Below are 72,089 nucleotides of genomic sequence, written 5' to 3'. Positions count from 1 at the left end.
CAGACAATCAAGAAACTACATATAAGGTATGAGGTACCACGCTACTATGAAAGACTATACAACAAAAACTAGCCGACAAGGCATACCCAACTATACATGAGTCGACACCTGTCTATGAGCCTCTAAAGGAACGTAAGTGCTGCAACATAGCCGGAACAGGGCCCCGACATACCCATAATGTCTATAACAAAAATGCATACCAAGACCAAGGCAAGTCCGGAGAAGGGATCTCGCCAATCACCGCTGAACTGGACAGCCTACTGTGGTGGGGGAGCTGCACCTGCCTGTCTATCAGGACCTGCAGCACGACATGCAGTGTCCACAAATAAAAGGACATCAGTACGAATAAAGTACTGAGTATGTAAGGCAGGGAACCATAAATACGATCAGTAATATAAGCAAGGATAGAGAATATACAACCTGTAACATCTTAGTACCTCTGAGGGATACTTACATGAAATGCATGATACATATGTATAAATACATAAACCTTTAAAACATTCTCCTCTGTGGGCATCATCATCATCATATCGTACCCGGCCATAATAGGCTCGGTAAAAAAATGTACCCGGCCATCATAAGGCTCGGTAGAATCGTACCCGGCCACGTGGAGCTCGGTAAAACCCAACTGATCAGTGGTTGCACAATAGGTGCCGTACCCGGCCAACTATAGCGTGGCTCGGTAGAGTAAAATAGATACATATATATAATGCATGCTCGACTCATGGAATCACATTCTAAACCTTTCGGAGTGACGTAAGGTCGGTATCCTCTGTACACGTTATTAGGACTAACTCTTCACTATGAACCTTATAAGAATCAGGAAGTACCAACAACATTGATAACATAAGAATAAGAGAAGCAACATTAACATCAATCGTTCCATAAGAGGGAAAACAATGTAAGTACTGCTAGCTTCTAAGAGTAGAGTATCTTTGGAAGCTCGTTCATTACATTATGTACAATCGGAGTCGTGCAAAAGAAGGAAAGGGATAGCCTCACATACCTTGTATATACTGCCCCAATCTCAAGCTATGCAATTGTCAAAACTCCTTAGTCTACAATAAGAGAAACAATACTATCGTTATCATTTAAGCGTCATAACTATTATGTATCGACCACAACCTATTTTACGATGAAACAGACAACACCTCCCCTATATATATGACCTCACACCATTCAAAACAGTCACCAAACAGCCCAAACAACATCAATAATAAACATATTGAGCCTCCCAAAATAGTCCACATACAGCCTAATCACTCCATACATACGACGACCACCGTAGTCATGTCAAACAACCTGGAAATGTTACGAATAAATATCAGCCCATAACCCTACATATATATGGTGTTTCTCCACACCCTTCCTCCACCAAACTCCACAAAACAGTAGTAAAATACGCAGCTCAACAACAACGCAAAACAATCCACAAAATAATAACATTACTACCAAGCCTTTCGATATATATTTCACAAGTTCTAGCTTCAATGGCTTAGCCGCAACTTGGATAATCTTAAATACATATAGAGTAAGAGGTTCCTTACCTTTATACAGAAAGAAAAACTCCAATTTGACCTTAAATTTCCATGAAATATCCCTCCAATGCTGCCACAACAACAAAAAAGCGAAACTAGCGATCAATTAGTGTTTTTCGGCACTAGAATCACTTTAGAAGGCTTGAAATCACCTAGGATTGATATTAAGAACATGAGGTAGTATTTACAGAACATAAACCCTTTAAAACAACCTCCCACACGAGCTGGAACGACACACAAATGAGCAACAACAAGAAGAACAAGAGACTTACTAGCGCCACGGAATTCCCGACACTTGATTTGTGTTGTTTGCCCTTTTTGGGTCTTGAATCTTGAGAGAACCTTGAGAGGATGTTCCTAGGGTTCTAAGGTCTGAAAATAGTGATAGAAATGACTTAAAACGGGTTGGAGGCATCCTATATAGGTCCAAACATCTTAAACCGCCTTAGTGGGCCCCATAGAGAGGTGCTTGGCGCAGTCTCGCGAAAACGCGAATATCTCTATACTCCGAGATTGTATCGATGAACAGTTTAATGCGTTGCAAACTAGACTCATAGATATTTAATTTTGTTGGCATATAACCCCGTAATTCCTTGTAAATTAGGAGAAAAGATTATAAACATTTGACCTAATGTTTAAGTAAAATTATGAACCTAAGTTGCGACAACCTTTGTCGACTTTTGTTTCATAACTCGTTTGACATCAAAAATTATGATACGGATATTATATGATTAAAATAACTTAATAAATGAACTCTTGAGTGTATTAAGCACCACTAGATTACCTGAAAATACGAGTTACAACAACCTTGATTCATTTAACTTCTAATACTTGTTAATCACCCTTATACACTCTTGTATCACTTAAGAACAATAGGATTGACTTCTTATCATCTCAAAGATAATTCCTTCTTGGATTTATGTTAACTAATATATGGCATGAACTAACACATGTGGATATGGGTTGTAACAAGTACTAGTTTCTAGGGTGGTACGACCAGCCATATTAAGAAAGGAACATTTCCAGTGAGATAGTTTGGAATGTAACTTGTCCAAGATGAATGGGAAGTCTTTAGTTTTAGGATATTTGTTAAGGATTGGAAAACCAAGGTATTTACACAACTCATTGGTAGATTTTATACCAAAACAAGATGTTAGAAAGTTTGATTGATCTTTTGAGCAAATTGTCGGAATGATAATTCTGGACTTAGATTTGTTTATGGCTAAACCAGATTCCATAGTAAAAAAGTCCATGCATCTTTTTATGCAAAGGCTTGTTTTCTTATTAGCTTTTCCCATAAGAGTTAAGTCATCTGTGAAAAGAATGTGGGACAAAGAAGGGCCCCTATGGCCAATTTGGATGGGATCCCAATTTCTAAGATCAACTTGGTGGTTGATTAGTCTAGAACGTAATTCAATACTTAATATGAAAATATAGAGGGGGAGAGGATCTCCTTGACGAATACACCTACTAGGTTGGAAAAAATTAGTTCTTGTCCCATTAACTAGAACAACTATTGAGCTAGTAGTTATATAATGCATAATGAGCCTAGTCATCTTAGGAGAAAATTTGAAGTATTGAAGGGTCTTGAGAACAAACGACCATTCCATCCTATCAAAAACTTTCTCTAGATCCAGTAAGCATATCAAAATTGATTTTTTTGAACGCCTAATTTCTTGAATTATGATAGCATTATCACTAGTTCTTCTATTTTTAATGAAGCTTGATTGCTTTGGACTAATAAGGAGGGGTAGGAAAGGCTTCATTCTATTAGCGATTATTTTATTGATAATTTTATAGGCAGTATTGCACAATCTAATAGGTCTAAAAAATTTAAGATTGTTTGCATTAGGGAATTTGGGGATGAGACATAAGTAAGTATCATTGATGCCACTAGGTAAGGACTGAGAGATGAAAACTTGGTGGCAGCATGAAGTGAAGGAGTTTTCTATTATATGCCAATTTTTTTGGCAGAAAAATGGATTGATGTCATCCGGACCCGGTGCTTTAAAAGGTTTGAATGAAAAAATAGCTTTAGTGATTTCTATATTGGTAAGAGGATAGTCTAGGAAGCTTAGATCAGGCTTATTGGCATTTGAGGGGTCCGAAATAGAATTTTTTATTGGGGAAACAATCTTGGCAGTTTGAAAGGTTTCTCTAAAGAAGGAGAGTGTGTGATCAAAATTTGCTTTGGATCAGAGATCCATTCTCCATTGTCATTGGTGAAATACATAATGGCATTACGACGTTTATGATTTGAAGCCATAATGTGAAAAAACTTGGTATTGGCATCACCTTCATTTAGCGAATTACTCCTAGACCTCAACATCCAAAAGTCATGCTCCATATGAAGAATATTGTTATATTCCAGTTGGAGGTTGAACTCGAGGTTTTGAAGGAAGTGACTTCTTTGGTAATGAGGGGAAGATCAGATACTATTTAGTTTAGCCAGGATTTGCCTCTTTTTTTAAAAATATACCCAAATGTAGTATTTTTCCAATTTATAACCTCATTAGTAAAAAAATTTTGGGCATCAACTAAGTCTTTGCCTAACCAACATTACTTGAAAATATTGATGAAGTCCAGATGCCTACACCAAATTGTTTCCAAACGAAAAGGTTTATTTCTACTATCCCCATTCCTAGGGATTAGATTAATGAGAAGATGATTATGATCAGAATGAGTTTTAGGAAGATGAATGACCACAGCCTTAGGATATAGAGAAATCCAATCTTTGTTGACAAAGATTCTATCTAGACGTTCCATAATCAACCCTTTAGATTTTTTCCTATGGTTAGACCATGTATATTTACAACCCTTATAGCCTAGGTCTATAAGAATACAATGATTAATACTATTCCAAATTGTGCTGCTACGTCTACGGATCATGGAGTTACCACCTAGTTTATCATTTGAAGTAAGAACATCATTGAAGTCACCCCCAGTAACCAAAGCCCCTTAAAATTATTTCTAGCCTTTTCTATGTTATTCCACATTTCAACACATTTATAAAGTTTAGTACTAGCATAAATGGAAGAAAAAAGTCAAGTAGTTTTTGAAGGGAATACCTTAATAGTGGCAGGCATCTCTTGATTATTCCTAACAAAGTCACGCACCTTGATAACACTAGCATCCCATAAGAGCACAATGCCACCGGACTGACCTTCACTAGGAATCTCGATCATTTGGAAAAAATCAAAATCACTTAGAAGGGACATGTGACTTTCCATTCTAGTTTCTAACAGAGTAACCATGCAAGGTCTATGAGTGTCCAACATTTCCCGAAAATTGATCCTAAATGTTTCGTTGTTACCTCCCCGGATGTTCCACATTATAATATTGGTAGGCCTATACATGTTTGCATGGTTGGTTGTTGTCCCATTTTCCCTTTGGGTTTGAAGGACTGGATTCCTCCTTAATGATAGAACTAAGATCATTGCATGGTTTCCCACCGTTGGGTCCTGAGGGGGCCTCACATACATTGAGAATTTGTACAGTGTTGTTGGACAGCTAAGTACATATCTCTTCTCTCATTGGTCTCTGAATAGATACACTTTTACCTCGTTGATTCTTGAAAACTCTAGGACTGGTCCTGATCCTAGTAGATTTACATCTTCCTCCTCTTCCATTTCTATGTTTTCTGGTTCTAGTGAATTGGGAGGGATCATTTGAGGGATCTGAGGTGGTGCATGTGGATCTTGTGGGGGTGGAGGTTCTGTATGGGTTGGTGGCTGCATTTGGAGATGTTTTTTGGAGCTACAATGTCGAATGGAGTTGTCCAATGGATGAAGATTGGGTTTTATCCCCTAGTAGGAAGAAGGGGAGATCGATTGGAACTTGTTGAGATTGGATTGGATTGAAGTGAGGGGGTAGACTCCAATGATTTCTCATGGCTTGATCTTGACTCAGGTTCAGGGACGGGGCTAGAGGATGAAGGATGTTGTTCATCCACACATGATTGAAATATTATTCATAGCCATGTTCATCCCCTCAGAAACTAATTGTGCTAGGAAGTGGGAGTTTTGGAGGACAATGATCATTTCCTGTCCATTTAGAACTATGTTGAATATTATTGCATGGCCCACTAGATCTTGTTCCACCCATGAAAGAGGTTGGTGATCTTGTGGTAGTGGTGGCTGGATGAGGAATGTTTGATTGCTCGTTATTGGATTTGGTGTAGAGGTGGATTGGACATTTTTAGGGCCCGTAGGTTCCTTAGTATTTGCACTAAACGATATCTTCTTCTCTGGGTTATTGGGATTCTTGCCATTGTCACGAGAAGAAATAGGGTTTATATGAATGCTAGGAGGGGAGCTAACTAGGTCTTTTTTGTGAGTAGCCGAGTTGGAGAGACTGTCTGTCACGACCCTAAACCCGGATTCGGTCATGATGGTGCCTTTCATGAAGACAAGGCCAGCCGACACTTACCCATTCCAGTTTTACGCAATTAAACAATAAGAATTAAGTCTAAAAATGTAATAACTAATCCCAAAGTAAGCAGTTAATAGTACAATTTGCGGAAAAATAAACCCAACACAGCCCGATACCGGGGTGTCACTAGTCATGAGCCTCTATCAATTCTAACACAAGTTTGATAAGTCTACAAAGCTATTACAAAGTCACTAATAAGGGAAAGGAATGAGATAAGGGGGAGAAACACGGGACTGCGGACACTAAGCAACTACCTCGTGAACTCTAAAGTCTGCTGGGAGCTCTCAACTCTCGCTAGAAGGATTAGCAATGCCTGAATCTGTACACGGGGTGTAGGGAGTAAAGGGAGTACTCTAACTCAGTGAGTAATAATCAAAAATAAAGACTGAGAAATATGAGCTCACGCAAGGCACATTACAGGCTATAATGAAGCAGTAAAAGCCATTAAAGACAGTTAATCAGTAAAGATATGTAGAATCATTTTAGTTCAGTTTAAACTTCAGGAAATGCCTTTTCAACAGTTAAGCAGGTAATGACAGGCAAATAATGATGATAAACACATAAAGGATCGCCCCTCGAGCACAGTGTCACAAATCCACCCCTCGGGAAATATCTCAAAAACAATACCAGCCCCTCGGGCTATATCTCACATCACAATGGGTACTCGCGCTCAATGGGGGTGTGCAGACTCCTGGAAGGGCCCCTTACGGCCCAAACACAATATCAAGCCATCTCGTGGAATCATTACTAGGCTCTCGGCCTCATATCAACAAGTCATCTCATGAGATACAAATCTCATGCCCTCGGCCTCATAATCATAATCAGATGTTCCTCACAACATAGGCCCTCGGCCTTACTCAGTCAGAATCTCAAAAGCCACTCGGGCAATAAAAAAATGATGCTCAGCCCAAATTATCATTTTAAGTGTTAAAGCAGAGTAAACATGTTTGAGTTACGAAAACAGTAAAATATAGCATGACTGAGTTCAAATATAAGGTCAAAACAGTGAGGAAATATAAATAAAATCCCCTAAGGGTTCAAATAATTGGCATGAGGCCCAAATATGGCATTCAACCCAAAATATGATGATAACAAATAGATTTCAATCAAATACGCGGTAAAATAGTTATTTGGGACGGACTAAGTAACAATCCCCAATTGTGCACGACCCCACGCTCGTCATCTAGCATGTGTGTCACCTCAATATTGCACAACGATGTGCAATCCGGGATTTCATACCCTCAGGACAACATTTACAATCATTACTCACCTAGATTCGGTCCAAACTCTAGCCCGCGATGCCTTTTCCCTCACGAATCGACCTCCGGATGCTCCAAATCTAGCCACAATCAGTACATAACCATTAAAATATGCTATGGGAACAAAGCCCACTCGAAAAAAATCTAATTTACATCTAAAATCTAGAAATTGCTCAAACCCGGCCCCCGGGCCCACGTCTCGGATTCCGATAAAATTTACATCAATAGGTCCTTATCTTCCCACGAGTTCATACATATCAAAAGTATCAAAATCCAACTACAAATGACCCCTCAAATCCAAAATCCTAGGTCCCCAATTACAAGCCCTAGTTCTTCAATACTAGGCTTAAATTCCATGATCAATTGAGTAGTATTTACACAAGAATCGAGTATTGAGTTCAAAAATCTTACCGCCAGGTGTTATCTCTTGAATCCCTTTTCAAATCCTCTCAAAAAGCTCCAAAATCGCCCAAAAATGGTGAAAGTTAGCCCCAAAATCGGGGACAATGGCTATTTAAACATTCTGCCCAGGCATCAAAAACTTTATTCGCAAACGCGGTCAAAGCCTCGCGTTCGCGAAGCACAAACTTAAGTTGACCAATTATTCCTTCATAGCGATCGCGACTATCACTACGCGAATGCGAAAGCCTAACTTTCTAACACACCTCGAATGCAACACCACGTCCGTGAACGCGAAGAACAAACACCCTGGACCCAGCTGCTCACCTTCCTTTTCTGCGAACGCGGCATGAACCTCGCGAACGCGATGCACGAGACTCCAACCCTTCTCGAACACGGAGCCTTCATCGCGAACGCGAAGAATAATTCCTCAGACTCACCAGCTAACCCTTCGCGAACGCGAAGGTCAATTTTCCTGAAATCCTACAACAGTTTTCTTCAACTTTTTAAAACATGAAATAGCCTGATTGACCACCCAAAACTCACCCGAGGCCCTCGGGACCTCAACCAAACATGCCAACATATCCCATAACATCATTCAAACTTGTTCCAACCTTCGGAACGCTCAAAACAACATTAAAATACCAAATGTGTATCGAATTCAAGACTAAGAATTCCAAAATCTTCCGAATTACACTTTTGATTAAAAACCCAACCAAACCACGTCCGAATGACCTAAAATTTTGCACACACATCACAAATGATACAATGGAGCTACTGCAACTTTCGGAATTCCATTCCGACCCCTATATCAAAATCTCACTTATCAATCGGAAAACGCCAAAAATCTCAATTTTGCCAATTCAAGCCTAAACCTTCCACGGACTTCCAAAATACATTTCGATCACGTTCCTATGTCCCAAATCACCTAACGGAGCTAACCAAATCATAAAAATTCAAATCCGAGATCATATACTAACAAGTCAAAACTTGGTCAAACCTTTCAAATTTTAAGCTTCAAACTGAGAACTATTCTTCCAAATCCATTCTGATTACCCTGAAAATCAAAACCGACGATTTACATAAGTTATAATACATCACACGAGGCTAGTCATGCCCTAGAACTAGTGAGCAAAGTGTAAAATATCAAAACGACCGGTCGGGTCGTTACATCCTCCCCCACTTAAACATATGTTCGTCCTCGAACGTGCCTAGAGTTGTCCCAAAAGCCAACCAATCGCTGACTAGCCTTACTATGCACATTCTCGGGGGTGATCCCACGTCACCCTATCTCATATAGGTCCGATAATACAATGTAACTGAAATTTCACAATCCAACCTAGCCCATAAATCTTAGAACGACATTTCCACTTCCGAAATCATCCACAGGATCAGAATTTCACTTCTATACTCTGAATAAGCCCAAACAAGGTGTAATAACCCATACATGCAACATCAGGTGTAATTACATGATATACCACATAAATCAACACTTGTAGCGATAACTTCTAATCACAGCAGCTGCACACAACAATCGAATACCGATAGAAAACCTCTTATCAACTAAAGTCTCACTCAAACACTTTCATACATTACCAATGATAAATGAAACACGCAGTAAACCATAACCATCTCTCAAATCAACCATTTATGAAGCCACTTCTCCTTTGGCAAAGACCATAGCAAATTCCTGAGCCGAACCTCAATATTATCCTTCCAACATGCTGAAATCGAATCTGTTCGTATTCATTAAAGATCCCAACGATCTCATCTAATCCAACACAACTACTCTGGTGACATGACACATCAATAGAGGCTAAATCCACAACTTGTGCAATCTGCACACCAATAAGCAACAATCCGAACTTACTCAAATCATGAAAATGACTCAAATGAAAGAGCTGCACCGCAAGCTCACCAGTACCACTATAGAACAACGCTGAGAACCCGCCACACATTATAGAAACCGAATACTCGAATCTAACCCGAAAGGTCATACTTCTACATAACTTCGCTGCAATGCGCGACCCTATCCAAACACTGGTCCACATGAAACACCTTCAGTCACTCTGCTCGAAATTGACAACCACATGCAATTGATGCCTAGAACCAAAGAAAATCATCATAACTACGGTGAAGCAAATACATAACATCACACAAACCCGAAGGACATAACCGATACGCCATCCGCCGAGCAATATCCAATACTTCTCCCGTTTGAGTTCCACTGAGAGACCCCAATAACCCCGCACTACATGTGCCCATAACCAACAAATCCCAATGCCTCGCAACATGGAAAGGTAACTCATAGATCTCTTCAAAACACTAATAGGCTCAATAACAATCAAATCACACATCCCTCAGCAATACAACTCGGAGCCAACCAGGACGACTCAAGTTAGAACACACATCCACACTGTCCTGCCAACGAATCCCTTATCAAGGAACCCCAAAGCTGCTTATTCAACTCCTTTAACTCTGCCGGTGCCATACAATACGGTGTCCGGTATCAAATCAATAACGAAATCGACAACCTTGCCCGACGACATGCCCGACCACAAGAAACACATCCGAAAAGTCCCTCACCACCGAACTTGAATCAATGGTAGGAGTCTCTACACTAACATCCATCACAAAAGCCTAGATAAGAAAGACAATCCTTCTCAGCCATTCGTTGGGTCTTTGAAATATAAAACCACCCTATTAGACATAATCCGTTGAACCTTTCCACTCAATCCGTGGCTTTCTCGGCATAGCCAATAGCGCCGCCTTAGCGCAATAGTACAGAATAACATGACATGGAGACAACCAGTTTGTACCCAATATTACATCATAATCTAACATACCAAGTAACAAAAGATCCACTCGGGTGTCCAAACCTCCAATAGTTACCATACAAGACTGATATACACGGCCCACAACCACAACATAACATGTTTATGAGAGCTTTCCGTCTTCAAATTCATATAGCACACAAATCACCATATTCGATCCCAATTCCGCCGTCTGAATACGTACCACCCCTCTAATACCCAATCATTCCACGAGATATACTCTAAAATTCTTCTGTGCCACCAAGCAAACTCGAATATCAGTGGTCGATCCAACAAGAGAGTGTCACAATACTAATGAAGTATCATCAACTCAATCACATTGCCCCTTTTTCTGAAATGTATGCTCTCATCGAGCCGGACAAATTAGTGAGATCATTTACCTAGTCATATGAAACTGCCCGTGTTGCCTAATTACTTCATGACCTTCCTTTTAGAATTGGATCGAAACCTTACACACGCAAGTCTCAATCCTACACAACATACTACATAAACCATACTATCCTAGGATAACCATGAGAACCTCATATCCCTTCCGAGCCACGAGCAACTATGTACTCAACTAACCAAGAACATTCCACTGGTTCCATCTAGAAGAAAATCACTATACATCCCAAGCTCCTCACACTCATAGAAAACATACATCTCTAACCGTGGTAGAAACCATCAAGAACTCTCCGAATTTCCTTTGCACAAACCAAACCTATCAGGATTGAATCCTTCTAACTTAACCAAGCTACGCAGGCCACTAAAACTCAAGGGCATCGCCATGAAACACTTGTATAAACTCATTACCTCATACGCATCCAAAGAACTAATCATATCCTTACCATACCGATTCGCCCTACCACCAAGTTAATCCATCTATCCGAGTTTCCTTCTGATTTACCTTCAACTTGATACTCCTTCTTTCTATAACACCACAATTCCTCAACCCAGACTCACCACACGAGACCCAAGCATAAGACCACACTGACTAAGGCTTATAAGCCGCCAAACTCTCTCTTAAATATTCCCAAACGTACTACATACAAAATACCTACCCTGCAGATCCAAAGCCATTACCTTCACCTTCTGATACTGATACATAGAATCCTATAATGATATAGAAATACCACGAGTCTTGACACCCTCCAATGCAAACTTTAGTTTTTAGACAAAAATACAACTCGAAAATTTTCACTTATTACATGAAAAATCTTGAACCCATTAGAACCATTTCTGAGAGTCATTTAATCTACTCAAACTGCAATTATCCTGACCAATCAAACCGAACAACATGTGCCTCATTAGAACTCCAACACTGCAGAGTGTAACCTCATCCTAAACCAACCGAGCAATTTCCTGCTCTATGCATCGAGCATCCTTTACCAACAACTCACGACATTCCATGATTTTCACACACCTATGAAGCATACTATAACCTTTTCAAGAATTTTCCTTTACTCGAGCCATCTTCGGTCTCAATCTCCGTAGGCCATAACTGATTCTCACGTGCGCCTCAACTGGAACCAATATAGAACATACCCATGCAGTCACTCTGATCAATCGCAGACTCCCTTACTTGGATCGAAGCCATAGATCAAAACACACACAGTAACTCATCATGCATATACTCTATTACTACCATAATACCATAGTGAGATTAAACGCAATCCTTCATAAGCTCGTACAACACAGACTGTTTATTACCTCAAATCTTCTGCAAATCTCGCCTTAGCTCTCATAACAGTCAAGCCTACTCTCTTAAGTGACCCAAATTTAAATTGCAACACATATATTTCGCTTGTAAATGAGATCATCTAATAGACAACATAAGGATCACACAACCTCAGAACACTCCGCATGAGATAACCCACCAGCTTTGCCTCAAACTAGCATTTCTGTATACCTTACACCGTCATAAATATTACGCAGTCACTTAATCTTCCTGATTCTAAACTCATACTGCAACATGAAACTTACTTCACTCCCAACTAGAAAACATGAAAAGATTCTTCACACACCTATAACTCGGGGCTATACCTCGAATCAAGATGAAAATCAAGCACATAATAGTTCTTCTATCCTCCAACAGACCTTTCTTGCTGCTTCCAAATCATATGAATACATCTCGCAAACATAACATACTCATCGCATAGCCATCCAGCCATCACTTCTACTAATATGGACACTACCGAACATATAAGTTCAAAACACATTCTCACACCATCAGCACCTCGGTGCTCAAGCTATAGGCAAAAATCCGGCCTCAAGTCCTCCAGACTGGCCCAATATCAACATACATAGATCACATTTTGCCCCTTGATCAGGGAATCACAAGCCATCGATGCACATCTGATACCAAGCGCTCATGCGCGCATACGAACGCGTGGAAGGAATTCAAAGAGTTACATTTAGAGCTGCATCAAGGATGCACGATAAGAATTCAAGAATGTGAAGTTTTTCCTAAGGGTTGTACAACCTCCCAAGGATAAGTATAGACGTCTCCGTACTGATCCGCGAGACTCTACTAAACCTGCTTATGACTCATGAGACCTTGGTAACCTAGGCTCTGATACTAATCTGTCACGACCATAAACCCGGACCCGGTCGTGATGGCGCCTCTCATGAAGACAAGGTCAGCCGACACTTACCCATTCCAGTTTTAAGCAATTAAACAATAAGAATTATGTCTAAAACGTAATAAATAATCCCAAAGTAAGTAATTAATAGTACAGTTTGCGGAAAAAAAAACCCCAACACAGCCTGATACCGAGGTTTCACTAGTCATGAGCCTCTATCAATTCTAACACAAGTCTGATAAGTCTACAAAGCTATTACAAAGTCACTAATAAGGGAAAGCATTGAGATAAGGGGAGAAACACGGGATTGTGGACGCCAAATAGCTACCTCGTGAACTCTGAAGTCTGCTGGGAGCTCTCAACTATCGCTAGTAAGATCAGCAATGCCTGAATCTGCACACGGGGTGAAGGGAGTAAAGTGTGTACTCCAACTCAGTGAGTAACAATCATAAATAAAGACGGAGAAATATAAACTCACACAAGGCACATTACAGGCTATAATGAAGTTGTAAAAGCCAGTAAAGACAGTGAATCAGTAAAGATATGTAGAATCATTTTAGTTCAGTTTAAACTTCAAAAAATGCCTTTTCAATAGTTAAGCAGGTAATATCAGGCAAATAAGTAAGATAAACACACATAAAGGATCGCCCCTTGGGCACAATGTCACAAATCCGCCCATCGGGCAATATCTTAGAAACAATACCAGCCCCTCGGTCTATATCTCACATCACAATGGGTACCCGCACTCACTGGGGGTATGCAGACTCTTGGAGGGGCCCCTTACGGCCCATGCGCAATATTAATCTATCTCGTGGCATCATCACTAGGCTCTCGACCTCATATCAACAAGTCACCTCGTGGCGTATAAATCTCAAGTCCTCGGCCTCATAATCATAATCAGATGTTCCTCACAACATAGGCCCTCGGCCTTACTCCGTCAGAATCTCAAAAGCCACTCGGGCAACAGAAAAACATGATGCTCAGCCCAAAATATCATTTAAAATATCATTTTAAGTGTTAAAGTAGAGTAAACATGGCTGAGTTATGAAAATAGTAAAATATAGCATGGCTGAGTTCAAATATAAAGTCAAAACAGTGAGGAAATATCAATAAAATCCCCTACATGTTCAAATAATTGGCACGAGGCCCAAATATGGCATTTAGCCCAAAACATGATGATAACAAATAGATTTCAGACAAATACTTGCTAAAATTGTCATTCGGGATGGACTAAGTGACAATACCCAACATTGCACAACCCCACACTCGTCATCTAGCGTGTGTGTCACCTCAATATAGCACAACGATGTGCAATCCGGGGTTTCATACCCTCAGGACAACATTTACAATCATTACTCACCTCAATCCGGTCCAAACTCTAGCCCGCGATGTCTTTGCCTCACGAATCGACCTCCGAATGCTCCAAATCTAGCCACAATCAGTAAATAACCATTAAAATATGCTAAGGGAACAAAGCCCACTCGAAAATATCCAATTTACATCAAAAATTCCGAAATTGCTCAAACCCGGCCCCCGGGCCCACGTCTCGGATTCCTATAAAATTTATCTCAATAGGTTCCTTATCTCCCCACGAGTTCATACATATCAAAAGTACCAAAATCCAACCAAAAACAACCTCTCAAATCCCAAATCCTAGGTCTCCAATTACAAGCCCTAGTTCTTCAATACTATGCTTAAATTTCATGATTAATTGGGAAGAATTCACACAAGAATCGAGTATTGAGTTAAAAAATCTTATCTCCATGTGTTATCTCTTGAATCCCTCTTCAAATCATCTCAAAAGGCTCCAAAATCTCCTAGAAATGGTGAAAGTTAGCCCCAAAATCGCGGACAATGGCTATTAAAACATTCTGCCTAGGCATCAAAAACCTTCTTCGCGAACGCGGTCAAAGCCTCATGTTCGCGAAGCACAAACTCAAGTTGACCAATTCTTCCTTCATCGCGATCGCGACTAGAACTACGCGAACGCAAAAGCTTAACTTTCTAACATACCGCAAACGTGATACCACGTCCGCGAACGCAAAGAACAAGCACCCTGGACCCAGCTGCTCACCTTCCTTATATGCGAACGCAGCATGAACCTTGCGAACGGGATGCACGAGACTCCAGCCCTTCGAGAACGCGGAGCCTTCATCACGAACGCGAAGGCTAATTCCTCAGCCTCACCAGCTAACCCTTTGTGAATGCGAGGACCTACTCGCGAACGCGAAGGTCAATTTTCCTGAAATTCTTCAGCTGTTTTCTGAAACTTTTCAAAATATGAAATGGCCCGATTGACCACCCAAAACTCACCCGAGGCCCTCGGGAGCTCAACCAAACATGCCAACATATCCCATAACATCATTCAAACTTGTTCCAACCTTCAGAATGCTCAAAACAACATTAAAAAACCAAATTTGCATTGAATTCAAGCCTAAGAATTCCAAAATCTTCCGAATTACGGTTTTGATCAAAAACCCAATCAAACCACGCCTGAATGACCTGAAAGTTTGCACACACATCACAAATGACACAATGGATCTACTCCAATTTTTGGAATTCCATTCCGACTCCTATATCAAAATTTCACCCATCAACCGGAAAATGCCAAAAATCTCAATTTCGCCAATTCAAGCCTAAACCTTCCATGGACTTCTACAATACATTCTGATCACGCTCCTAAGTCCCAAATCACCTGCTGGAGCTAACCAAATCATAAAAATTCCAATCCGAGATCATATACTAACAATTCAAAACTTGGTCAAACCTTTCAAATATTAAGCTTCAAACTGAGAACTATTCTTCCAAATCCATTCTGATTACCCTGAAAACCAAAACCGACGATTTACATAAGTTATAATACATCACACGGGGCTAGCCATGCCCGAGAACTGGTGAGCAAAGTGCAAAATCTCAAAACGACCGATTGGGTTGTTACATTGTCAATGATGATATATGTAGAGATAACGTTTAGATTAGTTGGAGCAGTGGTATTAAAACAGTTTGGCTTGGATTTTGTTTGGTAAACATGGTTGGTTTTATTGGCATTTGGGGATGGATATATAATTCTTTGTCCACGTGATTAGAAAGTAGATGTGGAGAATTACTCTCCATGCAGGAAGGTAAGTCCTTATTAGTGCGGGATTAGATAGTATTAGAGGGTTTAGTGTTATTTGAGTGTGAAATATGATTGGTTGTAGGGTGTGTTAGGGCATCATTAGTAAGAGAGGAATTATTAGGATGCGTGTAGTTTAATTGGTTTATTTTAGGGGCCGCCAAATGGAAGTCCATTGGCTCATTGACTGCCACATCAATAGCCATGCAAGAAGTGTCGATACTTCCTAGGATATTTGGGCTTGTATTAGTGATGTTAGACGGAGTTCCCAAGGCATCAAAGGTATTGTTTGTGACAATGTTATTTTTGTTTTGGTTAGACTTTTCAGCTTATAGAAAAGGAGTAATAACTTTGCCATAAGATTAACATTTTGTGCGGGGGGGGGGGGTAGGCTTACGTGGGGTGGGAAATAATGGAACCATTGTCTTACCAGAGTTGTACTACTGCGTTTTTGGCTTGTACATAGACCTTATTTTGTTTAGGGAATGTAACAGTGTGTCAGGCATCCTCTTTGGGCAGTAGAGATTCTATTTGCATGCTAGAATTGGAATTGTCTAATGCCTTGGATTGGCTAGTGACACTGTCCCCTTCTGGATTTGAAGATTTGCTTCGTTCGTTTGTATAGTTGCATGAGGCCATTGAATGCCCTAATCTGCCACAATTTTTGCATAAGAAATTCAACACTTCATAGTGAATTTCCTGTTTATGTTGGCCAATGAAAATGAATGGTGTAACAGGGACCTCCAATGGAACTTCTATACATAGCCTAGCATAACGACCCCTTAGAGTGGAAGAAGTGCATGCATCAATCTTTAGTAGCTTGCCAATCTTGTTGCCAACTTTTTTGAGTATTTGACCATCATAAAATTCTTTTGGCAATTGTGGTAAGCGTATCCATATAGCAGCTTGTGAAATTTTAGCCTTTAAGGCAATAAAATTGGGCACCCATTTTTGAACAGATAGGAAATGACCAAAAATGAACCAGGGGTCATTGTGGAGGACTTTGAGCATGCTATCTTCATTGCTATATTTTGTAATATAATAATATAACCCTAGATCGATCAGTGGGAAGTTTTCCTTTAGTTTCCACAAGTCTTGATTTTTTCGTTTGAGTAATTGATGTTGAATTCTCATTCCTCGTAGTTTTATAATTGTTGAGTACTTCCAGGGAGAGTAAATTCGTTGGAGATCTTCTGGAGATAGGTGAATTAGATGATCATCATTTGAGTGAGGGATTGTGTTTTCTATGCCATTAGAAGGAAATGAATGAGATTGGTCTTGTGAATCAATGAACATGTTGATCTGACCATCTTGTACCCCATCGATTAGTTTGTCTTTGAAACTAGGGTTGGAAGGGATAGTAGTTACTGTGAAATGCATTGGATCAATATTAGAAGGTTTAGGAAGGATTAGATTAGAAGTTTTTGAGTTTTGCATAAATATGTATTTTAGTGAGAAGGAGGAGATTCTCTCACTAGGTTCTTCTAACCCTATAAAAGACGTCAAAGACAAGGAGCTTATTCAATTTATCTTCCCCTATTAAATTTATAAGGTTATAAATACGTTTCTAAATGTATCTATTTGCTTTATGTTATATTGTTAATTTGTTGTAATTCACAAACTTTTTAGTATTTATTTTTTTCTCCCAATGCTTTAATTGGGACATGCCTCTCTACTCTACTATCCCTCGGTTGATTTTATTTTTCCTAAATGGAATAGTTTGAACTAATTTTAAATAATACCTCTTATTTGTTTCAAATTTACTGAAAAATTAATTAGAGAGGATGAAAAGTAAGTCAGCTAGGAAATTTTCTTTTTATAATGGAGTGAATTCCATGTATTTGATATGCCTAAGACATTTTATAGAATAAAGTTAAAATAGCACAGGCTAGCCAGTTTTTGGACTAATAATTAAAAAATAGTTAATATTTGTAAAGTCATTGAAAAATAATCACTATTTTGCTTAAATACGAAAAGTTCTAGCATAATATACTGGATTAAGAAGCTTCTGCATATAAACATCCAGCATATTATGTTGAAACTCCACCACACGGAAAGTTCCAGCATAATATGCTGGATTATGGAGATCCTGCATATAAACATCCAGCATATTATATTGGAACTCCAGCACATTATAAAATTCCAGCACATTATGTTGGAATCTCATATGTAGAAAGTTTGATCTCCAGCATATTATGTTGGAATATTTTCGGATTTTTAAGGGTATTTTTGTTCAAATTTTATCTATACATAAAAAAATAATTACGATTACTTTTAAAACTGTGAATATAGGCAAGCTACGTTAGGAAAAATCTGGTCATTTTTAAAGTCCTCGCGTTTAGGCCAGCAAACATCAAGGTGCAACCTAGAAACAAATTAGAGGAAAAAAATAAAACAAAAAAAAAATAAAAAGGAAAAAAGGGCCTATGTAGCAACTAGCAATTAAGGGTGGTAATTTGAGCCCAAGCTCATTTGATCCGCCCAAAAGGTTGAGCTGGTCTGTCACGACCCAGATTTCTCACTCTCGAGAGTTGTGATGGTGCCTACTGGTGAAAGCTAGGCAAGCCAAATTATTCTAATTACTTAACCTTTTCCAGTTTTAAACCATTATCAGTGATGAGTTGATATCATGCAAATAGTGAAAATAATTAAGCGGAAGACAAAATCTGGTAAATTATCTTAATACAAATTGCGGAAGTCTAATACAACTCTACCCAGAATTTGGTATCACAGATTCACAGTCGGTCTAAGAATACTACATACAAAGTCTAAAAGATAAAAGATACGTTGTTTCTAAAATAAGTAATGGAAACAGGATAAAAGAAAGATAAGAGGTGACGCCAAGGCCCGCGGACGCTTGCAGGACTAGCTCGGGTTGCCTGCTGGATTGAAGGTAGCAACTTCACTGCGGTTCGAAGTCTACAACACTGGAATATGCATAAAAGAGTGCAGAGTGTAGTATCAGCACAACCGACCCCATGTGCTGGTAAGTGTCTAGCCTAGCCTCAGCAAAGTAGTGACGATGCTAGGACCAAACTACCAAATAAACTTGTGCAGTTATATCATAAACAATAGAAATAGAGGCAGATAATTACAATTAAAATTGGGCAGGGGAAACATGCTTTGGGGAATAACAGATAACAACAGAATATCAAGAGAATATAAAGAAACCAAAATCTAATTACTAACAAGGATAAGGAAAACAAATGCAGAAATCTTTTTTATTTCACATCTTGTTGCAGGCGTGCAACCCATTCCCATTTCCTATATCACGTTGCAGGCGTGCAACCCGCTCCCACTTTATATATCATGTTGCAGGCGTGCAACCTGCTCCCATTTCATATATCTTGTTGCAGGAGTGCAACCCGCTCCTATTTCACATATTTTATTGCAGGCGTGCAACCCGCTCCCATTTCACATATCTTGTTGCAGGCGTGCAATCCGCTCCCATTTCTTTTATCAACACCATTCATAAAAAGGTCCTGGCAAGGGAACAATAATATCAAACAAACATCCCGGCTAGGGGAACAACAATATGACAAAAACATCTTGGTAAGGGAACAACAATGATAATAATATTCCGGCAAGGGAATAGTAATGATAATAACATCCCGGCAAGGGAACAGTAATGATAATAACATCCCGACAAGGGAACAATAATGATAATACCATGTGAAGCGCAATAAACCATAATGGAGTCATAACAATTACAATAGAAGACCCACGGGCATGCTTGACACTGACGTATAGATACTCGTCACCATGCCTATACGCTGTACTCCACAATTAACACGTAGCAAATAAGACACAACTCCTAATCCCTCAAGCTAAGGTTAGACCAAACACTTACCTCGATGCCACGAACACAATTCACGTCCCAACTATCGTTTACCCCTTGGTTCCACCACCAATTCGCTCGTATCTAGCCATAAGTTACTTAATTACATCAATAAACGCTAAATGAATCAATCCCTCGCATTTGCGAGGTAAGCTGGCCTGGGCTATTGTTCGTATTTACGACAAAGCCTTTGCATTTACGAACTCGCATTTGTGAGCTAGGCTTCACAAATGCAAAGCCTTCAGGCGTGCAATATAACAGCTGAAGTCTGAAATTCCTCAAGTCCAAAATCCACCCCGTGGCCTATCCAAAACTCACCCAAGCCCTGGGGCTCCAAAGCAAACATGCGCACCAACCTAAAAACATCATATGAACTCGCTCGTGCATTCATATCATTAAAATAACATCAACAACTATGAATTTAGCATCAAAATCATGAAATTTCTTAAGAACTTCAAATTTTTCAATTCTCTCAAATACGATCTGATTCACGTCATCTCAAGTCCGTTTATTGCCAAATTTCACATACTTATCTTAAATCACATATAAGACCTGTATTGGGCGCCGGAACAAAAATACGGGACCGATACCATCAAGGTATAAACACATTTCGCTTCCAAAAACTCAATAATATTCTAGAAAATAATTTTCTTAAAAATTCATTTCTCGGGATTGGGACCTCGGAATTCGATTCTGGGCATACGCCTAAGTCTCATATTTTACTACGGACCCTCTAGGACCATCAAATCACGCTTCCGGGTCCGTTTAGCCAAAATGTTGACCGAAGTCAAATTAATTCATTTTAAAGTCAAAATTCATCATTTTTCATAGATTTTCACATATTGGCTTTCCGGCTATGTGCCGGACTACGCACACAAATTGAGGTGATACTGAAAGAGGTTTTTAAGGCATCAGAATGCATCATTCATTTCTAAAACAAGTGATGACCTTTTGGATCATCACATTCTCCACCTCTAAAACAATCGTTCGTCCTCGAATGAACATAAGAAGGAAGTACCTGAGTCGGGGAAAAGATGGGGATAACGGCTCTGCATATCGGACTCGGACTCCCAGGTCGATGCCTCAGCAGGCTGACCTCTCCACTGAACACGAACAAAAGGAAAACTCTTCAATCTCAACTGACGAACTTGCCTGTCTAGAATAGCTACTGACTCATCCTCGTAAGACAAGTCCATGTCCAACTGGATGTGCTAAAATCTAACACGTGGGATGGATTACCATGATATTTCCGAAGCATGAAAACATGAAACACTGGATGCATGGCTGCTAAACTCGGCGGCAATGCAAGTCTATAAGCCATCTCTCCCACTCGATCAAGAATCTCAAACGGGCCAATGAACCCAGGGCTAAATTTGCCCTTCTTCCCAAATCTCATCACGCCCTTCATAGGCAACACTCGAAGAAATACCCGCTCACCAACCATGAAAGCCAAATCACGAACCTTGCGGTCGGCGTAACTCGTTTGCCTGGATTGAGCTGTACGAAGCCTATCCTAAATAATCATGACCTTGTCCAAGGCTTCCTGAACTAGATCCGTACCCAACAACCAAGCCTCCCCTAGCTCGAACCATCCAACCGGCGACCGACACCACCTACCATAGAAAGCCTCATAAGGAGCCATCTGGATACTCTACTGGTAGTTGTAGTGTTAGGCAAACTCCGCTAAAAGCAAAAACTGATCCCACAAGCCTCCAAAGTCAATGACACAAGCTCAAAGCATATCCTCCAAAATTTGAATAGTCCGTTCAGACTGCCCGTCCGTCTGAGGATGAAATGATGTGCTCAACTCAACCCGTGTGCCCCACTCTCGTTGAACTTCTCTCCAGAAATGGGAGGTAAATTGCGTACCTCAATCTGAAATAATAGACTCGAGCACACCATGAAGACGAACAATCTCCCAGATATAGATCTCAGCTAACCTCTTGGAAGAGTAGGAGACTGCCACAGGAATGAAATGTGGTGACTTGGTCAGCCTATCAACAATAACCCACACTACGTCGAACTTCCTCTGAGTCCGTGGGAGTGCAATAATGAAGTCCATAGTGATCCGGTCCCACTTCCACTCGGGAAGCTCAATCCTATGAAACAATCCACCAGATATCTGATGCTCGTACTTAACCTGTTGATAGTTCAAACACCGAGCCATATATGCAACAATGTCCTTCTTCATTCTCCGCCACCAATAATGCTACCGCAAATCCTCATACATCTTAGTAGCGCCCAGATGAATAGAGTATCGGGAACTATGGGCCTCCTCTAAAATCAACTCTCGGAGTCCATCCACATTAGGCACACAAACTCGACCCTGCAATTTCAGAACTCCATCATCACCTAAGGTAACCTGCTTGTCACCTTTGTGCTGCACCTTGTCTCTAAGGACACACAAATGAGGATCATCATACTGCCGATCTCGGATACGCTCCAATAGATAAGAACGAGCGACTGTGCAAGCTAACACATGGCTGGGCTCAGAAACATCCAATCTAACGAACTGATTGGCCAAAGCCTGGACATCTAAGGCTTACCGATCGGAATATAAGTAAGACTGCCCATACTGGTTGACTTCCTACTCAAAGCATCGGCCACCACATTGGCCTTTCCCGGATGATATAAGATGGTGATATCATAGTCCTTTAACAGCTCCAACCACCTCATCTGCCTCAAATTCAACTTCATCTGCTTGAACAAGTACTGTAAACTCTTGTGATCTGTGAATACCTCACATGCCACGCCATATAGATAATGCCTCTAAATCTTCAACGCATGAACAATAGCTGCTAACTCCAAATCATGAACCGAATAGTTCTTCTCATGAATTTTCAACTGCCGTGAAGCATAAACAATGACCTTGCCATCCTGCATTAACACCGTACCAAGTCCAATACGAGATGGGAAAAACCTGTGGGAAAAACCAACACCGGTGTCGTGGTCAAACCTGTCTTGAGCTTCTGAAAGCTCGCCGCACACTCGTCTGACCACCTGAATTGGGCACCCTTCTGGGTCAACCTGGTCATCTGGGCTGCAATAGATGAAAACCCCTCCACAAACCGACGATAATAGCCTGTCAATCCCAATAAACTCTGGATCTCTATAGTTGATGCCGGTCTAGGCCAGTTCTTAAATGCCTCAATCTTCTTTGGATCAACCTGAATACCCTTTACTGATACAACATGACCAGGAATGCAACTGTACTAAACCAGAACTCACACTTTGAAAACTTGGCATACAACTGACTATCCCTCACAGTCTAAAGAACCACTCTAAGATGCTGTTCGTGCTTTTCTCGGTTGCGGGAATAGATCAAAATATCATCAATGAAGACTATCACGAACGAATCCAAGTAAGGCCTAAACACTCGGTTCATCAAATTCATAAAAGCTGGTGGGGCATTTGTCAACCCGAATGACATCACCAAGAACTCGTAATGCCCATACCGAGTGCGAAAAACTATCTTAGGGACATCGGATGCCCTAATCCTCAACTGATGGTAGCCAGATCTCAAGTCAATCTTCGAAAATATCTTATCACCCTAAAGTTGATCAAATAAATCATCAATTCTCGGCAATGGATACTTAATCTTGATTGTAACCTTGTTCAACTGCTGGTAATCAATACACATTCTCATCGATCTGTCCTTCTTCTTAACAAACAACACCGGCGCAGCCCAAGGCAAAACACTAGGTATAATGAAACCTTTTCAAGCAAGTCTTGCAACTGCTCTTTCAACTCTTTCAACTCAGGCGGGGCCATAAGATACGGCGGGATAGAAATGGGCTGAGTGCCCGGAGCCAAATCAATGCACAAGTCAATATCTCTATTGGGTGGCATACCCGGAAGGTCTAAAGGAAATACCTCAGGAAACTCACGAACAACAGGCACGAAATCAATAGAAGGAACCTCAGCACTAGAATCACGAGCATAGGCCAAATAGGCAAAACACTCCTTCTCGACCATACGCTGAGCCTTCATATAAGAGATAACACTACGGGTAGAATGATCAGGAGTCCCTCTCTACTCTAAACGAGGTAAACTCGGCAAGGATAAGGTCACAGTCTTGGCATAACAGTCCAAGATAGCTTGGTAAGATGATAACCAGTCCATCCCCACTATAACATTAAAATCAACCATTTCTAGTAGAAGCAAATCTACACGAGTCTCAAGACCCCCAATCACAACTATGCATGAACGATGGACTCCATCTACCGTAATAGAATCACCCACCGGTGTAGAAACATAAATAGGAACACTCAAAGAATCACTAGGCATGACCAGATATGGTGCAAATTAAGATGACATATAGGAGTATGTAGATCCTGGATCAAATAAAACTGAAGCATCTCTGCAACAAACCAGAACAGTACATGTGATAACTGCATCGGAAGCCTCAGCCTCGGGCCTGACTGGAAGAGCATAACATCAGGGCTGGGTCCCACCACCCTAAACTACATCTCTAGGACGACATGTTGTTGGCTAGCCTCCACCTCTAGTGGCTTGAGCTCCACCTCTATTACCTCTACCTCCACCTCTAGCACCTCTACCCCCACCTCTAGCTAGTTGGGCGGGCTGTGGAACACTCGGTGCCTGAAACATGGCATGGGAACCCTGATGCTGAGGGCTACTCGGTGCTCGAGGGCAATACCTAGCAATGTGCCTCGTGTCGCCATAAGTAAACAAGCCCTCGGCTACTAGGGTTGACGACCCTAGAAACTATAAAGCGGTGGTGCACTGATAGGAGCTGGTGGTGCACTGCAGGTCTGCTGATTGGAATACTACATATGAGAACCACAGCCACCTAAAGCACCATGAAAACCTGAAGTGCTGACTGCAAAGGCCTAGGAGGATGGCCTCTACCATATGAATCCCTACCTCCAGACGAGGCCTCTTGTCAGACCCCTGACCACCTCCCTGCGATAGAACCATCTCAACTCTCCTGGCCACATTGGCCGCCTCCTGAAAAGAAATCTCACTCCCCATCTCCTTAGCCATCTGAAGTCGAATAGGCTGGATAAGTCCCTCAATGAACCTCCTCACCCTCTCTCTCTCTCTCTCGGTGGGAAGTATGATAAGAGCATGATGGGCCAAGTCGATGAATCTGGTCTCATACTAAGTAACAGCCATAGAACCCTACTGGAGACACGCTCAAACTGCCTATGATAGATCTCTCTCTAAGTGATTGGGAGAAACTTCCCCAGAAATAGCTGGGTAAATGTAACGACCCGACTGGTCGTTTTGAGCAATTTCATCATGTTCGGCAGTTTGAGGTCACAAGTAGCTTCATATTATGTGTATCGACTTGCGTGCACAGTGCGGGAATGAAACCTGAAAGTTTTTATGTGAAAATATGAAGAAAAAAATAGTAATTTTTAGAGTTAAAATTTAGTTTTTAGTTGACTTTGTTCAACATTTTTGGTAAACGGACCCGGATCTCTGTTCTGATGATCCCAAAAGGTCCGCAGTAAAATATGGGACTTGGGCGTATTCCCGGAATTGAATTCGGAGGTCCCTAGCCTTAGAAAACAATTTCTGAAGAAAATTGTTGTGCTGGTTTTTAAAGGAAATAAAGAAATGAATTAATGTTTGAACTCGTTGGTATCGGGCCCGCATTTTGGTTCTGGAGCCCAGTACAAGTTTTTTATGATATTTATGTCCTATCTATAAGATTTGGTGAAAATCGGAATCGATTTGACGTGATTTGGACGTCCGGTTGAAAAGTTAGAAAATCATAGGTTTTGAGGCTAAATTCATAATTTTTGATGTTATTTAGATGATTTGATTAGACGAGCAAGTCCGCATGATATTTTTAGATTGCATGCATGTTTGTTTTGGAGCCCCGAGGACTTGGGTGAGTTTCGGATAGGTTTAGGCTATGTTGCGCTTGTTTTTGGATGCTTCATCGTCGTTTCTTCAAGAAAAAATAATACAACATTGATCAAATAAGATCTAAATTCAGTTTTGTTTGAACCATTAGATCCGTATAAAAATTATGGAGCTATAGGAAAAAGAATCATGGAATTTGGACATTGTATGAGAAAGTTATGCTCATTTTCGTGTCGGAAAAATTTGCTGGTTCTGGTGTGGTCGCAAAAGCGAACTTTTTATCGCATTTGCGATGCCCAGTTCGCAAATGCGAGATTTTTGTTGCAAATGCGACTTCTGCCAGTCCTGTGTTGTTCCTAATTGTGAGGGGTTTGCAAATGCGAACTCTGGGTTGCAAATGCAACATCTGAGGCCTGTTAAGTGAGGTTTTTGACAAGATTTTCACCTATTTTTCAATTTTCTCAAACCCTAAATCTCTATGGACGATTTTCCAAGGACCCAAACTTCTCCAAATCATTGGGTAAGTGTCTCTAATCAATTTCCAAGTATATTTTGAGATTATATCTTAGATTTAACATCAAATTGACGAGAATCTAAAGGAAAAATTGTGAAAAATTGTGAAATCTTTCAAAAATATAAAATAATGATTTGAATGATCAAATGGTATCGGAATTAGATAATTTTTATATGGGTGAACTCGTAGCGCAATGGGTGTTCGATTTTTGTAAATTTTGTCGGGTTCCGAGGTGCGGGCCTAGGGGAGTTGACTTTTGTTGACTTTTTGCAAATTGTATAAGAATCATAGTTTTGTCAATTAAAATTGTTTTCTCTTGCATTGTTTGATGTATTCAAGACGGTTTTGGCTAGATTGAGCTGATCGTTGATGAATTGGTAAAGAAAAAGCTAAATTGAGTATTGAATTGGCCGGATTGAGGTAAGTATCTTGCCTAACCTTGTGTAGGGGACTTCCCCTTAGGAATTGAGTCTTCTAAGCTAATTATAGTCCATGCATTAGAGGTGACAAGTGTGTTCTCGGACTTATTTTTGGGAAATTTTCCTCTAGGGTTCTTAAGTCCTTATGTGGAAAGTATCCTGTTATGATTGGGTTTTCTAGTTGCTTAAATTGCCTCTATATGTTCCATATGACGTTGTTAGATTTCCTCTAATTCTTACGTGTTACATTGACCCTTAATTGCCTTAATTGGAGTGATTGCCTTCCTTATTGTTTTGATACTTCTTGATTGTGAGTTCCTTTGTGACTTCGTGCAAATAGGTTACATGTCCAATTGTGGTGATTACCAGTGTAGTTATCTCGTGCTTATTATGTCTTGTTATTTAGTTGAGGTTTCATTGTGAAGTTAATTGTTGGTACAAGTTTGGTAATAGCTGATTCCCTTGCCGGGACATATTTAATACTGTTGGTTCCCTTGCCGGGACGTGTTTATTCTCGTTGTTGACTCCCTTGCCGGGATATTGTAGTTCCCTTATTATTCCCTTGCCGGGATTCTTTTGTGATTGGTGTTGATTTGTATATTGGGATCGGATTGCACGCCACAACAATATTATATGGATCGGGTTGCACACCGCAACACTATTATATGGATCAGGTTGCACGCCGTAACAATATTATATAGATCGGGTTGCACGCCGCAACAATATTATATGATTTGGATCTAGTTGCACGCCGCAACATCATTATATGATTAGGATCGGGTTACACGTCGCAACAATACTACATGATTCGGATCGGGTTGCACGCTACAACAAGAAAGAATAAAAGTGAATATTGACTTTTATGGTGAGAAATAGAGTAAAAGCACGAAGGGTGGTGTCGTGCACTTTTTGCTGCCGTGTTTATTTGTTGTTATCAATTCAAGTGTTTAAACTGTTCAAATTCCTTTATTGCTGTGATCATTTGTGTTAGAACCTACAATGTTTTCAACACCTAACCGTATTGATGTATATATATACACTCCAATACATCCAACTTCAATAATTGTTATATCCATAATTCAATTAGTTTCTCAATTATACCCCTGAAATCGTCTGAGGTTGTATTTTACTTAAAAATGAATTTCTACTATGTTTTAAGTTATTAAATCTCATATTAAAGGCAATAATCCATTCGATGTTGTATTTTAAATTAAAAGGGGTACCTTCTTTACTCAAAGGATTTCCAAATAAACAACTTCATCTTTTCTCGCTGGCTTTCCTAATTAGTTTAGAAATTGTAATTTTACTTATATTAGGTAAATGGGACTTCTTGGACATATTTGAGTGCATTGTATGGACGTTATGTATTGTATAGCATGTGGATTTTGTTGTTAAAAGTGAAATGGAAAATGAAATATGGGGGCATAAGGTGCTATGTGTGTTGAAGGTTCGAAGTTGAGATTATGATATGAGAAATCCAGCGTTGAGATGGTCGGGATTGTGTACTAGGTGTGATGTGATTGATTTAGTTGGCATTGCCTTCTTTATTTGGATACCTTCTTACTTGTCTCTGTTCATGTTATGTCAGTGTTGATTTACTTGGTTATTTGATTTACTTGGTTATCGGATTTACTTGGTTATCGTTCGCTACTACCCGTGTTCTCCCTTTATTGCTCCTACTGTTTGTATTTTGATTTCTCTCCTCTGTTGGTATTACCATGTCATCTTTATATCGATATTTTATTATCATATCCTATTCATTTCATTTGACTACTAGGTGTCTTGACTGTTCCTCATCACTACCCTACCGAGTTTAGCTTGATACTTACTGGCACTGTCGTGGTGTGCTCATACTACACTTCTATAAATTTTTGTGTATAGATCCAGGTATTTGATCGATAGTAGCTGTGTGGGTCATCGCGTTGGAGACTCAAGGTAAACATGCTACAACATTCGCAGGCCTCAGAGTCACCTTCATTTGTACTTAATTTCATTTGTTCCTTTTGTTTTGGAGTAGTGATATATTTATTTTGTATAACTACTCTTAGAAAGGCGTGTGACTTGTACCACTGGTTTTGGGAATAGTGATTTATTGAGAGTTATTTAATTTTAAGTTAGTAAATATTAATGTTATTTCTGTAAATGTTAGGCTTACCTAGTTTAGAGACTAGGTGCCATCACGATTCCATCAGAGGGATTTTGAGTCGTGACAAGTTGGTATCAGAGCTCTAGGTTCATGGGTGCTACGAGTCACAAACAGGTTTAGTAGAGTCTTGCGGATCGGTATGGAGACGTCTGTACTTATCTCTGAGAGGCTACAAAACTATTAGCAAATTCCCCTTCTTTCATTCCTTATCGTGCGATATTGATTCAGCTCGAAGTATATAACTTATATTCCTTTACATCCACTCGTGTATAATATTACGCTCTCAGCGCTCGCTATGCACTAGTGGTTCGTGATGCTACAGACAGGCTACGAAGGAGTCAGGGATGCCCAGGAATTGCCTCGACGTGTTGTCTAGGCTAAAGATACAGAGGCATTGAGAGACTATTTAGTTGTTCATATGGAGGCATAGCAGTTTTCGGCATCTGATTGATGAGTGCGAGTTTGGGAAGGCTTAATTGGTTGACTAGTCACCGCAAATATGGCAAGGCCACGAAGTGGGTGTTGATTGGGAATAGTTGGTGGTATTGGAGTACCTTGTGATTTGTTTTGTACGAGCTTTGAAGGTTAGTTTTGTGGATCATCAGACGTTGTTTTCTATGTCTTTGCGCCAAATGGAGGAGTCCAATAGCGGCATTCAGATTGCAGAGTTAGATTTATATCATATTTGGCCTGAGGTATATGTATATGTGGTATTGGTAGGTTCCCAGAATTTGTAATGACAAAGGTTTAAGATCTTGCATGGGACAATGTTGGGACTTTGACTGGGATTACTGCATATCGACTATCCGAAGAAACGGGTCAGCTCTATGCCATTGGGTCAGCATAGCAATGAAGTAATTTGTCCTTTAAATAGGAAATCTCTACTGGCATTTGTGGCAGCACTCTTGTATTGGACAGTTTGTGTGACTTGGTCGAGTTGGGGAGGTGTAGTCCTGATGACTTAGTTGCTTGTGGGCGGATCTCTGAAGGGTCTCGCTTCGACAAAGGCTTGAGTTGGATGTCCACTATGAGCGTAAGGAATATGTGGTACATTGTGACTTTCTACTGAATAGGTATCAGAAATTAATAGAGTGTTGACCTTGTTGGATATCATATATGAAGGGTGTGCATTTTTGGAAGGGACCTTGAGTTTTGGTTTGCGGGTGTGTGGCTAGTAGCATGGTGATTACTGGGTTTTGAGGCTTTCGGGGTTTATGTTTTGTTACACGACCAGAAATCCTATAAGGGCGCTTCGGTAGAATAATAGGGTGTGATTGATATATCAGCCATTTGATTTGCGTAGTTGAGTTGGGTATGGAAATTTCGGTATTCCTGAGGTATGGGGCTAGATGCCCTCATGAATGGACTATTTCCTATTTCCGGATCTTGAAGAAATGGTGAGAATGCAAAAATTAATAGCATGTATTATCGATAAGTTGTTGTGGATCTTTCTGAAGCATACTTACCTATTTGGAAATAATCAGGATTTGGGTTGGGGGCTATTTGAAAGCTCAATGAGAATATGTATCTTGTATCATATCAAGTTTGAGCGCTCCTGTGAGATTGTCATTATGGTTATGTTACCGGGCAGAATGGATATTATTTGCGCCCTTAGCCTATTTATGTGCTACTCTTTTATGTTGTGTTAGGCGGTGAGGTTGTATGATTATTCCCCACGCATGTTGTAATTCTATTCAGGCCTTATGGCGGTACGGGCAAGATAGCCCTCGTGATGTTGATTTGTTCATTGCACCTTAGTTGTGTGTTGCTACCAAAACACTCACGCAAGTGTACGCGATCGTCAAGTAATATAGTAATAAGTAAAGTATCGTTCCCACGAGAAACTATGATCAACTTATTGACTGATGCAAACTCAAACAATTATCAATTCAAGCTAATTCACCACAAAATACATAAATAACCAATTTACAATTTAACTAGTAATCACACAATAATACAACGCAAAGTTTACTACGCCACTTACGCAATTTTCTTTTAACAATTAATAAAAGAGATATTCCAGGGTCATTGACTTGTTAGAGATCATGGTACACTTTTGACTTAATAATGATTTATTGAATTATCTGGGTTATTGATTATAGGGTTAATAATACCCATAAGAATCTGTCAAATTCTTATGCGCCTATTCAAGTTAAATTAACACCTATATTTCTATGGCATTAATAAAAACTCAAATGCAATCACAATTCCTATTTTCAACCAAACAAGGCAATCAAGTATATTTCTATCTTAATCGCTAATCTTTCACTCGATGCCCAGGATCAAGATCTTGTTCTATTTGATTCTATATGCAATCAAGAATTTCTTTTTTCAAGTTTAACTCAAGATTGATAAATAGTATTTCACTGTTAGCTACGTAGTAAAATAATTAACAGCAGAATCAAATAAATAACCCATAACAATAAATTCAAGATCATCAATTTAAGCTTCAAACAACATAATCATCTAACATCCATGATCCCAGAATATTTGGATTTTTAGCCACTCATATTCATACAAACATGAACAATATAAGTCTTAAACATCAAATAAATAGATACTAGAAGAAAGTTTAGAAAAACTCTTTTAGTTCTTGCTCCAAAGTGTTGTTCCTCTTGATTTTTGATGCTTGAAGATGAACTTCCTCTTCTTTTTCTCTCTAAAATCAGGTCTCCTTCGTCAATAATGGTTGTTTTACCCTTTTTAATCGTGTAAGAATGGATTTTGACAACCATGCCCTTTTAAGACCAAAATAGAATAGTTCTATGATTTTTACACATCCGCGACGCCCCGCGCGATGCCCCGTGCACTGCGTACATGGATTGGTCAGATGCAGAATATATTTTAACGGACCAAAACAACATTTTTCTGGAAATGCACTGTCGCAGTGCGGCAGTGCAATTTTCTGCGTTGCTTCATTTTTTCTTTTGTTTTTCTATCTGGGCTTGCTATGCGACCCCCGAACACGATCCTGAGTTGATTTATTTAGCTTTTACTCAGACTTCAAAGCCCCAAATTAATCAAATTCATCCCAAATTTAATTCTTAAGTAGGAATCTCTTCTTGCAAGGCATAAAGCATGAATTTAGTACAGTTCTTTATTATTTAAGCTCAAACCTTTGTAAAATGCAATAATTAAAGTATTGTTACAACGACTAAAACACGAGTTTTTAGCCTATGATCAACATCCCACACTTAAACCATTGCTCGTCCTCGAGCAATTAACATACACTTCACATAAGGACGACCTTCTTATCAAACAATTTCTTTGCAAACACAGGCCGACACTTAAATACCAATTCATAATATTTCAACCTTAAGACATAACTCACAAGTGCCACGCATTTTCATAACTTCCTTACTTACTCTAACACAAAGGTCAAAGCGTTTCCTTGTTTTTACAAATCATGTGCCCTCCCACAATTAATATAGACTAGTTCCTCTTAAAATAATATTCAAGAATATTTAGGAACTCAAAATAGGAAGAATTAGCTCACTCCTAGAATTGAAATTCATGTGCAACAGATGACATACCATATGCTTGACCCTAGTATAATACTCTACTAATTGAGCTTATTCAATCAAGGATCAAATAGGACTTTAATTGGTTGTAATGCAGTCTAAGGAAGGGTGTGATAAATATAGACTGTAGTAGCTACACCTCTTTGAGCACTTCCATACATACACCATTTCATTTCACAATTTTAGCATCACTCTTATGGTCGAACCATCTCCAACCTTTTTGAGGTTTTACATACTAACAACAAATCCCATTCTCTTTAACAAACCAACCAATCTCTTCTCAACTTTAACAACATTAAAACAACACTAAGTGCTCATGAGAGATAGAGGTTCAAATAACTGATAAATTTACATAAATTGGTAAGGTTTGTAATGTGGATGCCAAAGAAATATGATTAACGGCTCAAAAAGTTTGACTAAGATATATACAACTAGGTGGGAACAATTATAAAACTGGTTCAACAAAGAAATGCCTATATCATCTCCTAAATTAAATAATGTTACTATTTCTCTTTGCAAAACACTTGAGGGCAAGTTCTAGATATCAACTGTTAAGCACAAAATATCTCAGCAATCTCACTCACACATTGGCACACAACTCACTCAACCTTGGATCTCTCTCGACTCTCTAGTCAAAGCAGTTAAGCATAGTCATAAATACATAATTTAAGGCACTTACTTTAGAATCAAGAACTAAGGTTGAACATCACAAATAAGGTACATACCACTTCTAAAGCATGTGCATTTGAGGAGATTAACTGTGTAAGTTAGGAACTTTTTATTCAATTGAACTAAAAAAATTACACTATACCCGTTTCAAATACACCATTTGAAAAGAATTGCGGCATAAAGAAAAACCAAGGGGAAAATTTTAAATTAAGCCAAAACTAGCATACACTAAACTGAAATAAAAGGTAAATATTTTTTTTTTGAATTTCGACTTCATTTCCCTCAAGAAAATCCATCGTCGGGAAAAAAATCAAAATTAGCACCACTTACTACCTAAAACGCTATAATCTACCAAACCAAAAAAATTTAACAGTCTAAACAAAATCAAACAACCAAAAATATGAAAAATACAAAAGTAAGTACATTACAATAGGGGCAAGTCATCCCACACTTAAAAACTTGCATTGTCCCTAATGCAAAAGATCAAAATAGATTAGAAAAGAGACTCCCTGAGGCCATTGGCCTAAGCATCTTCATCTTCAAAGGTGCGCAAATATTCCTCGTCATCTGAGGGAATAGAGTTCACATCTTCATCCGGTGGAAATTGTCTATGCTGAGCCATTCCTAACCGCTGTTGAGTGAAAGGAGATAGAGGGTGATTTTGTGTAACTCTTCCAAGTTCACTTCTTCTATGGAGGCGCGAAGGCGCAGGTCAACAAATAATATCTGCAAAGTCTCTTCCACCCAAATAAACCTTTGATCGGCATTAAGTGCAGCTGCAGGCAGATCTATCATAGTCGTGACATTAAGCGCCCTGATAGGATATGTTACTTCTATCTTCCGATCATAGTGATACTTTTCTTCAATGTAGTACGTCCGCAATAACTGAGTGATCATACTTGGATAGTGTAGGTGGCGTCCCTCAAACGGTTTCACCATTGACATGTGTTACGGCATAATTTTCCCAAGATCAACCTGCATTCCTATTAAAGATGCGTAAATCAAACAAACCTTTAGTTTTGATACGTCCGTATCACTTTGTGTCAGCATGATTTTGGAATTAATTAGCTTCAAAATAACTTGTGCAAGATGATGGAATGTTCCTTTTTTCATCTCATTGTGAAACTCATTTGAATCTCTAGTCCACAAGGCAAAGGAATCTACACCACATAGCTGCCTGCGAATATTTAGGTAGTCTGGTCTACGGAGGAACCTCTAAAGCAGCTTATGTGAATGCTCAGTGAAACCCATTATTTGATTTATGACCTTTGAAGAAAATGGAATCACTCGGTTTCTGACCCTTACTTGGTAACTTGCATCTAAATCGCCTCCTGGTTGCCAATTGGCGTAAAATTCTTTTACCAAGTTGATATTCACACTATCACCTTGGCGAAATAACCCTTCAACACCCAAAGCTCGAATGTTATTATATATTGCATTATACTTGCGAGTGAGCTTTGTTTCATCGATGGCTACTTTAGGAGTTGGTGGCACAGCAGGAACAAATGATTGGAACCATTGTATTGTATGGGATGAAATAGCTCTGATGCCATATTTGCACTCTGGTACCTCATCTGCATCAGGATCGAAGTGTTCCTCTTCCTCCTCAACTGGTGCCGGAGGGGGTGCCCTTCTACCTCCCCTTCGGCTAGTAGATGCAACCTCAGATAGGCTAGTGTTTGATCTTTTACTTAGGCTCCGAGACATTATACCTACACAACAAGATATACTAGGTAAAAGCACAAAAATCATTTTAAAAGTAAGTGGAGTAAATATCCCACACTTATGTTATTATCATGTTGACACTTAACATGTATAACAGGGATTCAGACTACCCTGTTCTTTAATTAGAATGATATAATGCTTATCGGCCTACCCAATCATTAGAGAGAATTGCAACAATTGAAAATAAAATAAAAAATGAAAAACTAGGCTAAAAATATTAAAAATAAACATAAAAAGAAATTAGTCAATTTTACAAAATCCAAAATTTTTATACAAAATATACTACATAGGCATATTAGCATGAATCCTACATATCATTTTACATAAAGCAAGCAAAAAATCATGGTTTAGCCTAATGTTATAGTTGTTTTCAATAATAACATCTCACAATGCAATTTGTTTCTCAATTTGCAACATTACTCAATTTCATGTCACTTAGACACTTTAACAAACACATTGTAAGACTGTCTTCCATTCTTTAAATTTCAACTTGAAATGAGGTAAATTCACCATATCAACAACACAAATATACCTCACTTCACAACTATAACATCACCATATCTTCACAATAATATTCAATGCAAAGTTTTCACTTTCTTACATGTATTTTCGAAATAGTGTACCCCTCAACAATCTCCAACAAAAACTCAACCCATATCACCTCAACACACCCTAAAATCCTCCATAATCACAAAGATAATATACATTCTAAGTTTCTAATACTATTTTCAACAATATTAACAAATGAAACTAAAAGAAAATTAAAAACACAATTCTTGCTAGGGTTTATACAATTATAATTGAAAATAAGAAGAAAAAATACAACATAAAATACTACTAGATTGAAAGAAAAGAGAGAAGAGAATACTTACCTTGCAAGAAGAAGAAGGATTTGGGGATGGATTTGTTGAGTGAAATTGTTTGGGGCTTTTTAGGTTGAGACTTTGAGAGGCAGAGAGTTTGGGAGAGGAAATAATGAAATAAGGGGGAGGGGGTTCGGGTAATAAGGGTTTTTTGTTTAATTAAAATGCACTGTCGCGTCGCCCCCCGCGGCGCGGTAGTGCAAAAAATCCAGCTTCTCCAAAATTTTGTATTCTGCTTCGTCTGTGCAATTTTACTTGGTGCGGTGTGTCGCACGACTCCCCACGCAACGCGGTAGGCCAATTTTTCACAGACTTAGCCTATTTTCGATTTTTAGCTCACAATTTACACCCCTACATCTTTGTACACTGATTTTATGCCAAATTCATGCTTGAACCTGATTAAAAACATTATAAAATATAAAATATAATATTTCTAAACTACAATTAAAAGTTAGTGATGTTAGTCATTGGGTTGCCTCCCAACAAGCGTCTAATTTAACGTCACGGAACAACTCAATACTTTATCACACATCAACCAAATCTACCGAGGTTTTGTGACATTTAATATCACCACCCCAATAGTGTTTTACTCGCTGCCCATTCACCAAAAATGTACCACTTGAATTTATGTCCCGCAATTCAACTGTTCCATGAGGAGTCACACTTACCACAACGAAAGGGCCTGCCCAACGGGACTTAAGCTTTCCAGGAAAAATCTTTAGCCTTGAATTAAACAAGAGAACTTCTTGACCTGGCTCAAACTCACGATGTTGGATGTGCTTGTCATGCCACCTCTTAGTCTTTTCTTGATACAACATGGCATTTTCATAAGCATGCAACTGAAACTCATCAAGTTCATTGAGTTGTAGAAGTCTTTTTTCACTGGCTAAGTTCATATCCATATTTAGCTTTTTGATTGCCCAATAAGCTTTGTATCCAACCTCATCGAGCAAATGACATGCCTTCCCATAAACCAACATGTACGGAGAAGTACCTATTGGAGTCTTGTATGCAGTTCGGTAAGCCCACAATGCATCTTATAACTTATCGGACCAATCTTTCCTATTTGCACTCACTGTTTTCTCCAAAATCTGTTTTACCTCTCTGCTTGACACTTCAACTTGACCATTAGTTTGAGGTTGATACGCAGTAGCAACCTTGTGTATTACCCCCTATTTTCTAGAACATTTTCAATAATTTGTTATAAAAGTGTGTTCCTCCATCACTTATCAACATCCTTGGAGTTCCAAAATGTGTGAAAATGTGCTTATTTACGAAACTTACCACTACCTTTGCGTCATTAGTAGGAAGAGCAATGGCCTCAACCCACTTAGACACATAATCGACTGCAACCAAAATGTATCTGTGCCCATTAGAGTATGGAAATGGTCCCATGAAATCAATTCTCTAGACATTAAAGAGTTTTACTGCCAAAATATTTTGCAAAGGCATCTCGTTCCTCTTTGTGATTGTACCTGTTCTTTGACACCTGTCACAATTTTTAACAAAAGCATGTGTATCTTTAAACAATTTTATCCAGTAAAAACCTGATTGCAAAATCTTTTGTGCAGTTCTGTCTCCACCATGGTGACCTCCATAAAGAGAAGCATGACAGTCATGCAATATTGCATTCATCTCCTCCTCAGGGCCACACCTTCTTACCAATTGATCTGCGCATTGCTTGTATAGAAAAGGCTCGTCCCACATGTAAAATCTCATGTCATGTAAAAATTTTCTTCTATGATCAGCTGTGAATTCTGGGGGAGTCACCCCACTTGCAATGAAATTCACATAATCAGCATACCACGGGGTTTCATCCGAAGTGATGGCTAGTAACTATTCATCAGGAAATGTTTCTTTGATTGATTCTCTTTTAGTTACATGGCCTCGATTTTCCAACCTAGACAAGTGATCTGCAACCTGATTCTTTGTCCGTTTTCGATCTCGAATCTCTAAATCTAATTCCTGCAAAAGAAGAACCCATCGGATTAACCTTGGCTTGGCATCTTTCTTTGCAAATAAATACTTGATAGCCGAGTATCTGTGTAAACTATGACTTTGGTTCCCACTAGATAGGACCTGAACTTATCAAATGTCCATACTACTACAAGCAACTCTTTTTCAGTAACAATGTAATTCATCTGTGCTAGATTAAGAGTTTTTCTCGCATAATGAATGGAGTAAAAGATTTTCTCCTTACGCTGCCCCAAAATAGCTCCAATGGCTATGTCACTTGCATCACACATCAACTCAAATGGAAGTTTCCAATCTGGAGCAATGATTATTGGTGTAGTAACTAATCTTCTTTTCATCTCATCAAATGCTTTCAGACAAGAATCATCAAACTTGAAGGATGTATCTTTCTGAAGAAGCATGCACAAAAGAGATGAAATTTTTGAAAAATCTTTAATGAAACGACAATAAAAACCTGCATGGCCCAAGAAACTGCGAATGCCTCTAACTGATGTCGGTGGAGGTAGTTTTTTAATTGCTTCCACCTTTACTTTATCTACCTGCAATCCATTATTGGACACTTTGTGCCCTAGGACGATACCTTCTCTTACCATGAAATGACATTTTTCCCAATTCAGTACCAAATTTGTTTCTTCACACCTAGCAAGTACCTTGTCAAGATTCATTAAACATTCATCAAAAGAACATCCAAATACAGAAAAATCATCCATAAATACTTCCACAAATCTTTCAACCATATCAGTAAAAATAGCTATCATACAACTTTGAAAAGTCGCAGGTGCATTACAGAGACCAAATGGCATTCTTTTAAATGCATATGTCCCATAGGGACATGTAAATGTGGTCTTCTATTGATCCTTTAGGGCTATAACAACCTGATTATATCCCGAGAGCTCATCCAAAAAATAGTAGTATTCCTGTCCAGCTAATCTATCAAGCATTTGGTCAATAAAGGGGAGAGAAAAATGGTCTTTTCGGGTGGCATTATTCAATTTTCTATAATCTATGCAAATCCTCCACCAAGTAGCAGTTCTAATGGGAATCAGATCATTATTTTTATTTGTCACTACAATCATTCCCCCTTTCTTTGGAACACATTGGACTGGACTTACCCATTTGCTATCACAGATTAGAAATACAATACCTGCATTAAGCCATTTAATCACTTCTTTTCTTACCACCTCTTTCATGTTGGGATTTAGGCGGCGTTGTTGTTCTATGCTCGTCTTGTTTCCTTCCTCCATGGGAATTTTATGCATGCAAAAACCTAGACTAATACCTCTTATGTCAGACATTATCCACCCTATTGCTCTTTTATTCTCACGTAGAACTCTCAGCAATTTTTCCTCCTGCAATTTAGACAAGTTAGAAGAAATAATAACAGGTAATGTATTAGAACTAACCGAATAAGCATAATGAAGGTGAGAAGGTAAAGGATTTAGTTCCAATTTTGGATCTTCTTCAATTGATGGCTTTGGAGGAGGACCATTTGGCCTGTTCAAAGGTTCAAAGGGATTTAAACCTTTCATATATTCACATGATGCATTCAAAATATGCTTCATCTCTTCAACCTCATCATTAATCTCCAAACTCTCAAACAACATGATTGCTTTCTCTAAAGAATCCTTCAAATATACACTTGGGGCAATAAGTTGCTCATCCATCTCCATGACAGATATCATAGACAATTCTTCATAATGGTGAGGAAGTTGAATTGCTTTGTATACATTAAAAATAGCTTCCTCATTGTCAACTCTCATGATCATTTTTTCTTCTCTTACTTTAATTATAGCATCACTTGTAGACAAGAGAGGTCTTCCCAATATAATAGGAACATTTTCATCGGTTTCAAAATCCAAGATAATGAAATTAGCCGGGAAAATAAATTTCCCAATTTTCAGCAACACATCTTCAATCACCCCTTCCGGCTAAGCTATGGATCTGTCTGCTAGTTGCAACATCACTGTAGTGAGTTTTGGAGCTCCCAAACCCAATTGTTTATACAAATACAATAGCATCAAATTTATGCTCGCCCCCAAATCACAAAGTTCATGGCCTACATCAACATTAAGTATTCTCACATGGATAGTAAAGCTGTCAGGATCTTTAAGCTTTTGAGGAAGCTTATTTTAGACCCTTGAAGTGCACTCCTCAATAAGTGCAACTATTTCAAATTTAGTCAATCTCCTATTGTTAGCCACAATATCTTTTATGTACTTGACATACTTTGGAAATTCATGAATTGCATCTACCAACGGAATATTCAATTGAATCTGACTCAACATAGAGAGAAATTGGTTGAACATGTGATCATCATTCTTTTTCTACAATCTTTGTGGAAAAGGTGGTGATGGACTTGGAACATTCACGGGCGCTGAAATGGTATCATCTTTCTTTGCTTCCTGTGTTGCTTTGGGAATCAATTCACCCTCACGTATCGGCTTGTATTTTCTCTTCTTTGGAACTTCTTCTAATTCCCTTCCAGTTCTAAGTGTAATTGCACTAACTTGCGGATTTCTCTCTATATCACTTGGAAGAGAACCTGCAGGCCTAGTGTTTTGATTTGCAGCTAGCTGTCCCACTTGCCTTTCAAGATTTCTGAAGTCAGTTCTGAGTTGTTGATTGCCATGCAACAATTTCTTCAATAAATCATTTGTACTTTCTTCTACCTGTTGAGGTGGCCTTTAAGGTTGATTAAAATTTCCTTGGGGTTTATATTGATCCTAATTTGATTGATTTCCACCCCAGGAGAAATTAGGATGATTCCTCCAATTTGGATTGTAAGTGTTCCCATATTGTGCCTGTTGGTTCATCGGACCTCTGCTTTGTTGCCCCACATAATAAATAGATTCAGGATTCGTTGGGCACATGTCACTCGTGTTATTGTCACCACACATTTCACAACAAATCGACATTTGTTGAAAATGTTGCATTTGTTGTGTTTGGTTCATTGTCATTCTATTCATTTGATTTGCCAATTTTGCTATATCTGCTTTCATGGTGGAAAAGTCATCAAGTTCATGTACCCCTGCTGCTTTCTGTTTCATTACTCTCCTTGGTTCTCCCTCACCTTGCCAATTATGATCATTAGAAGTAAAGTTGTTTAGCAGAAGTTGTATTTCACTATATGGTATCGCTATGCAACTACCTCCACAAGCTGAATCAAGATTTATCTTTGAAGTCTCATATAATTTATCAACAAAAGTATGATCCAATACCTCATCAGTCTGACAATGATGTGGACAGTCTCAGAGTAGTTTCTTTTATCTTTCCCAAGCTTGACGAAGAGTCTCACCATCCCGTTGTTGAAACCAAAGAATCTGGCTCACACAAAGACTTTGTCTTTTTAGTGGGAAAAAACTTCATTAAGAATTTTTTTTGCTAAATCATCCCAAGTATGGATTGAATTAGCAGGCTCCTTCTGCAACCATTCTTTAGTTTACCCCAACAATGAAAAAGGAAACAAGGTCAGCCTGACATAGTCCTTGGAAACATTTAGATAGTTGTAAGTATCTGTGATTTCCAAAAATTCTAAATGTGCCTCTGTGGGTCTTCATGAGATAGGCCTACATATTGCCCAGTGGACTGAATCAGTTGTACCATGTACTGTTTAAGCTTAAAGTGACCAGTGATATCATGTTTCACAATAGCTTGAGTCATATTAGCAAGATTTGGCCTTGCAGCTTCTACCACCGGATGCCCTCCATTACCTGCCATCACTATTGGATGTGTTTGAACTAAAATGTCCAACTCTCTTTCTGTTTGTATTTAACTTCTAACTCATTCCTCGCTCTATGAAGTGTTCTTTCAATTTCAGGATCAAGAGGGAAGAGATTGCTTGTGCTTCTACTCCTCCGCATTCAAGAGAAGAGCCTGCGTGACACAAACAAAGTGAACTGAAAATTAATGCTTAAACAAATAGCTAATAAAAGCTTAACTCAGTCAAGTAGCTAATTTCTAATTCCCCGACAACGACGCCAAAAACTTGTTGCGACCAAAACACTCATGCAAATATACGCGATCATCAAGTAATATAGTAATAAGTAAAGTATCGTTCCCTTGAGAAATTATGATCAACTTATAGACTGATGCAAACTCAAACAATTATCAATTCAATCTAATTCATCACAAAATACATAAATAACCAATTTACAATTTAACTAGTAATCAAACAATAATACAACGCAAAGTTTACTACACCACTTATGCAATTTTCTTTTAACAATTAATAAAACAGATATTCCAGGGTCATGGGCTTGCTAGAGATCATGCTACACTTTTGACTGAAGAATGATTTATTGAATTATCTGGGTTATTGATTATAGGGTTAATAATACCCATAAGAATCTGTCGAATTCTTATGCGCCTATTCAAGTTAAATTAATACCAATATTTCTATGGCATTAATAATAACTCAAACGCATTCACAATTCCTATTTTTCAACCAAACAAGGCAATTAAGTATATTTCTATCTTAATCGCTAATCTTTCACCCGATACCCAGGATCAAGATCTTGTTCTATATGATTCTATATGCAATCAAGAATTTTCTTTTTCAAGTTTAACTGAAGATTCATAAATAGTATTTCACTGTTAGCTGCACAGTAAAATAATTTACAACAGAATCAAATAAACAATACTTAAAAATAAATTCAAGATCATCAATTTAAGATTCAAACAACATAATCATCTAACACCCATGACCCAAAATATTTGGGTTTTTAGCCACTCATATTCATACAAACATCAACAATATAAGTCTTAAACATCAAATAAATAGATATTAGAAGAAAGTTTAGAAAAACTTTTTTAATCCTTGCTCCAAAGTGTTGTTCTTCTTGATTTTTGATGCTTTAAGATGAATCTCCTCTTCTTTTTCTCTCTAAAATCAGGTCTTCTTCGCCAATAATGGTTGCTTTAGCCTTTTTAATCGTGTAAGAATGGGTTTTGACAATCATGCACTTTTTAGACCAAAATAGAATATTTGTGCGATTTTTACACGTCCGTGGCGCCTCGTGCGCCGCGTACATAGATTGGTCAGAGGCAGAATATATTTTAACGGAGCAAAACAACATTTTTATGGAAAGGCACTGTCGCGGCGCGGCAGTGCAAATTTCTGCGTTGCTTCATTTTTTCTTTTGTTTTTCTATCCGGGCTTGCTATGCGACCCCCGAACACGATCCCGACTTGATTTATTTAGCTTTTACTAAGACTTCAAAGCCCCAAATTAATCAAATCCATCCCAAATTTAATTCTTAAGTTGGAATCTCCTCGTGCAAGGCATAAAGTATGAATTTAGTACAATTCATTATTATTTAAGCTCAAACCTTTGTAAAATGCAATAATTAAAGTGTTGTTACAACGACTAAAATACGAGTTTTTAGCCTATGATCACTGTGCTTGTATCTTTTATCTTCCAGCACTTCTATTCATTGTTCCCACAGTTTTACTTGTGCACTCTGTTGTGCCTGATATCAATATTTATGTGATTAGTGGACACGAGCATTTTGGCTTGATGAGTATTTGGGATTTGGCTGCCTGTCGTAGCGGATGTTATGTGGGGTACCCTTTCATTTTGTTTATTTGGTGTTGTGTTTTCCCTCTATGGGATGATTTGATGAAAGACTATACTTTTGTTGTCACATATGTTGTACTTGTTAGATAATTCTTATACTTGGCTTTCCCTTATTTCTGCTACATAATTTAGTTATTGTTGGTTTGGTGTACGAACTGTGTAGTGTGAGAATCCGTGTGGTTTCGTGGTGAGTTATTAGTTGGGCTGTTTGTACTGGCTGAGATAAGGTTCTTAGACCTAAGATTTGTACTATGGTATTAGGGGTGAGGAGTGCTTTGATGTATGTGGTTATTTCTGCTATGAGTTGGGTAATGGCCCTTGGCAGGCAAAAGAGTTTCTTGACTTTTTGACTTCATGAGCAGCTATAAATGTCTGCATGTTTCTTTATCATGGGCAGTATTGTGGAGGTCTGGAACAAGGTTATATTCAATGTGGGGTGTATTGCCGGCATTCAGGATGTTATTTGAACAGCTGTGATGGTCAGAGGTTATTGCTTTGGGCATTTGAATTGTGTAGAATAGCATGTGATCGTATACTGGATTGGAATTTTTGCTCGATTCAACTTGTTCAGGTTCATGCAGTGTGATGATGTGGGATTCAGGTCCTATGATAAATTTCAGATGTTGAGGTTTGGGTTCTGTCCTAAGGTTATGGAGTAAGGATGAGGTGTGACCATCAGTTAAGTTGCATTGTCAGTCCTACATAGGTTTGGGTGATGGAGAACTGGGTGTATGTATGAGGAGCTTATGCAGTGGTTAGATGGCTTTGGAATGACTCCGGGCACGTTCGAGGACGAACGTATGTTTAAGTGGAGGAGGATGTAACGACCTAACTGGTCGTTTTGAGCAATTCCATCCGGTTCGGCAGTTTGAGGTCACGAGTAGCTTCATATTATGTGTATCTACTTGGTGCGCAGTCCGGGCATGAAACCGGAAAGTTTTTATGTGAAAATATGAAGAAACAAAATAGTAATTTTTAGAGTTAAAATTTGGTTTTTAGTTGATTTTGGTCAATAATTTTGGTAAATGTACTCGGATATATGTTCCGACGATCCCGAGAGGTCCGTGGTAAAATATGGGACTTGAGCGTATTCCCGGAATTGAATTCCGAGGTCCCTAGCCTTAGAAAATAATTTTTGAAGAAAATTGTTGTGTTGGTTTTTAAAGGAAATAAAGAAATGAATTAATGTTTGAACTTGTTGGTATCGGGCCTGTATTTTAATTTCGGAGCTCGGTACAAGCTGTTTATGATATTTAAGTCCTATCTGTAAAATTTGGTGAAAACCGGAATCGATTTGACGTGATTTGGACATTCAGTTGAAAAATTAGAAAATCATGAGTTTTGAGGTTGAATTCATAATTTTTGATGTTATTTTGATGAATTGATTGCATGAGAAAGTCTGTATGATGTTTTTAGACTTGTTTGCATGTTTGGTTTGGAGCCCCGAGGGCTTGGGTGAGTTTCGGATAGGTTAGGCTATGTTGCGCTTGTTTTTGGATGCTTCATCGTCGTTTCTTCAAACAAAAATAATACCACATTGAGCAAATGAGATCCAAATTCAGCTTTGTTTGAGCCATTAGATCATATCAAAATTACGAAGTCGTGTAAAAAATAATCATCGAATTTGGACATCGTATGAGGAAGTTATGCTCATTTTCGTGTCAGGAAAAATTGTTGGTTCTGGTGTGGTCGCAAATGCGAACATTTTATCACATTTGCGATGCCCAGTTCGCTAATGCAAGATTTTTGTCGCAAATATGACTTCTGCCAGCCCTGTGTTGTTCGTAATTTTGAGGGGTTCGCAAATGCGAACCCTGGGTCGCAAATGCGACATCTGAGGCCTGTTAAGTGAGATTTTTGACGAGATTTTCACCCATTTTTCAATTTTCTCAAACCCTAAACCTATATGGACAATTTTCCAAGGACCCAAACGTCTCCAAATTATTGGGTAAGTGTCTATGTTGGTCTCACTTCAGGCAGATATGGATATTTCTCGTATTCAGGCATATGCTCAGGGTGTAGAGGAGCGTAAGCAAAAGCAGAGGGCCGATCGTGAGCATGATAGGGCCCAGAATAAGAGAGTGAGGTCTTTGGGTCCTTCTAGTGAGTTTCAAGATGGTTAGAGACCCCAATACCCGAGGTATCCAGCCCAGCCATCGGCTAGCGCGCCCCCTCAGTTTGGCAGTAAGAGATTTGATCGTTCCACATATTTAGGGCATGGTCAAAATTTTAGGGCCTCAGGTTCTCAGTATAGGGGTGAGTCAAGTCAGATGAGGCCGCCCTTGCCACGATGTGTTTAGTGTGGTAAGCAGCATGCTGAACAATGCCATATGGGGTTGGGTGTTTGTTATATTTTTTATACTTGTGGTTATCCGGGCCACGTTATGAGGGATTGTCTGACGAGAGGTGATGCAAGCATAGGTCAGTGGCGGGATCTGTAGATGGTTTGTCATCATCAGTACGCCCCCCTGGTCAAGGTTTACAAGCACTAATGACTCATGGTAGAGGTATAGGTGGAGCATCTAGCTCAGTCGATCCTCAGAAACACATTTATGCGCTAGCAAGACGACACAATCAGGAGTCATCGCATCGCCTGATGTTGTTACAAGTATATTATCAGTCTCCTCATATGATGTTTATGCACTGATTGACCTAGTTTCCACCTTATCATATGTTACTCCGTTGGTTGCTAGTAAGTTTGGAATAAAACCTGAGATGGTTAAACCTTTTGAGGTGTCTACACCTATTGGGGACTCAATGATTGCTATGTGAGTATATATAGGTTGTATAATAGTAGTTCATAGTCGATCTACCGTAATGGACCTAATCGAGTTAGATATGGTAGAATTTGATGTTATAATAGGTATGGATTGGTTGGCTTCTTGCCATGCCAACGTTGATTGTAGATCAAAGACGGTCCGATTCCAATTTCCAGGGGAGCTTGTTTTGGAATGGAAAGGTAATGCGGCATCGTCGAGAGGAAAATTTATTTCCTATCTCAAGGCAAGGAAGATGATCAGAAAGGGCTATATTTATCACTTAGTTCAGGTTCGGGATGTGGAAATAGAGTCACCAACCATTCAGTCCATCCTTGTGGTTAATGAGTTTCCTGATGTTTTTCCTGATGAGCTTCCGGGTCTTCCGCCAGAGCGAGAAATTGAGTTTGCTATTGATCTACTACCAGCTACGCATCCAATATCTGTTCCTCCCTATAGAATGGCCCTCGTAAAGCTGAAAGAGTTGAAGGAACTACTAAAGGAATTATAAATACAGTATACTAACAAGCTTAATGAAGCTTTCTCTCTCTAAGCTCTCGGCGCATGTTATGCTAACGTACACCGTCTGAGAAACAACCATGAAAAGAAAGCAAGGATGACCTAAACGAGAGCCACTCGTAACGGTCGGCGAATCTATCAGTGTAATAGCAATTGCAGATACCCTAGCTAAGGGATCCATTCAGCAAGTAACAACACCAATCGGACACCAATTTCAGCCTAGTTCTCAGAAATTGGGCTCACTTAGTAACACTAAGGTACTGACAAAAAGGATAGATCTCAGTGCAGTGCAGATGAATGTGTCTTCATCTTCATGTGAAGGCACCCCAGTAAGTACAACTATGGAGATTATGAAGGAAAGGGAGAAAGTAGCAGCAGCTGAGCTGAATGTCAATGGAACAGTAACATCAGAGCTAAAGGATGAGACAAAACCACATGCAGCAGCATCAAAGAAGGAGAAAACATGGGCAAATTTGTTCGTTGGCAACAGATCCTCAGAAAATGGTATGGTATTATCATATATCCCACCGGAAATTATTTATGGTAATATTGTGGTAAAAGTAGATAAGGAAGAAATTGAGGCTCAAAAGTAAAAAATGGGAGTGTGCCCTAATTATTTATATAATTGGGCATACACCAAGGTACAAATTCATGGAGAAATATATAGCTCATGCTTGGAGTAGAGTGAGTATTCCAGATCTGTATTTGCATGAAGAAGGATACTACATAGCAAAGTTTGATACAATAGGGGATTTGAAAGACATACTCTATAGAGGACAATATACTATTAATGGAAGACCAATGATATTGAAACAGTGGACTCCAGATTTTGACATTAAGGCAGAGTTTCTGATGGAGATTCCTTTGTGGATCACCTTTCCTAATTTACCTATGAGCTACTGGGGTAACAAGACACTAAGTAAACTATCAAGTGCTATTGGGAAACCACTCTTTGCTGATGAATGTACCACTAAGAAGTCACGTATCTCATATGCTAGAATTTTGGTGGAAGCTAATGTGACAAAAAAGCTTCCAACAAAATTGACATTGCAAGAACCATCATGGAGAATGTTCCAACTGCAGGTGGAGTATGAATGGAAACCTCAATATTGTATAGACTGCATGAAGATAGGACATGGCTGCATATTGGAGAAGAGAGTGAATAAAGAAGATCAGTACAGAGGAAGACAGAAGTAGGGGAAAATTACCACAAGGTGGAAAGTTATAGGACCAGAGCAACAACAACATATAGAGCAAAATGAGGGTACAAGTAAATCAATGAAACAGGATAATGATAATGCAATTACAGTTAGTGAAAGCTCTGGAAATCCAAGGGTAACAAGGGATAAAGGGAGAGCAAAAGAAATGCAGAGTACTGACCAAAGAGATGAGTGGCCAGTCCTGGCTAGCAATAGCAGAATGTCATTGGGAACTACAACAATAACTACAAAAAATGGCTTTCAGATATTGCAACAACAAGAGGAGAGAATGGAGGAAAATAGACCACCTGATTGGGGAGGTGGAATAATCATTCACCAATGACTTGGCTAATTTGGAATATTAGGGGATTGAATAAGAGGTATAAACAAAAAGAAATAAATCAGTACATAAAGGATAAACATATCAAGTTGGCTGGTTTAGTTGAAACAAAGGTGAAAGAAGGCAATGCAGTGAAGGTGATTAGTAGAATAGTCCCTAGTTGGAATAAGATGACAAATTATGAGTATGTTGTGAATGGAAGGGTATAGATCATATGGGATGAGCAAGTGTATACAGTACAACCATTAGACAAACAAGACCAGTTCATTCAATGTCTAGTAACTGGGAAGTATAATGGGATGTATTGTTATCTCACAGTGGTATATGGTCATAATGATACATATCAAAGAAGAAATCTATGTGAGAACATTAAAATATTAGCACAAAATACGAAAGGACCTTGGTTAATAGGGGGAGTCTTCAAAGGTATACTCACTATCCAAGATAAAATCTCCAAAGTACATGTGACAAGTGCTGATATAAAAGACCTTGATAAGCTATGCCATGACATTGGTATTATAGAATTACCATGGAGAGGGGATTATTTTACATGGACCAACAAGCATCAGGGTGTTGATAGGGTGTGGAGTCGTATAGATGGGATGTTTGGAAATGATATGTGGATGATGAACTATAGTCATCTGAGTACTGAGTATGGGGAGCCTAATATTTCTGACCATAATTCCATGTGCATCAATATAAGGCAACCTAGGAGGCTTAGCAAGAGCCTATTCAGATTCTTTAATATATGGGCATGTCACCTTGATTTTGAAATGATAATAAGGGAAGAATGGAATAGGAACAAAGTAGCAGGGAAGATGGAAAAAATTTGGGTCAAGCTTAAATGGATGAAAAGGCATTTTAGGCAGCTGAATGAAATTGAGTTCAAAGGAGTAGCTGAGAAGATAGATCAAGCAAGACAAACCATTTATCACATACAAAGCCAGATGTAAAATAATTATAATGACATGTTGCAAGTCCAAGAGAAGGAATGGTTGCAAAAGCTGGAAACATGGTCAATGGTGGAAGAGAAGATACTGCAACAAAGGGCTAAAACAAACTGGATCAAATTGGGTGATTCCAATACAAAGTTTTTTTCTATAGTAATAAAGGAGAGGCAGCAGAGAAAATAAATTGTTGAACTACAGAATTTATCAGGAAGTACCATAACAAAACATGCAGCTATAAAGGAGGAGATTGTATCCTTCTAAAAGGCTTAATGGGAACTAGTGCACATACACTTCTAGTTGTGGACAAGATGGTTATGAGGAAAGGTATAACTCTAACACATCAATGACAACAAGATTTGAATGCTGAAGTTACTGAACAAGATATAGATGAGGCTTTGAAGGGGATAGGAAGTGATAAATCACCTAATAGATAGGTATAATGTAGAATTCTTCAAGAAAGCATGGCCAGTGATCAAAGAAGAAATGTATGCTGCAGTGAAAGAATTTTTTCATACAGGGGTGATGTTTCCAGCAATCAACTGCACCACCATCACTTTGCTACCTAAAATTCCTAATCCAGTGACAATTAAGGATTTCAGGTCTATTACTTGTTGCACTGTGTTATACAAACTTATCTCTAAAGTCATAGTTGGTAGACTACAAAAGATCATGCCATGCATCATATCGGAAGCCCAAGCAGGATTTATCCCAGGGACAAAAATAGCAGACAATATCATTCTTGCTCATGAGCTAGTTAAAACTTATAGTAGGAAACATATCTCCCCTAGATGCATGATGAAGGTTAAAATGATGAAAATATATGATTTTGTTGAATGGGTGTATTTGGAACAACTGTTAGAATATTTATGCTTCCCCATAAAATTCATTAACTTGGTGAGAACTTGTGTATCAATAATGAGCAATTCAATCATGATAAATGGGGAACTAACAAAAACTTTTGAAGCTGCCAAAGGACTCAGATAGGGTGATCCCATATCACCATTTCTATTTGCAATTGCAATGGAATACCTAAGCAGGCTACTCAAAGGGCTAAAGCAAGCCAAGGAATACAGGTTCCATCCTAGGTGTGGTAAGCTAGATATAACTCATCTCAGCTTTGCTGATAACCTACTAATGTTTACTAGGGGTGATAGTAAATCAGTTTCCACTCTTCATGCTTGCTTTATGTAATTTTCTACTGCATCTGGACTTTTAGCCAATCCCAATAAGAGTGCAATCTACTTTGGGGGAGTTGCGCAAGATATTAGGTAGGAAATTCTACAGAATAATAGATACTCACTTGGGGAATTGCCTTTCAAATATCTGGGCATCCCATTGGACATAAAGAAGTTAACAGCTTTGCAATGGCAACCATTGATTGACAAAATAGTTGCAAGGATCTCCTCTTGGACAACTCAAAAATTATCTTATACTGGAAGGGTACAGTTAGTTAAAACAGTGATATTTGGTATCCAATCTTATTGGTCCCAAATATTTATCTTGCCAGCTAAAGTGATAAAAACTAATATAGTCATACTGCATAATCTATATATGGTCTGGCCCTAATACAATTACAAAGAGAGCTCTAATAACATGGGAGAAAATGTGCTTACCTAAATCCGCTAGAGGTTATAATCTATTGAACATCAGAGTTTGGAATAGAGCTTTTATCACTAATGTATACTGGAATCTAGCACAAAAGAAGGATAAAATGTGGATAAAATGGATCCACACATATTATATAAAAGGGCAAAGCATACTGGAGATGAATATACCCCAAGATGCAGGTTGGATGGTGAGAAAGATCATGGAGGCAAGAGGTGTAATTTAATAAATGCCTACAATACAGCACAGTCAGAGCAGTACCAAACAAATATATTTAGGCATTCTGGGAAGCTACAACAAGGTGGCATGTAGAACCTTAATGTTCCATAATGAAGCTAGGCTTAAGGCAGTATTCACTATGTGGATGCAATGTCATGGGAGACTGCTGACAACAGATAGGCTAGCAAGCTGGGTAATTCAAGTAAATCCAAGATGTTGCTTATACAATGGAGCAGATGAATCACATGTACATCTATTTGGTAAATGCAGTTTTGCTAAGACAGTATGGGGAAGGCTTATGCAATGGTTACGAATACATGCTGCTCCAATGCAACCCTATACACAGATGATGGCATGGGTGATAACACAAGCTAAGGGGAAATCGTGTAAAGCCAAAATAATGAAAATGATATATGCAGAACACATCTATGGAATATGGAGGGAGAGGAATAGTAGAATATTTGAATAGACAACAAAGACTGCAGATCGAATAGCAAGAGAAGTGGCATGTGTTAGCAATATTAGAGCTCAAGGAGTAATGAGGGCACAAATGCAGAAGCTTATATTTTCAAAACAATGTAGTAACTAACTAGCTTACTTGTATAACGTCTCTTATGTACTACTCATAATATAGTATAGAGTTAGAAATATGTAAAGATTAAGTAAGTCGAGGATGACTCTACTGTTTTGTAATGATTTCATTGGTGAATAATGAAAATATAATTACCAAAAAAACTAAAGGAATTGCTTGAAAAAGGCTATATATACTTAGTACATCACTGTTGGGAGCGTCTGTGTTATTTGTGATAAAGAAAGATGGTTCCTTACGGATGTGTATTGATTATAGATAGTTGAATAAGGTGACCATCAAGAATAAGTACCCGCTATCGAGGATTGATGATTTATTTGATCAGTTGCAAGGTGCCAAGTGTTTTTTAAAGATAGACTTGAGGTACGGGTATCATTAAGTAAGGGTTAAGGAGGAAGATATTCCGAAGATTGTATTCAGAACAAGACACAGGCACTTTAGATTTTGTGTTATATCGTTCGGTTTGACCAATGCCCTAGCAGTATTCAAGGATTTGATGAACCCTTTGTTCAAACCCTTTTAGATTTGTTCGTAATTGTATTTATTGATGATATATTGGTATATTCTCGTTCAGAGGCTGAGCATGCAGATTATTTGAGTATTGTGCTCAGAGTTCTACAAATAGGGAAATTGTATGCAAAATTCTCTAAATGTGAATTTTGCTTGAACACTGTAACTTTCCTTGGACATATCATTTTGGGTGAAGGTATCCAGGTTGATACATAAAAGATTGAGGCAATAAATACTTGGCCTAGACCCCCGACATCGATAGAGATTCGTAGCTTACTCAGTTGGGCAGGTTATTACAGGAGATTTGTAGAGGGATTTTCTTCTCTTTCAGCACCTTTGACAAAATTGACTCCGAAGGGAGCATAGTTTCAATGGACTCATGCTTGCGAATAGAGTTTTCAGGCATTGAAGGATACATTAACTTCAGCACCGGCTCTAACGTTTCCAGAAGAGACCGATGGTTGTGTTATCTATTGTGATGCTTCGAGCGTTGGATTAGGTTGTGTACAAATGCAGCATGGTAAGGTTGTAGCTTATTCTTCTAGACAACTAAGAAAGAACGAGAAGAATTACCCGACCCACGATTTAGAGTTAGCCGCAGTAATTCATGCACTAAAGATGTGGAGGCACTACTTGTATGACATTCATGTTGATATCTATATGGATCATAAGAGCCTCGAGTATATCTTCAAGCAAAAGGAATTGAATTTACGTCAAAGGAGACGGTTGGAGCTACTTAAAGATTATGACGTTGATATTTTATACCATTTGGGAAGGCGAACATGGTAGCCGACACCCTCAGCCGTAGATCTATGGGTAGCCTATCATATTTACAGCCAGAAAAGAGGGGAATAGCCAATGAGATTCATCAGCTAGCTAGTCTTGGAGTTCGGTTACTGGACTCAAGTGATAATGGAATTACAATTTAGGATACAACAACATCCTCTTTAGTAACTGAAGTCAAGGAACGCCAGTACGAGGATCATGTGTAAGTTCATTATAAGGACACCACCCCTCAGAAGGAGAAGACATCGTTTGAGATTACAGAAGATGGGGTCCTCAGATATCAAGGACAATTATGTGTCACTAATGTTGTAGGGCTGTGTCGGCAGGTTATGGGAGAAGCTCATTATTCCCGTTATTCTATCCATCTAGAAGAAAGAAATATGTATCATGATATCATGAAAGTATATTGGTGGGACAGAATGAAAAAGGATATAGCAGAATTTGTTGCTCAGTGCCCAAACTGTCCACATGTTAAGATTGAGCATCAAAAACCCGGTGGATTATTGCAGGCTATGGAGATTCCGACGTGGAAATTTGAAGTAATCAATGTGCATTGCATCATAGGCTTACCTCGTATCCAGCGTAAGTTTGATTATATATGGTTTATTATTGATAGGCTTACAAAATCAACACAGTTTCTACCTGTTAGGACTACATATTCCGCAGAGGATTATGCAAGGTTTATATTAAGGAGATAGTACGATTGCATGGTGTTCCTGTATCTATTATCTCGGATAGAGGAGCTCAATTTATAGCTAACTTCTGGAGGTCCTTCCAAAAAGGATTGGGGACTCAAGTAAGTCTTAGTACATCATTTCATACCCAGACAAATGGACAGGCTGAGCATACTATTCAACCACTTGAGGATATGTTACTGACTTGTGTGATAGACTTCATGGGTGGCTGGGATGATCATTTACCGCTTATTGAGTTCACATATAAGAATAGCTACCATTCCAGTATTCAGATGGCTCCATACAAAGCTCTTTACGGACAGAAGTGTAGGTCGCCTATAAGGTGGTTCAATGTTAGGGAAAATACGTTAGTAGGACCAGAATTGGTACAACAGGCAATCGAGAAAATTAAGCTTATACAAGAAAGGCTATTAGCAGCTCAAAGCCGTCAGAATTCTTTTGCGAATAATCAATGGCGAGACTTGGAGTTTCAAGTTGATGACTGGGTATTCCTAAAGGTATCACCGATGAAAGGTGTTATAAGGTTCGGTAAGAAAGAAAAACTTAGCCCTCGATACATTGGACCATATAGGATCATACGCAAGGTAGGCCAGGTAGCACATGAGTTAGACTTGCCTTCAGACTTGGAGTCTGTACATCCAGTATTTCATGTGTCTATGCACCGTAAATGTATAGGAGATCCTTCCAGAATCATGTCAGTTGACGACATTTTGGTTACAGAGTAGCTATCATATGAAGAAACTCCCATTGCTATATTAGACAAACAGGTTCGGAGATTGAAAACTAAAGACGTAGCTTCGGTGAAAGTACTTTGGAGAAACAACAATGTGGAAGAAATGATTTGGGAGGCCAAAGAAGACATAAAGTCTAGATATCCTCACTTATTTCTTCCAGAGAAGGGTCCAACCGAGACATCACAACTTTAAGGTACGTGTATGGATTCTTGTGTTAGTTATTGTCATTGGTCGTGTGAGACCATTGTCATTATTGATGATTATGGTTCTATGTGGCGTTGAATTATTGAGTTTCTACAGGAAGAGTTGGTAGTAGTATTATTACAAAGGCGACTCTGCCAAAGTTTATGTAGATCCAAGGAGTTAAACATTCGAGGACGAATGTTTCTAAGGGGCAAAGGATGTTACATCTCGCGTTTTCGTACATTAAAGTTTTGTCTTCAGTTAATCGATGTAGATCGGGGATGAGATTATCTGAGGTTATACGCATTTATACTATTTATAACAAGCGATAAGTAAGTGCCGTGGAGGATAAAGGGTAAATGAATTAAAGAAAATGAGTTTTGTTGAAGGTTGTCGATTTGGGATAAAATACTGTCCGAGCTACAATACTAGGCATTTATAGACTAATGTCATACAAGGTACCCCACGACCACAATAGTAGGATATGTAAAATGTATTAAAAGTAAGTAGTATTTTAAGTAAGTTGAGATAATTATTAATTATATGCGTAATTAGTTAATTATTGGTTAATGAGAGAATAATTAGTTAAATAAATCATTAGTGGGTAATTAAGACTTTGGGAATAAAGCCTAAGAGGCAAAAAACGTGGTAGCATTAATATGACTCTTAAAAGTCATGCAAGATGTCATATTTTGGAAGATTAAAGTGGCTTAGTCACCACTTGAACTGGGCCCACATCCCATTCAAACACACTTTAAGATTTGAGACCATTTTGCTTCATTTGGTCTCTTAAATTTTTAAGAGATTCAAGTGTACTGTTCTTGCTATTAGAAACTCTCGTTAGAAATATTGAAGGAAATCATAACATTTTCCTACCTCAAAACCAAATAACACATGATGGAGCACTTGGTAGGCATTGGATTTACGTTACTATTGTGAGCTTTTTGTCGTTATAAGGGAATACGGTGCAATCTTTCTCAAGAAAATCGGTTCAGGTATGTTAAGGTTATTCCTTCTTCTTTTTGGCATGATCTATACAACACAAACGAAATGAGCAAATACGCAACTTCCATAAATGACTCTATTCATATAAATACTAGAGATACCTATGTTCTTGATTCCTATATGTCTTATTATTCTATCTTCTATTCGTGGGTCTCCGAAAATACGTAAGTTGATAAAGTTTATTTCATGATATTAATCAAAGGAATAATGGTCTTATGACATTTTGAGGGATTTTATTGACGTACTTCTCATACATTGCATTCATTTACATTGACCAATGACCAGATGACGTTATATACGCATATACATATATATATATATATATATACGCACCACCACCTGATCAGCTGGTATATGTTGATGATTTTGCCCATATTGGCTGAGATGATATGATGGGATGCACTCAGAGGCTTCATGATGTTAGGTACACCATACATATGCATGAAACGACATTTACACGCATGTGCATGACATTATAACTATTTCAAGATTTTCAAAGTTATTTAGACTTATAGGCGAAACTCCTTATTCCATGTTTCATTTATGTATCTTATGTACTGATTTTCATGCCTTACATACTCATTACATTATTCGTACTGACGCCCTATTTTCCGGGGCCTGCGTTTCATGCTCGCAGATGCAGGTAGACAAACTGAAGGTCCCCTCCTTACGATTCTTGATCAGCGAGAGTTGGTGTGCTCCATTTGGTCCAGAGCTACTTTTGACCTTGGTACGATATGTTTGTATACATATATCGGTATGACGGGGCCCAGTTTCGTCCTTGTACAGTTTTATATTCCAATAGAGGTCTGTAGACAGTTATGTATATTTGGATAGTATGCGGCCTTGTCGGCTTCCAGTTTTGGGTATTGTTGTCTATAGTAGCATTGTCGGCTCATACCACTATATATATATATATATATATATATATATATGTCTTTTTGTACAAATTTCTCTCACGTATGTTATTCATGCTTATATGTTAGACGCATGCTTAAGAATGTTCGACAAATAAGACTCGGGCACCCGTCGCAGCCCATCGGTGTGGGTCGTGACACATTCTTCGACGGAAGAAAGACATGGAGAGATATTTTCTCTATTTCTCTACCGGAAAATGTCAATTTATCTTCGCTCATGATGAACTCATCGGATAATCCATTGAATCTCGAAGAAAATCGAACATAAAACTGAAGAGAATAGCCAAAGGAATAAACTATCTGGCATCGGAGCTAGGGTTTCCAAGATGAGAAATTGGTTGATTGATTTGCGAGAAATAATAACAACACTATTTGATCATTTTATAGGTTTTTCTTTTTCACTTGCCTTAAAAAATGGAGATGGCAGCAACCAATCAACTATGTGTCATGAGGGAGGGGGAGGGGAGGGGGAGGGTGGAGTGAGAAAAATTTGTGTAAAAAAAAACATATAAAAGGGAAGGGGGAGATATTAAAAATAAAAAATAACTAAAAAAACAAAAAAGCATTCGACTCCGACATACTTCTGATTTGGCTGCTGACGTGGCAATGTGTGTAAAACACTACACTCCAATTGTAATGGAAAAAATTAAGTTTATATATGGAATTCATTATAAGATGACACATCATGACACGTGGACCAATTAAAGAAGAGCAAGTGATGAAGAATAATCAAATAGGCACGAGCTTCAAAAGGCACGTGTAGTCATTCAGATAAAAGGCAAGGAAGGCAGGTGCTCGAACCTCTTTATAACGGAAGAGAATGAATCTGATAGAAAATAAGGAATAGATATGAACTATTGGGCATTAAATACAGAAACGTTAAAGAATCTGTATTGAATCAAATATGATTGCTGATTGTAACGTTACATCAAATGTCATTAAATGCCATTAATTGACAATAATGGCTCAATTATGGAAGAAACGAAACGTACCACTTAGAACTAGCTATAAAAGGAGAAGATTGATCATTTGTAATGACACGAAATATCACTGAAATATACTGATTTACTTTGTTTTCTTCTGTTCATCTGGTTATTATCAAAGCTAATTTCTTTTATTCATTTTATATATTGATTATCAGTAATCCTAGTTCTTCTAAAATAAAGCATTGACCGAAATTACTATTTTTTGTTAAACAAATTGGATCCGTTACCGGGAATCTGATAATCATTTACTTTCTTAATCAATTCTTTCATCAAAACTTACCATGTCGAATAACAACGACAACAACCAAGATACTCAACATCAGGAAAATGATGCGGCTGATAGGACACCACTTCCCTCACTGCGTGATTCATAACGTCGGTCACGAGAAGGAACTCCAGATGGCTCTGAAACAAATAATGGGGTTGCAAACGAACAAGCACTTGGTGATGCCTTAAAAAATCACATTGCTCAACAAGTCAGCAATGCCCTCCGAGCTTTTACCAGCCAATTGCCAATTGCCCCACCAACACCAAATCTGAATCAGAATACTTTGGAAAACCCACATTCTCTAATTTAAAAAATTTAGTTCTAACCTTGTAGAAGTAGCTCAAGGAGCAAAGCGACCGTATAGAAAAATACTTGGAGTACCACCTGTAATCAAAGGAATATACATGGATAAGTACTCACAACAACCATGAAAGCCTAGTGCAGTTCCGGTGCTAATCCCAAAGAAGTTCAAAATGCCTAATATTCAAAAGTATGATGGCACAACTGATCCACGAGACCACGTGACTGCATTCACAACTGGTGTGAAGGGCAACGATTTAACCAAACAAGAAATTGAATCAGTATTGGTCAAGAAATTTGGTGAAACACTCACCAAGGGTGCATTAACATGGTATTCCCTTTTACCCGAAAATTCTATAAATTCTTTTGCTTAGATTGTAGATTCTTTTATCAAAGCACATTCGGGAGCTCAAAAAGTTGAAAAGATAATGGAGGATATTTTCATAATCAAGCAAGGAGATTCAGAGTTGCTTATAGAGTTCGTGGATAGGTTCCAGCGTGAAAGAATAATGTTACCACGCGTACCAAATAATTGGGAAGCTATGGCTTTTGCCAGTAACTTGAATGAGAAAAGTTCAGAAGCCACGAGATACTCAAGGAAAGTCTGCGTGAATTTCCAGCAACAACCTGGAATGACATTTACAACAGATACAACACGAAGCTGAGGATAGAAGAAGACACTATCTCCCGATCTCAGAAAGAGGAGAAGGTGGGTTCGAGACGTTTAGAAAATGAAAAAAGGTTCAATAAAAATAGGTACGAACCATATATGGGCCCAGCAGGAAAAGACTCACAGTCAAAGCAGGATAATTCAAGGTACGATCGTAGACCGAGAAATAGAGAGTCAGGTTCGTCATCGAGATTTGGGAACGATCGAAACTCACGGGAAATTCGAGATGATGATAGGAATTTGAAGGCAAGATTTAGCGGTTACAATTTAAATGTCAGCACTTCAGAATTGGTAGCAGTATTAAGAGGCATGGGCGATAAGGTGTGTTGGCCAAAAGAAATGAGATCAAATCCAAACAGGCGCAATCATGATCACTGGTGCGAATTTCACAATGATCATAGTCATAAAATGACATATTGCAGATTGCTCCAAGGCGAAGTTGATCATCCATTAAAGCAAGAGTATCTCACTGAATTATTCAGTGAGAAAGGTAAGCAAGCATACATGAAGAACAGGCAGGAGCCCCCTAAACCTCTTTCTCTTAAAAGGACCGTTAATGTTATAAGCGGGGGAGAAGAAATCAATGGTATAACATACATAACAACCAATAAAGTTTCCAAAATCACAATTACCCTCGGGAAGCGGGTGCGACATGTCTTAGAGGAAGAAAGCATTACGTTTGATGATGCAGATGTGGATGGCGTGTTAGCTCAGCATAATAATGCACTGGTAATATCTCTACTTGTACATTATACTAATGTGAAACGAGTTTTGATTGATCCAGCTAGTTCCGTGAACATTATTCTACTGAGAGTACTGCACGAGATGCAAGCTGAAGATAAAATAGTACCAAAGGCGCATACTTTGTCTGGATTCGACAATTCTAGCGTTGTGACAAAAGGGGAGATAACACTTACTACATTCACAGAAGGGGTTGTCAAAGATACGTTGTTACAGGTGGTAGAGATGGAGATGGCTTACAATATGATTCTTGGGAGACACGGATACACGAGATGGATGCCGTTCCATCTACTTTACATCAAGTTATTAAATTTCCATCACCATGGGGGATACGTCAAATTCGTGGGGATCAACAGACATCCAGGAGCATCAACTCTATAGTAGATTCAAATACGAGAAACGAAGAAAAATAGCAGTTCCAAAATCCAGTTGAGGATACCACAACACAAGCCTCAACTGAACAAGGGTGAACAAATGTGGACTCACGGCCCGATTCCATTCAGGAACCAGAGGAAAATGAAAATATCAAAACAACGATTGAAGAACTGGATGCTGTAGAGTTATTTACACAATGGCCTGAAAGGAAAGTCTACGTTGGGGCTAACCTAAGCCACGACATGAAAGGTAAGTTGATTAAGTTTTTGAAAACATACGTGGATTGTTTTGCTTGGTCCCATTCTTATATGACAGGAATACCACCAGAAGTAATGAATCACAAGTTAAATGAAGATCTATCATATCCACCTGTCAAACAAAAGAATAGAAAGCAAGAGACTTTCAAAAATCAGGTGATCCAAGATGAGGTCCAAAAATTACTAAAAATTGGGTCTATCCATGAGGTAAAGTATCCTAATTGGTTTGCTAATACTGTTGTAGTGCCGAAAAAGAATGGTAAATGGAAAGTTTGTGTAGATTACACAGACCTTAACAAAGCTTGTCCTAAAGATTCTTTTCCATTATCACATATAGATCAACTAGTTGATGCTACTGCAGGACATGAGTTGTTAAGTTTTTTAGATATGTATTCAGGGTACAAACATGTCAAAATGGATCCCCTAGATGAAGAAAAAACATCATTTATAATAGACAAGGGGACTTACTGTTATAAAGTAATGCCTTTTTGTCTCAAAAATGCTGGTGCAACGTATCAAAGATTGGTAACCAAAATGTTCCAAGAACATTTAGGAAAGACTATGGAGTTATACATAGATGATATGCTCGTCAAAACTTAACATTCAGGGGACCATTTATCGCACTTGTCTGACACGTTTCAGATCTTGCGAAAATTCAATATGAAACTAAATCCTGCGAAATGTGTATTCGACGTTTCATCAGGTAAGTTTTTGTGTTTTCTTGTTTCTAACTGTGGTATTGAAGTAAATCCCTCGCTGATTAAAGCCATTGAAGAAATTCCTGATATGCTTACGAGTAAAAAAGAAGTGCAAAGTTTGACAGGAAGAATTGCAGCCTTAGGGAGATTTATTTCTAAATCATCAAAAAAGTGTTCTAAATTCTTTTCAACTCTTAAAAAGTAAGATCAGTTCGAATGGACTGAGAAGTGTCAACAAGCACTCAAAAATTTGAAGACATACCTATCAAATCCGTCGTTGCTTGCAAAACCAAAGGTTGGGGAAAAATTGCACGTTTATCTTGCCGTCTCCGAAGTAGAAGTAAGTGTTGTTTTAGTTCGTGAAGACCAAAGTAAACAATCTCCAATTTATTATGTTAGCAAGTCATTATTAGATGCGGAGACGCGGTATCCTCAAATAGAAAAGTTTGCACTTGCACTAATCATGGTGTCTAGAAAACTAATGCCTTATTTTCAATGTCACCCTATTGCCATAGTAACTGCTTATACATTACGCAATATATTACACAAGCATGAGTTGTCAAGTAGGTTAGCCAAATGGGCTATAGAATTAAGCAAATATGACATCACATACCAGCCTAGAATCGCGATAAAATCTCAAGTGTTAACAGATTTTGTGGCTGATTTTAGCCAAGGAATGCAATTAGAAGCAGAAAAAGTATTACAAGTGTTCAACGGATCTAATCCAGGAATTTGGACCTTGTTTACTAACGGCTCATCTAATGTAAAAGGGGCAGGCTTAGGAATTATTTTGGTACCACCTACGGGTGAAAATATTCGATAAGCCATTAAATGTCATTCTATAACTAACAGTGAGGCAGAGTATGAAGCCGTGATTGCAGGTTTAGAACTGGCACTGGAACTCGGCATTAATCAGATTGTAATCAAAAGCGATTCGCAGCTTGTAGTTAACCAAATGCTGGGAACTTATACAGCCAGGGAAGCACGAATGAAACAGTATTTAGAGAAGGTACGAGATTTGATTAGGCAATTTCAAACTTGGAAGGTCATGCAGATACCAAGAGATGAAAATGTCGAGGCAGATGCCCTAGCCAATCTTGCATCTGCGGCAGACGTGTCAAGCAATGAAAATGCTTTCGTAACTCATTTGTTTCATTCAGTACTCGATCCAGACAAAAATGAGGTAAATTTTAATAACTTAACCTGGGATTGGAGGAACACGATTGTTGCTTTTTTACAGTATGGTACCTTCCCTAAAGATAAGAAAAAAGCTCACGCGCTTCGAAAAAAGGCTGCTCAATATTGTTTAAAGCAAGGCAATATTTATCGAAAAATGTTCGGTGGTCCCTTAGCAAGATGCCTTGGACCTTCTCAGAAGGAATATGTAATGAGAAAAATACACGAGGGGCATTGTGGGAATCACCCTGGAGGAAGATCACTGGTAAGAACTATGATTAGGACAGGTTATTATTGGCCTAAAATGGAAGAAGAAGCGGAAAATTTCGTGGCTAAATGTGATAAATTCCAAAGATACGGTAATAACATGCATAGACCAGTGAAGTTTTTATATCCGGTCATTGCACCATGGCCTTTTATGAATGGGGGATGGATATCGTGGGTCCACTACCACAAGCAAGAGGACAGGTAAAATTCTTGCTAGTACTCACTGATTATTTTACTAAATGAGTGGAAGCAGGAACATTCAAACAGGTGCGAGAAAAAGAGGTAAGAGATTTCATTTGGAGAAATATCATATGTCGATTCAGTGTACAAAAGGAAATCATGTGTGATAATGGCCCGCAATTTATTGGCGCACAAATCACAGATTTTTTTCAAAGTTGGAAAATCAAAAGGATTACATCTACGCCTTATCATCCAGTGGGTAACGAACAAGCTGAATCAACAAATAAAGTTATTGTTAACAATTTGAAGAAACGATTAGAAGAAGCTAAAGGCAATTGGCTAGAATTGTTACCTGGTGTTTTATAGGCATACTGCACGACAACGAAAACAAGCACGGGAGAAACACCATTCTCATTAGTATATGGAGCTGAAGCTTTAATTCAGTAAATAGGGGAGCCAAACATGAGGTATACGCAAACGTCAGGAGAATCCAATGAAGAATAAATGCGCATAAACCTTGATTGACTTGAAGGTAAAAGGGAAGCTGCACTAATAAAAATGGTAGCACAAAAGCAAGTCATGGAACGATACTACAATCGAAGAGGACGATTAAGATACTTCAAGATTGGGGACTTCATACTAAAAAAAGTTTTTCAATCCACGAAGGCGGCCAATGCGGGTAAATTAAGTCCAACCTGGGAAGGACCCTACAAGATTCATGGTATTGCATGGAAAGGAGCGTACGAGCTGGAAACAATGGATGGCAAGATATTACCTTCACATTGGAATGTCGTTCACCTAAAGAGATACTATTTCTAAGGAGTACCCACGGTCAGGTATCCTCAATCTAAAATTCTATTTTTGCATTGTTAAAATTTTACTAACGATTTTAGATGATAGGCAAAAAGCTAGCCCGTACTAAATGATGAATCACGACTCGCAAGGCACGTGGAATAAATTAAAATTCTCAGCCTAGGGTTACACTTATTCTAATAGAAATTGATACGGTTTAAGCAGTCTTCATCTATTATTGTATCTCCGAGTCCCGTAGGTTTTATTCCTTTATAGGAAAAGGACTGAGTAAGAGGAGTAATCAAGTTCTCTAGACTTTATACTTCAAAGCTCAAACACTTGGGGGACTATATAATATACATGGACATATGTATAAAGAAGGCAAAAAAGATTGGGAGATAATCAAAGTTCAAGTCTGAAAAGTTTACTCATTGAATGAGTCAAGTGCAGAGCAAAGTTACAAGCTAAGAGCAAAGTTACAAGCTAAGGCCAAAGAAAAACCTTATCATAGTTAGGTTAAAGGCAATGTACTGAAACGGGTTATAAATGAAAACCTGTGTGTTATTTTCTTTTTTGAAATCTGTTGTAAGAAAACAGTTACAAAAAAGTTAGAAGTTACTTAAATACATGTAAGGTAGAAATTGACAAAGTTCAAATAAAAACTTGTCGAGGTTATTCCAAAAAACATGTGTATTCCTATTTCGTTTATCGTACATTAACACCATTATGAAGCTGATACGTCTTCTTCATTAAGTGTCGAATATAAAAGGGCCCTCTTTTATAAAATTCATGATTGATTTAAAACATTCATGGAATTAAGAATGCATTTTACAAAATAAATGTGCAAATTATCGAATAAGTCTTTAAATATAAAGGCAAGACAGAAGTTCAAAAATAGCTACGAAAACTTCTTAATATTAAAAAGTTTAGACTAAGTATGAACTTAGTCATAAACTAAGATTTGCTTATACAAAATGCCCCGAAAAAGGTTTGTGGGCTTGATGTTTTCAAACCCACAAAAAAGACCAAGGGTTGCAACCACATACCAAAGAAAAAGAAAAAAAAAGTCACACATTATTGACTTGCCACTGAGGAGTTGAAGAAGGAACCAAAGCAGGGTCTTCAGCAGCAACAATCTCAATTTAACTTGAAGGAATTGGGGTACCCATACATCTTCAACATCGCCAGAAGCTTCAGCCACGGGAGAAGGAAAGTCCTGGCTCTGCTATTCCTTTTAATAGTCTCTTCAATTTTGGCTAACTCACATTCCAAGTTAAAATTCTCCTGGCTAACTCCAACAAGGGTATCATGTCAAGAATTTAAAAACTCCCAACTTACTTCAATTGCGGTTTTATCTTCAAGAATCTCGTAATCTATTTCCCAGTCACCAATTTCATTTTTTAGCTTATCATTCTCAGTCAAGGAAGAATCATAAGAATTTTGAAGAGAAGCATGTGAACTTTCTAAGAACGAACTTTATCAGAAGATACCCGGAGGTCTTCTTGAGTTTGAGTCAGAGTCTACACGAGTTCACCAACATACACTTCTTTCTTACCTAAGAGAGCCTTCAACTCTCTCATCTCTTCACTTGCCTTGGAGAGTTGCTCGGAAAAAGAGGTTTCAAGAAGATTTTTATCTTTACCTGCTTGATTTGATGAAGCCTTTTCAACCGCCAACTCTGAAGTTAAAACCATTACATGCTGCTCTAAGGTACATTTACTCTCTTCTAATTTTTCCATGTCGATTTGAAAACTTTCAAACTGTTCCTTCCAATTATCCGCCTCCACTTGGTAGTCAAGCGCTAATTGTTCTGAGAGGGAAACCCTCTTCATCATCTCCATGCCAATTAGATTGAACTAAAAAAAGGTGGAAAGATGAGAACCCTGAAAATATAAAAAAGGTAAAGTAAAGTTTGAAAAAGGGATACCTTTAAAGAAGCATGCACTATATCATTCATCAAAGTCAAGGAACTGTGGCCATCAAATTTATCTCTTTCAATTGGACTAATCAAAGGTTTCAACCACACGTTAGCTCGACCTGATTTCCTTAAAAGGTTACCCTCAGCAGGAACTTCAATGGTAACTTGCCTCATAGCTTCACCACTACTTGAGGAACCAACCTCGGTATGATGGATAGTTGAAGTAGGAACTGAAGAAGGAGGAACTATAGAAGGAGTAAAAATAGCCTAGGGAGTAGAAACAACCAGGGGAGGAGCAGTAACGGTAACAATCATGACTAGCAAAGAGGATATCAAAGGAACGGGTGTAGAAAAAGAAGCAAGGGGTGCTACATCAAAAATTGGCCCGAAACTTTCACTACCAAACCAGCTGAAAAAAGCTGTTCAGTAGAAACATGAGCAACAACGGGAGTATCATCATCAAAAATCACCAATGCGGCATCAACAGGCTCGGTGGAAGGAATAAAATGTGGGGGAGATGCTTCTTCATCTGAAATAATTCTTCTTCTAGCCCTTGGCCTTTTTATCAAAGAGCCCTCATCTTGTTCTTCTTCTTCCCTCGAGTCTTGATCAACAAAAGATTTCATTTTTGATGAAGAACCCAAAATTATCTCTTGGGCCCTTTCCATAGAAATTCTGGAAGGTGCGACGGCCTCAACACTTACGCCTCGAATGGGAAATCCTGACAAAAAGAAGGATCAAAATAATTTCTGAAAAAAATAATGAGTAAAATAAGAAAAACTCTTACCGTGAGTTTTCACTTTCCAGCCAAAACGATAAGAGAGATTTTTCCAAGATCTACCGTCCATCGGAGCGGTACGTAATAATTTTCCTACCCAACCACGAAAATTGGGAATTTCATCAACAACTCCCATTGTTGCTGAAAAAGAAAAACAAAATTAAAATAATGATCATCAAAATTGAGGAAAAAAGGTATGAGAAAGTTATTAAAAAGAAAACTCATGTGCAAAATTCCACTTCTTAGGGAAGGGAACATTTTCATCACCCACTAAACCAATAGTGGGGGCAGCAACAAACCGGGCGTACCAGCCACAGTCTTTGTCATCATTTGGACTGACCAGAACTCTTTTGCTTCTTGCCACTAGAGTAAAGACGCCTTGACGAAAGAGTTTAGGAGAATAGAGGTGGATTAAAAGAGAGAAAGTAAAAGGCACGCCAGCCATGTTGGTCAAATGCCTCAAACAGGCAACAACCCTCCATACAATAAGGCCAATTTGACCTAAGCAAACGTCGAAAAAATGACAGAATTCAAGTATAAAAGGGTCAATAGTAGGCTTAAAACCCAATGTGAAAGGGTAAGTGTAAACAAAAGAAAATCCAGCTAAGTAGGAGGTGATTCTTTGGTTCACATTAGGGATTATAATGGGAAAGTCATGGCCCCAATGGAAATCTCTACGACCTATTGAAATCAGACCTTCTGTGATTTAAGTCGGATAAGTATAAGCACGATCTAAAGAGGACAATTGGTTTCTCAGGGATTCTCTATTGTTGTAGAACTATAGTTCCGCAGGGACTATTTCCTCTAATAAAGGTTCACGAAGAGGTTCAGAGGGTTCTTTAACTCTAGAAGAAGACCTTTGAGAAAGGGAACCTCTAGTTCTAAACGGAGGAGTAGAACTCGATGAAGGAAGAGAGAGGATTCGTGATGAAGAAGACCCTTAACTACGAAGCCTTCTTCCTTTCCTACTTCTAATAGGAGCAAGAGAAAGGTTGTCAATGATGGGAACTCTCTGAGGGTTAGGGTTTGAAGAAGACATAGTAGTATGAGGAAGAAGAAGATTAGAATTGAATATTCTGAACTTTTGTGAAAAGGACAAGGGTAAAAAGTTATATTTATAGTCAGAAGCAACCGTCAAAGGAAAAAGTGCAATGATGGAAACGTCAAAATGAAAACTGACGCTTCGTAATTGGTGAAGCCGTAAAAAAGCCTTAAAAGGCGCTGAAAGGTTGCAGAGCCAACCATGAGACACCACGTGTCATGGACATTAAATGGAAGAGATAGTTGAAGCATTAGTTTCAGGGAAAAATTAAATGGCGGCAAATATTCCCACTTTAATAAGGTCCACTTCCCAAATATTCTATTGATGAATAAATGACAAGTGGAGGACTATCTTTATTGGGAAAAATTAAATTTATATATGGATATCATTATAAGATGACACGTCATGACACGTGGACCAGTTATAGAAGAACAAGTGATGAAGAATAATCAAAGAGGCACGAGCTTCAATAGGCACGGGCAGTCATTCAGATAAAAGGCAAGGAAGGCAGGTGCTCGAACCTTTTTATAACGGAAGAGAATGAATCTGATAGAAAATAAGGAATAGATACGAAATATTGGGCATTAAATACAGAAACGTTAAGGAATCTGTATTCAATCAAATATGATTGCTGATTGTAACGTTACATTAAATGTCATTAAATGCCATTAATTGACAATAATGGCTCAATTATTGAAGAAACGAAACGTACTACTTAGAAATAGCTATAAAAGGAGAAGATTGATCATTTGTAAGAACATGAAATATTACTGAAATATACCGATTTACTTTATTTTCTTCCGTTCATCTGATTATTATCAAAGCCAATTTCTTTTATTCATTTTATATATTGATTACCAGTAACCCGAGTTCTTCTAAAATAAAGCTTTGACCGAAATTACTATTTTTGGTTAAACAAAAATGATACCCGTAAAGGTTGGGAAGGAAAATTCACTTTTCGGGACAAGTTCAGGGAGCAACTTATGTATTTTGTTTTTTGGATGTTTAAATATCACATCGGGGAAACTGTATAGAAAAATATATTTATGATATTAAGATAATCCAAATTCAGTAGTATACTTCTCAATACAACTCATAGGAATTATTTAACCTAAGCAGGTTGTATAATTTAGCAGCTACTTGTGATCACTCTTTTTATCTTTCTTTTCTCTATGTAACCTTTCTGGCTGATAACTGGGCTGTCGAACTGTCTCGTAATTAAACTAATAAATAGTAGAAAATAAATTATTAAACGAAAAAAGCTGATATCTAGTGATGCTCTAGAACTATCTTTTAAACTAGCTATTGCCCCTATTTGTTATCAACAAGAAAACTCTACTCCAATCCAAATTCAAGTGGAATTTCAAGAACTCTACAGGGAAATTCAAGAGTAAGAACTTACAATTTACAAAAAGAGTTTAAGTTCTGTGTATGTTAAAAATATTTACACAATAAGTAGTAACGGCAGAAAACTTTTTATGATGCATATTCATTGGTAACCTTATAGAAATGATATCTTTTAAAGATGCATTACACAATAGGTAGTAATCGCAGAAAACTTTTTATGATGCATACTCAATGTGTTGTGCTAGAGAAATCACTTCTAAATGTGGAATATATACTACTAATCATGTGTTTGGATATAGTATTTATTATGGAATAAATATTTATTTAATTTTAATAATGATTTGAATGGATCATATATCGCATGTGTCCTTTATTTATATAGTAGATGACTTAGTATATATAGTTTAGGTTATACGCAGAAGATTATATCATCGGTTCTTATATGTTATAAAGATTATGTTCACTATATAATTATGGAATTTGACAAGCCATCAGAATGATTGTTGCACAAAATTAAATATAATTTATCTTGATTATAAGTGAGGTGATTAGGGAGGACATGAGCAACTTCAACTTACGGAGAATATGACACTTGATAGGAGGGTATGGAACTCGAAGATTAGGGTAGAACATTAGAGGGTAGTTGAGTGCATTCCTCTGCCAGAGCCATGGCAGTAGTATTAGACTTGTATTTGTATTCGTGGAGTTATATTTCACATGTTATTTTGCTCGCTTAAGTTATTTTACTATATTACTGTTGTTACTGTTCCTTTTCATTTTGTCTTTGAGCTGAGGGTTTTTGAAAACAGTCTCTCTACCTCCACACGGTAGGGGTAAGGTCTGCATGCACACTATACTCCTCACACCCCACTTGTAGCATTATACTGGAGTAATCGTTGTTGTTGTTGTTGTTGTTGTTGTTGTTGTTGTTGTTGTTGTTTGGGAATGGTATAATTCCAACTTCTTAAGCTAGTACATTTTATATGCATTAAACGGACCAAGTAGAGATAAGTATTTTATACTCATTTAATAAGATAAGATATGTAGTATATTAAATATACTTATACTCTTAATCTTGTTAAAATTATTATTTCAACAACACAAGAATAACATATCCAATATAATCTCACACAGTGGAGTCTGAAAAAGGTAGAATGTGCGCATACCTTACCGCTACCTTGTTGAGATAGACAGATTATTTCCAATAGACCCTTGTTTGAGGAAAGCATGAGCACAACAATAATAAAATAATTGGCAAGAAACAATAATAAGAAGCCATGAAAAAGAAGCATTAATAACAACAAGATAGTAAGATGAGCGAAATGAAATAAATAACCGGTAGTAATGGATACCTAAGACCAATAAAAACATGAGAGTTTGTAAACTACAGGTATAGACAAGGAAAATGCTCCACTATCTAACCTTCAACCCAAATCATCGACTTCCACACCTTCGTATCAAGGGTCATGTTCTTGGTAAACTAGAGCGTCACTATGTCTTGCTCAATCATCACTCCCAAATACTTCTTCGGCCTACCTCTACCTCTCATTAGGCCCTCCAAGGCTAACTTCTCAAACCTCCTTACTGGGGCATCTGTGCCTCTCTTTGTCACATGTCCGATCCATCTAAGTCCCAATCTCCATATCGTCTACAGAGGTCACACCCACCTTATCTCGAATAACTTCATTCCTAATTTTATCTATCCTGATATGCCCGCCCATCCAATTTAACATCCTCATTTCTACTACCTTCATCTTATGGATATGGGAGTTCTTCACTAGCTAACACTCAACCACATACAATATAGTCGGTCTGACCACCACTCTGTGAAACTTACCTTTAACACATTCCTATCAAACAAGGGTATACGGACTTGTTAGGATGCTTGGACGAGGTATTAGGGGGTTGGATTAAGTTTCAGAGTGGTTTTAAATCATTTTAAGCTAAGATTGAATTGTTGATTTTCTAATGCACAACAGTTTCTCGTGATTGCGTTGCTAGCATTGCGATCATGTAGAAGGAGTGTGGGCTGGAGGAGTTTGTGGTTCACGATCACATGGGATGGTTCGCAATCGCGTAGATTTAGAAGTTGGTGAATCATCGTCTCAATAGGGGTGTCTCCGATCGCGTAGAAGGCTGGTCAGTTGGCCTTTGCGATCACATGTACGTATTCACGGTCGCGTAAAAGGACTTCAAGTGGTGGACCTCTATGCTTCGCGATTGCATAAGCTAGTGCTCACTATCGTGATGTTTAAATCGTTGGCAGAGGAATTTTATTTCCAAAATTTGGGATTTAGCTCATTTTTACCATTTTTGAGTTTTGGAGAACAAGAGGAGAAGATTTTGAAGAGGGATTTTACTAAAATGTTGAGGGTAAATAATTTTTATTTAGATTTGATCATATATCTTGACTCCTGATGGATTTATATACCTACAATATGAAATTTAAGACTGAAATTTGGGGGTTTTCTACAACTTAAGAGAGTGCATTTTGAGAATTTGAACATTGAATTAAACTCAAATTTGGAAACTAATCACATAGTTGGCCTCGTAGGGTTATGAGTCAACAAGATCTATCCCTAGACTCGGGTTGTGACCATACAGGCTAAGGTTGACTTTTTTTTGACTTTTTGAAATTTGATTAAGAATTAAAATTTTATTGTTCGTAATTGATTTTATGATTTTATTTGACCTCGTTAAGTATTGTTCGGTTAGACTTGTAATATTTGGAGGTCACAGATAGACGAAAAGTCTTTTTGGATGTTTAAAGCTTCCTACATAAGAGGTAACTATCTTGACTAATCTTTGTTTGAGCAGAATTACCTTAGGAAATAACCTCGTTTTCTAATTGTAATGTGTTGGGGTAAACGTATATACAAGGTAACGAGCGTATATGAGGTATCATGGTTTATTCATGCACGAGGTAGACTTTTGACTTCTTTGTGGCTTGTTTGGTTGAGAGTTCTTCTTGACTTATATTTTATTTGATCATATGGCTATGTGAGCCTATTTATTCATGTTAGAATATTTGGATATTTTAATGGATTGGTATTTACATGCCATGATTTATATGTCGTGCAGTTATTGTTATTGAATGAGGTTTCTACCATGCATCATGTGGATATAGATCCTTCCCTCCCAGCGTTGCCCTCACATGTTTCTCTCTTGGCAGCGTAGATACAGAGTTGTAAGACACTAATGAGTGTCGGTTTGTGCTGATATTGGTTGATGAGCTAAATATGAAGGTGGAAACTTGATCTCAGAAGTGAATCATTTATGCAATATCATTCATTCTATATCCTTTATATATATATATATATATATCTTCTAATATGCTACTTGATGTCTATATTGTGGGCATTGATTCTGATAGGCAAGATAATACGATTCATGATTTAAATCTCTAATTCGTGGTATATATCCTTCCATTGCCTTGCTATGTATATGCATGAACTATACATGCATATTTATTAGTTAGTATTATTTGACCTGAACTTCGCCATTACTTCACCGAGATTACTCTTGATACTTACTAAGTGCGCGTTGTCTTTGTACTCATACTACACTTCTGCACATTTTTATGCAGATTCTGGCATTATTGTGGTTCTCAAGAGGGTGCCCATTTGATGGCTTAGGAGACTCAAGGTAGTACGGCTTGATCAGACCCTTGAAGTCATTTTCTTCTTATTATATATTGTTTATCTTATTCGAACAACACTCTTATATTTATGATACTCAGTTGTATTTTCACATAGTAGCTCATGACTTCATACTATCGGGTTTTGGAATTTATTTGTCGTATTTTTGCTTGGGTTGTTATTGCGAGACTTATTATGCTTTATTTATGTCAAGATAGCTTAAGAGTGAAATTTGCATTTTTTCTACAACTTAAGAGAGTGCATTTTGAGAATTTGAATATTGAATTAAACTCAAATTTAAAAATGAATCACATATTTGAACTCGTAGGGTTATGAGTCAAACAAATCTAGCCCTAGACTCAGGTTGTGACCATATGGGCTAAGGTTGACTTTTGTTGACATTCTGAAATTTGATTAACAATTAAAATTT

The 72,089-nt window shown here is 38.3% G+C and overlaps 5 protein-coding genes across 5 annotated transcripts; 4 read left to right on the top strand and 1 right to left on the bottom strand.

Annotated features, from left to right (window-relative positions):
• Positions 1 to 36,707: 36,707 nt before the first annotated feature.
• Positions 36,708 to 39,410, bottom strand: LOC138874863 (uncharacterized). Its single transcript, XM_070153650.1, has 9 exons — positions 39,048 to 39,410; positions 38,520 to 38,993; positions 38,184 to 38,294; positions 37,779 to 38,033; positions 37,552 to 37,635; positions 37,333 to 37,506; positions 37,146 to 37,159; positions 36,955 to 37,033; positions 36,708 to 36,842 (listed from the first exon to the last, which is right to left on the bottom strand). The coding sequence occupies exons 1-9, from the start codon at positions 39,408 to 39,410 to the stop codon at positions 36,708 to 36,710; spliced, it is 1,689 nt and encodes a 562-aa protein (XP_070009751.1).
• Positions 39,411 to 46,036: 6,626 nt separating this feature from the next.
• On the top strand, positions 46,037 to 46,486 carry LOC138874862 (uncharacterized). The gene has a single exon (XM_070153649.1). It carries the CDS (start codon positions 46,037 to 46,039, stop codon positions 46,484 to 46,486), a length of 450 nt encoding a protein of 149 aa, XP_070009750.1.
• Positions 46,487 to 47,145: 659 nt separating this feature from the next.
• LOC138874861 (uncharacterized) lies at positions 47,146 to 47,691 on the top strand. Its single transcript, XM_070153647.1, has one exon. It carries the CDS (start codon positions 47,146 to 47,148, stop codon positions 47,689 to 47,691), a length of 546 nt encoding a protein of 181 aa, XP_070009748.1.
• Positions 47,692 to 48,032: 341 nt separating this feature from the next.
• On the top strand, positions 48,033 to 48,986 carry LOC138874860 (uncharacterized). The gene is made up of 2 exons (XM_070153646.1): positions 48,033 to 48,170; positions 48,243 to 48,986. Exons 1-2 carry the CDS (start codon positions 48,033 to 48,035, stop codon positions 48,984 to 48,986), a joined length of 882 nt encoding a protein of 293 aa, XP_070009747.1.
• Positions 48,987 to 58,549: 9,563 nt separating this feature from the next.
• On the top strand, positions 58,550 to 59,572 carry LOC138874859 (uncharacterized). Its single transcript, XM_070153645.1, has one exon. It carries the CDS (start codon positions 58,550 to 58,552, stop codon positions 59,570 to 59,572), a length of 1,023 nt encoding a protein of 340 aa, XP_070009746.1.
• The last annotated feature ends 12,517 nt before the right edge of the window (positions 59,573 to 72,089 follow it).

This window comes from Nicotiana sylvestris, chromosome 8 (assembly GCF_000393655.2).
Source record: "Nicotiana sylvestris chromosome 8, ASM39365v2, whole genome shotgun sequence".
Taxonomy (NCBI): Eukaryota; Viridiplantae; Streptophyta; class Magnoliopsida; order Solanales; family Solanaceae; genus Nicotiana; species Nicotiana sylvestris.
Note: the sequence above shows the minus strand (reverse complement) of the source record. Positions and strands in the feature narration are given on the sequence as shown.

Excerpts from the sequence above, each read along its gene's own strand:
- LOC138874863 (XM_070153650.1), bottom strand. The coding sequence starts at position 39,410 with ATGATCATGAGAGTTGACAATGAGGAAGCTATTTTTAATGTATACAAA. Across the intron at positions 38,034-38,183 it reads TGTCCAATAATGGATTGCAG|AAAGATACATCCTTCAAGTT; the intron begins GTAGATAAAGTA and ends ATGCTTCTTCAG. Across the intron at positions 37,507-37,551 it reads GGTTGGAAAATCGAGGCCAT|TTACTAGCCATCACTTCGGA; the intron begins GTAACTAAAAGA and ends CCTGATGAATAG.
- LOC138874862 (XM_070153649.1), top strand. The coding sequence starts at position 46,037 with ATGGACCTAATCGAGTTAGATATGGTAGAATTTGATGTTATAATAGGT.
- LOC138874861 (XM_070153647.1), top strand. The coding sequence starts at position 47,146 with ATGGAGAAATATATAGCTCATGCTTGGAGTAGAGTGAGTATTCCAGAT.
- LOC138874860 (XM_070153646.1), top strand. The coding sequence starts at position 48,033 with ATGACTTGGCTAATTTGGAATATTAGGGGATTGAATAAGAGGTATAAA. Across the intron at positions 48,171-48,242 it reads AAGAAGGCAATGCAGTGAAG|ATCATATGGGATGAGCAAGT; the intron begins GTGATTAGTAGA and ends GGAAGGGTATAG.
- LOC138874859 (XM_070153645.1), top strand. The coding sequence starts at position 58,550 with ATGGGCCCAGCAGGAAAAGACTCACAGTCAAAGCAGGATAATTCAAGG.